The following is a 72089-nucleotide window of genomic DNA, read 5'->3' as shown; positions in this document are numbered from 1 at the left end:
GAGGCAGCAGAGCCTGCATGCATTTGACAGACAAAACCCTAATAGACCAAGCACACAGCGTGGGTTGACACAGCTGCCACTCTCTTGCTGTCTCTCTGCTTTCCACAAAAGTGCACAGTTAGTGCTTTGCTGTGAGGGCAGAGGAGATGCACTGTTGGCTGGGCTATGCCCCTTCCCTCGCCTGGGCTGAGCAGACCCAGAACAAACGGGCGAGGTTTAACCTGCCCCTCTCCACCTCCCCTCACTGCCCTGGGGCAGGGGTTGCCCTCCCCAGTTAACACCAATCATCAGCACTGGTTTGACACCACTGGGGCACTGCCAGCCTCCACAGATGGCCATGGAGCAGGGTTTTCATACAAGAAACAGTTGAAACAACAAAAACCCTGCCGAGGCTGATTCAGCTCGTGAGCCTGCATCCCATTAAGCAAGTCATTTTTTCCAGTTGTTCAGCACAGGAACCGTGTGGTCGGGTAAGGCTTCCCAGGCAGTGGCTGGCCACGCTGAATCACCTCTCCCAGCCAGCCTGTCAGCAGCCAGCTTACTCTGAACTGGACCAAAGTTGCTCTTTCTACTCTAGGAAACAAGTCCTTGTGAAAACAAGTCCTTGTGACAAGGACTTCCAGCCAGTTGAATACTGAAGCCACACTGGCAATCCAGTGTGTTTCATCCCCTAGCAGTCCTCTCAAGAGCATTGCTGCTGCCTTTTGATGCCAATGGAGACCTGCCCAGTGCAAAAAGTTTCTTAACATCCCCAGCTGGCACCTCTCAACATCTTGCAGGCTCCACACGTGGTCTGGAACACAATAGAGGTGGCTGTGAGGCCCTGTGGGGTCCAAAGGGTAGCACAGCTCTTGAGGAGTGTAAAGGAAGCAGACCAGCTGCAGCTCCTGCATATGGACCATCACACTCCAGAGCCAGGGCAGACAGATTAACACCACTTTTCCCCCTTTGTATCATGTCCTGGACTTACATTTTCTCACAGACAACTTCACACAAATCTAGCGCCTAACTCAGGGCTAAAAAAATTCTCAAAACCTAGTAAAAACTACAGCTGGTGGAACAGCTCTGAAACTGTTTTTCCTCTTGCTCACTGCTGGGGTTTTTGCTGTCCATTGAGTGATGCAGTCTCCAGACAGGACGTGGTTTGTGCCATTCTGCATCTGTTATCCACAGAAAATGCTAGACTGAAACAGTCATCAGCTGGAAGATTTCAAGCAGGACTTCATAAGAAAGGAAAATATTTTTTAAGGTGGGTAGATATCCCTGGGAACTCAAAGATCCCAGAGTACATTAGGAACGAAATTGCCATCAAAAAGGAGAGGTGATAGGAACTAAATGTAACTGCATCTTTCAGGGTTTGGCTGCCTTTAAAAATGTGTCCTTTAGTCATTTAGCTAAAGACACAGTTGCTTTTAATTTAGCTTGGGAGGTTTTGACTCAAGGCACAGCTCGTAATTACTACTGACGTATATGCTGCTCTCTGCAGCGAGGCACACTGAATTGTGAATTTTAGTAACAATAGGATAAACATTAACTGGGTAACCATTTTGCAATTGTTAAGCAAAGTCTAGAGATATGGGAGTTTGTTTAACAAAACAGTTCAGAGCAGTTCGTTGCAGCCCTGGACATACTTTCAAGTGGAAGTCATAACCAGGTTGTGCTGGAATCACATGAAGATGATGACAGTAGAATTACCAAACTGTTTGAGGGTTTGACCTCTGAAGCAGACTGATGAATGGTTTTGGATTGAAAAAGAAAGCTCTTTTCCACTGTGCAAACTCCTACTTGCTGGAAATATGAGGAGTCATGTAACTGATAGTGCCAAATCTGATAGATCACGGAGCTGATCCAGAGACACACATACATGCTGGTTCCTTTCTGTGCTCTCACGCAGTTTCAGATGTTGACTGTGAAGCTTTGGGTGTCTCCTGGGTGTTTTGCCAACTACTAACCTTTATGGTCCTTCTACTAACCAAAATGGTCCTTCTCACTTTCACAAGACTCAGCCTCTACACCTAAAGATTTCTGCTGCCTTTTTTTTTCTATTTTCTTTCACATTTGACAGTTTTCAAAAGCACCCATGTAATGAATGTTAACAGGCATTTCTGTACTGCAGAGTTTCCCTGAAAGCACCACCAACAGCCTGATGCTGCACTTTTGCACGTGTGATCACTTGTTATTGCCTTCCCTGGCAACTGTGCAGTACCCATGCCATAGCAAAAAATTGGCCTGAGCTCCTCATGAAACACTGTTTGGGTGCATTTTGTTTTTGCCAGATTGTGATGTTTTGAAGGATGAGTATCACATTACAGAACAGATAATCTGAAGCCAAAGCAGCATTAATCTTCCAGTGAATCCATGTCAACACGCTTACTCATGTCTCCTGGGTTAGGGAATGCAGCACTTTCCCTTCAACCTGAGGTCGGACCAGAAATACCAAAGGGGCACTGGCAGAAACTGTAATTATAAATGAAGACATCACAAAACCAGCCCTGCGTAAAACTGGGATCATCCTCCAGCCTTGAGCTGGCTGCTGTGTTAGAATCACTGTATAAAAGAAGTACAAAATTTATCAGTATCACTGGGAGACATTACCCCTACCACAAGCCATTATAACAAAGCTATAAAGTGTTACAGTATGTGGAGAACCATGACACAGTAAAAAAAGCCAAACCAAAACAAAACTCAACACACGCAGAATTTTTTACTGAAAGAAATTAGAAACTTGGGTTTACTAATTTTCTGGAACAGGATAGGAAGTTTTTAGTGCACATGAAAACGCACATTTTTAATTTTAGCTATGAACTACATAATATTTAAACACTGGCATATAAAGTGAATCACCTCAGATATTTTTCTTCCTTCAGACTAAGTATATATTTTGGAGATGGGCCATTGGCTATCCAGTAAACAGTGTACTTCACCAAATGACCCATTTCCTCAGCCAGACCATTTAGAGGGGATATTCATTTGCTTCCTGTAAGTAACACTTGTGGAAGAATTTTCCACTGTGAAGCAGGTCAAGAGCCAGCAAACAGCCCTGGAGCTCTGTGCAGAACCCACATGGCAGAGCAAGTCAGGAATGCTCACATTGAAGCGGCAGAGATGGGAAAGCTGGAATAGCAGTGCCTGCCCAGCACTAGCTGGATACGTTTTGCTTGACAGGAGGCAGTAGGAAAGGTGTAATGGAAAGGTATTAAGAGAATCCTGGTTTTTTTCCTGAAGCTCAGAGGCAGTATACTACATAATTGAGAGGACCTCCTATAGCAGTAGGCTTTGAGACCTGAATCCCAAAACAGGCAGTGTCTGCTGCCCAGTGCTGTTATAGTGGAGGTAGTAAAATCCTCCATTTCCACCTTGCCTGTATCCAGTGCTCTTTTTGCCACAGACAGCAAGGCACCTGCAGCTCACTTTCCTTGTCTCTTTGAGACACAACTGACCTCAAAGCACCAGTGTGTTTGAAAGGTGCCCAGTGCCTGACATACCAAATGCATCAGGTTCAATAGCTATAGCCTGTCCCTCCCAATAGCTAAAGCCTGTCTCTGCAGGAGGTCCAAAGCACCCAGAAAACACTAAAGCCCAGGTGAGCCCTCACATAAACTGGATTTCCAGACATCCAGGATTCCCAACAAATGTGCAAGATGTCCAGTTTCCCCTTGGATAAGACCTGTAGGTGGAAGAAAGGACAGGTCTAGAGAAGGTCTCCTGCTTAGAGCAGGGTTGGAATCTTGTTATTAGACCTGACTGAAAAATGCCCAGAAGACATTGAAGAATATGACCTCAGAGCTCTCTGCCCATTTCTGGAAAAGTTTTGACAAAGTGATGATATGACACAAGACTTCAAGCCTGAGGTACTGGGAGGAGTGACAAGTGGGTGATACTGTGGGAAAGCTTAGGAGCACTGTAAAATCCAGCAGTACTCTTAAACTGCAGATGGAATTGGACAATTATAGCTTTGTACTTTCAACCAAGGACACCACACCTTGTCATAAGACTCTTTAGAGTGCTTTCTTCTGTCCCCAGAAATGCTCTTTGTCTGCCTTGGCAGCTGGTTTTCCTCAATAAGCTGATCTCATACAAGCTGTAGCCTCACTGGAGCTCGTGGTGTGGTCAAACATAATGAAAAACAGCCACAGCAATCTCTCACTGTGATCCTGCAGGCTTTTGGGTGAAGAAGATCTCTGTACCAGTTCAGCTAGTGACTGATGGGGTTCCTAAAAAGTAACAGCTTCTAGATCACTGGTGTGAGAAGGAGCTGGTAGCTACTTTTAAAACATTTTGAAGAGATGAATGCTGGCTATTAAAGTCAAACTTTTCTGAAGAAACATAACATAAAAAAAGGATAAGCAATCATAAAATAGCAGCCCTCATGGCAGGGCATTAGAACTAGTTGATCTTTAAGGTTCCTTCCAACCCAAACCATTCTAGGATTCTGTGAAAAGAGAAGAAAACATCAGTCTTAAAAACTACTTGTATTCAACTGCAGTTACTGTTGAACATCAGAGCTCTTTTGCAGCTTTGTTGTCTCAAACTCAGAGAGGTAAATAATATGCTGTGCTATGTTTGTTCTTTAGGACAAACAGAGGATATTATACATTCATTTAAAGATATAATCTTGAATGCTTATGAGGTGTTACTTGCTTAAAAGGAGAAAGCATGCATATTAAAGAAAGCCATATGTTAAAAATAATAAATAAAGGAAATAAAACTGGACCGTCAGCAAAACTTGCATTACTACAAGAGAAAGGGCTTAAATCTTGAAGTCATTTCTGGAAGACTCTTAGAAGTAGAATATGGACAAAAAATTCAGGAATCCTATTCTCAGACTGTTTCATAAGATTTGGCTCCTAACCTCCTCTTCACTGCCTTTTCAAATATAATTTTTTCTATGTTAAGTGTCTTTTTGAGTTGTATTCTTCTATATTTCTTTAAAAATAATCATCAGGTAACCATTCAAAGCCTCTGAAAGCTCTATGCTTTTGGAGATAATCCAGCTTTTTTGATCATGCAGGAGCAGTTATAGTAAAAAAAAATAAAATCAGAGCCTGTCAATGTCTGATCAAGGTAAGAATCAACCTCACATTCTCACATCACTGGACAGATGAGTTTTATCACTTTTTTATGTAGACCCTTGTTGCCTCGCTTATTCACTCATATTGCCTTCTGGAAGAAGACTAATCTGGAATATTTTTGCAAAAATGCAGTGTTTACACAGGGCTTCTTTGTACAGTCTTTGAACCCACAGAATCCAGCTGGGTGTTTGCTGTCTGTGACATTTGCCATACGTAGTTTTGGAGACTCACATCAGTAACAGGAACCTGCAGCTCTCAGCATCTTGCATGGCCCTTGCTGAGCTGAAGGGCTCTGTCAGCTGGCAGAGCTTCAAAGTGCTGTTAAAACAACTTTATAGCAAAACTAGCTAATTACCACAGTCTGCAGCCAAGATGGGCTCTCATATATTATTATATTGTCAAGGAAGAAACTGTGGCATCCCTAAAGATCTGAAGAAATTCCCAAACTAATCACTGTTGTATATACCCAGTTACATAGCAGAACATTAAAACACTATGATATTTCAAAGCTGGGAAAAAAAAGAATTTTTAAAAAAGAAAACCACTAAATATCTAACATCACAAAAATTCAATATAAGGGATCAAAAGCAGCTTTAAATTTGACACCAATGTCCTCCCACACACCCACCAAGCAGGAGCAGCCCCTTCACCACCAGCCATTGTCCCAGATCCCATCCATCAACATCTATATATGCCCATCTTGAAATAGCTTCTTCTTGAATCAAATGCAAAAGCCACATCACCAGCCACACAGTAGTCCCAGTGCTCTCTATTTTGGCTTACATACCTCCAGAAGGCAGCAAGAGCTGGAGAGCCTTGTCTGCCTGAACCATTTTGCCATTGTCTCCCAGCCCCCTTACTCTTCACCAGGTATGGCTCACGAAGCACACTGCAAGAGACACATTTCCCCCAAACACATCAGCTTCACAGTAAAGGTACCTCCAAATATATCACATGTAGCACACCTCCAGATGAGGAAAGTGTTACAAGTCTAACTAGTGAAGATTGTGAAAAATTATGAAGTTCCAGATAAAAGCTTTTTTATTTGTTCTTAAACTTCAACCCAGAACTGCCCCTCTCTCTGGACCACATTTCTATTTGTTTTTGTTGTTGGTAACTGACACCTATTTATAGGCTGATTTTAGTATTCAGTAAGAACAACACATTAATGTTTCTCAACAGAAAAAAAACAAATCCACTCACAAAGACTCAATTTAACCAATCTGATTGACAGCTGCAGAGCGTTTCCATAATTTTAAGACTGCCACATAGCCCTGGCTGTATCTTGAAGCCAAAATCAACGTTGCTTCCACAGACGATGGGGATGTAAGAGCCCTCTGTGGTCATACACCTTGATTTCCCCAGGCCACAGGACTTGCTTCACAGTTTCAGTTTGAAGGTTCAAACTTGCATGCCCATTTATCTTCAGCACTTAAATTGTAACCAGGCCTTACAGCAGATGCCCACTCTCTGAGACTGGGTGGTATCAGAAAGTCTAGGTTGGCTGGGTAAGCTGTCCTAAAGGCTCTTCATGGAAAGCTTAACATTTAAAACTGGATCTCTTTCACTTGCTTACTGAGCAAAAAGGATAATGTCAAATGCTGACATTTGGATATTTTTATAATGGGCAAAGAGATCTTATGGTAGAGGATCCACCTGCATGGTCAGGCATCTTACATCAAAGGGCACCACTGGGGGACAGCTAACAGGATCCCTGGCCAAGTTCATAAGGCATTTTGTATTCTTTGCATGCAGATCAAGGATCTTATGCTGTGAAACTCCCTTTGTCCTGTGGTCAAGGCTTTCCTGAAGAAACACAATGCCAGCTATAGCTATTGAGTACAGTATTTTCCCCGAGATAACTCCTTTAGGGGAGTTATTTGCTGCAACATGTGGGAACCTGCACTGGGGGAAGACAGAAGGTCTTCCATTTATTCTGACTTCAGCCCTGACCATCCACAATCAAGAATCAAAGTTGAGCTGGCAGTTTGGTTGATGGCACACAGCTCTATGAAAAGCACAGTCTTTCTGCTGCTCTGTCACGTTCAAGCACACACATTACCCACATAAACAGGACCCAACAAATCCTTTCCACCAACATACCCCAATTTCTGTGTCGTGACGTGTGTTAGGTTACTACTGCATATGGGACTTAACTGTTTCTGACAACCTTCTCAGCAGGTAATGCCATCCAGCCCAGCAGGGCTTTTCTGGAGTCACAGCAATAACAGTGTCCCAGAATCAACACAGAAGGAAACAGAGATATCAGAAACTTCAATTTAAATGAAGTGACACAACAAATTGACATCAAACAGGACTATACCTTTGTATCTTGGTTCCTTGGTAAATACTCCTAAATCAACATGTTACTTGTCTTAATTTCCATCCCGCTGAAGATATTAATCCATTTTTGCTTTCAAACCAACTTCCATGTGAGATATTGAAGCACTTGGGAATCATTCCCAATGAAATTAATTTAATACAGTGTAAATCCTGAATAGAAGTGCATATATGTACCAGGATACAGAATGAGGACCCTAAAAATAATCTGCTGGTATCTGAAAGCACCAGGAACACCAAAACCTAGCACAGCATATCTTAAAATCAGACACATCCAGCTGGGCAGACAACACACAGCTAAGCAAGACCTTCCATACAACCAGCCCTAGAAGAGTGTAGAGCTGAAGCTGTGGAGCCAGGTTGTCTTGTAGAGGCTAGAGAAGAAAATGCTGCCCAGACCTGATGACCCAGAATGGCCTGGGAGAAGGCTGGTAGTACTGCAGACACACAGGTTCCTTCTTGGTTTTTTAATTTCATTCACAAGGTTAAGGATGCTTGGTACTCATATTTACTGAAGGTATCGTCCAGTCACTCCCTACCCAAGTGGTGAAACATTATTCTGTGCATCCAAATTAATCCTTATTAGGAAGAGCTTTCTTGTGTAAGGAACACCCATTGCTACTCTCATTTCACATAAAATGGGGCAAATTTATTTCTGTTTTTTTCTGCCCCACGACCCCAGTCTAAAAGGAAAGCAATACCGAATTGAAAAATTTGCTGTGAGTCACCTAAAGCACACCAGGGAATTCCCAGAACATCTTCAACTGGAGAGTAGAGTCGTGGATTTGCACAGAGACCCAGGAAAGGCACAGAGCTAGGGAGAAACAGGAACTCCAGTTGTTGTTGTATGCCATGTGAGCTGTGAGATGCAAATGGATCCTGAAGGACTGTGGGCCCATCTGCAAGTTACTTACCCTGTAGAGAGAGTGACTTGCTGCAGCATTTGCTTTTCTGGCGAGAACAAACACGTACACAGTACAACCATGTAGTAACCCTGTGTTATATTCCTTAAAAACAGAACCAAAAGCCCACCAAACCAGGACCTACAATGAAAACACTCTAATCTCACCTGTGCATGCCAGAGCAGGCTGGAACACAGACAGGACACCACTGGTTCACAACACAGTGCCATGGTGGGGCAAGGTTTGCTGCTGGGAGGAACTCTGAACACTCCAGCTGTTTTCACATTGCAAATACAGCACCAGAGCCCAAGGAAAGTGCTGGACAACTGGATATTAATTTACATCGTGACATGCTGCAGCCAAGCAAGAGACTAGGAGGGCAGTGAAAGCAGGTAGAGGGAAGAGTTGCTAAAGGATGACTTGGATATGTTAAGACTTGAAAGTCCAGAGGGAGCCTCACCATTGAGTGTCCATCTCCACAGGGAACTGGAGGGGAGAGAGACAAAGCCTGGGAGTTAACAGGCTACAGAGGTAAGGCAGAGAACCAAAACAAGCTGCCTGCAACCAGAAACCAGTCAGCCCAGTTAAAGCTCAGATGAAGCTAAGTCTTAGCTTTAGGCTAAGATTTACACTGCTTTTTCTCATGTGTTTCTGAGCCTACAGAAAACCTACCCAATTGCACTGTGTTATTTCTTTATAAAGTGAATAGTACAGCTTAGCTTGCCTGAAACTAGGGAGGAAGACCAGCCTGGTTGATTCAGAGAATAGTCAAGGCTCGTGTGAGGCCACATCACATCAGCATTTCTCTATTTAGTGCTCTCACACAAAACACTGGAAATTTGTGTTGACTTTAACAGCGTTTATCTTGGTCATAGCTGTATCAGGTTGCTACAGGCCACAGGAGAATGAGGCAGGAGGAAACGTGATGCCTGGTGTCACATTGTGCTGTAGTTCAAAGGAAGTCGACTTCTGTAAGGGAGAAAGCAATTAGCTGGGACTATGTGGATGTCCCTAATGGCAGTCTGGGGTGGGAGCCTTGGGCTGGATCCCATTGTGGCTGGGAGGGCTGACTGAGCAGGCTAACGGTTGGCTAGCTAGGACAGGAAAAATAAACTTTCTTGTTTTGTACTTTTACCTCTCACTGTGAGAGGTTTTCTACTCAAACACAGTTAAAATAAGAAAAAAAAATTAAAACAGCTACCAGAAAAAAACCATAGTGAATGAATCAGAGTTGCTAGAGAATATTCTTGGGCACCAGTATAACTGGATGCAAAGGCAACTAATTGCAAGAGCAGCAGTCTCAAAATACATTTTACAGGCCATGATGCAGTAGAGCTCACTGACACTGCTGACACCTCTAAACGAAGCACAGCTGCTGGGCTTACAGCACAAATTCACCTGAAGCAACATAAGGTCTGGCCATGGACTGTGTGTGTATTCATTTGGCCAGTTCCCATAGCCTGTGGTGTCCTGATGAACTGGGGTGCTGCCTTACCTGCACTGACCAGCGCAGAGCCAGCTGAGGTAAGCCTGACATACTTACCTGACAGACTTCACAGCTGCTGGCTTACCACAGTACCAGTCCTTTTATTTCTTTTGCCTGCTCAGACATGTTTTAAGTGACTTGCTGCATTTCATACCACTTCAGATGGGGCTATAACAGCAAAAGAAGAAACTTAGTAATACCTGGGACCAAAGACTACTCTGTAATCTCAGTGCAAAGCTCCTTACTTAATATATTATCTAAAAAGATTGCTCACAATGGAGAAGTCAGAGATTAAGTGATTTCCCTTTTCTTTCAATTTTCCTGAAGAGCTCCATGTGACTCCATCCCACGATGACAGACTGTACTTACTGTTGCCTCAAAGCACGTCATAATCTACCAGAGGGATTCAGTGTGACAGCAAGGGAGGCACCACGAACCCTATTTGAGAGAAAGGGAAACCAGAACACGGAGTCCCAACGCCTCTTCCCCAAGGCCATCTACTGAAAACAGTGACCCTTCTCCTGGCAAGAGTGGAGCTCCCCAGCACATGCTGAGTCCCAAAGACAACAAAGGAAAAGCCATGCTGACAACTCTCCTCCCAAACTGGACAACTCCCTTAAGCAGTGTTTTGCCAGCTGCATAGCCCTTGAAGATGCCCCCACTGCAGATGTCTGCAGCAGGCACACCCGCAGCTCTCGGGTGGAGGTGGGTGCCAGAGCAGGACTCCTGAGCTGCTCTGTGGCACCAGCAGGGCTGGAGGCGCAAGGCTGGCTTTGAACTGCGGATCAAGCACAAGCTGTGATTGTTCCTGCAGGCACCGAGCGGGAAATCTCGCTCCAGCGACCGGAAACGAGGCGTTAAAGCACAAATTACAAAACCTGCTGCCACAGGAGAGGCCTCCAACATATGGCCCTCCAAGCTGTGATATGATTAGGGGGCTGTGAAACACTTGTCGAGGGCTGGTCTTTGTAAGAGAAGCTTGCAAGCAGCATTTATAGGAAAACAGCTGCTGTAAACTTTGCAAGTCCAGCTGTACACAGAAGTTATAGCTATAAAAATATAAACAGTAGCTCCAAAACTAATTCATTTTGACTGAAGGAGGTTGTGCAGCTCCAGTGGCAGATCTGAGGGAACCTCTGTAAAAGCAGATGGTTCTGCTATGAAGGCAGGAGCTGGAAGAAGATGTTTATCCAAGCCCCTCCCAGGGCAAACGAAACAGAAGTATACCAGTTCTCCATAGATGGAGTGACCAGAGAGGATTGGTGCTGCCTTGGTTTAAAACCACCTCTTCAGCTACACCAGTGCAAAGCTGTTTGCAGGTCAAGTCTCAGAAAAAATATTCCTAAAGTGCAGTTTCAGCAGAAGGGCCAGAAACTGGCATTTATTACACTGTGCTCCTCTCACTTGGAAGGTGGTACACTTAATCCCTGGAGCTCTGCTGCCTTATTTCTGTTATCAGGGCTGCCAAGCAGCCCTTGGGGTACAGCCTGCAACTAACTCCTCCACAACAGCTTCCCCAACAGCAACCAGGGCTTTTTGAGCTCCTTTAGACCCCCAAAACTGCCATTCCCAGCCTTGACAGGAGTACACCTCCTCACATGTCCATGAGGAGCACACTGCCTAGCTGTTCCTCATCTAATCTTCATGGGGATCATATTGCTTCAAAGAGGGGCTGATCTTCACCACTGGTCTGAAGGGAGGACTGTCAGCTGACAGCCAGTTTTCCCGAGGGTGGTTCTCCCAGCCCTGGCACAGAGGTCATGTTGGGAGTGGAAGGACGCATGGAAAACATGAAGTCTGTTCATAGCAGCTGAGGTAGGTTTGAACTGTGGAAGTGTACTCAGGTGGCAGAACATAATCAGCCCCAGGTACCTGTGTGAGGCTGTGCAGCCAGGAGCTGGCACAGCACCATCGCTCCTGCCCTGCGCTCGTCAGTTCAGGTGCACCATGGAAGGTGAAGAGGTCTCTGCAGGTGTGCTTTGCTCCCCCAGGCAGCTCCCTGGAGGGAGTGAATTCATCCAGACTGTGTCTGCAACAGCTCCACTGCCAGGATTTCTTCTAACCTCAAACATCTGAACAACTAACTGTGTCAAGCGCTTATGTGCGAGACAATCAGCAACACCAGCACTTGCTTCTGATGTCAAGGTCATCTGAAGCCACACAGGTTACGTGTGCTTGCTTTGAGAGAGCTTGCAGGTCACGTTTACGTGGGGGGAAAAAAAGAAGCAAGGACGAGGATGCATTTTGGGAAGGATTACTGAACTGGCAGAGAAGAAAGTGCAATTCAGCACTAAAAATAATGGTAAGGCAAAGAGATCCTTGGAAAGGTTCTCCTGTTATGCCTATGGGCACTGAAGAGGAGTCAAGAGACAGATTCCTACAGGAGCAAAGCACGCCAACACTTTACATAAATTGATCCCATGGGCACAAACACAGCTACTAAATGCAAAACATTTGCAAAAACACAAGGTAGGACCCACAGGCTGACCACAACCTGTCCAAGACCTACTCAGCATGTCACACAGTCACCAGCACTCTGGGTTCACAGACTGGTGGGCTCAGCAGAGAGGTGATGGGCTAAGGACACCGCCATCTATCACTAGCAGCTCTTTGCACTGTTCTGTTTTCCAGGTCCCAATTCATTAGCTGAATTCACACCCTTACTGGGTCATTTTTTGTCCTTCACACAACACAGCTCCAACTCTGGTGGCTCCTTGCACTAAGGAAGAAGATCTTTCCTTTTGTAAGTTTCTGCACAACAACACTGCTTAAATAGGCCAGTGTTTTTCCTAAGCTCTAAACAAAAACATAGACAAACTGCTATTTGACCAGCTATGCAAAAAAAAAAAAATACCTCCTTCAGCAGGATATGATTTGTGGATTAAAGTTTTTTCCCTTGAGCTCCCAAAAATCTCTTCCGGCAGCTTATCACAATTTAGCTAACCCCAATCCTTAAAAGACTTCTGTATCTCAGCATACCAAGGAAGGTCTTTGTCAGGGACTTTCCAAGAGCCCTTGGCAAACCTGCTGCACACATGGCACAGAACAAGCTTCTGAGCTTCACAGAATGCCTGAGATGCCAGAGTGAGAACTGGGGGGGTTGATGTCAGGAACAGAACAAGTCTGGGCATTATTTCACTTCGAAATCTTTTGCCCATCATCTGGAACCTCAACACATTGTTCCAGAGGCATTGAAAACAGGGGGCTTCAGTCAGAGTGAGGTGCTCCTCACATCCAGACTTTATGTGGTCCTGGAGAGGTGACAGCAACTCCCTTGAATGGACTGGAACTGGTCAGTAAAACAAAAATGACAGAAAACTCATAACATCCCTCCTGCTTTCGAGCTGCTTCTTCCTTTACTCTCTGAGACATGCATGAACACAAGACTAACACATGTGCAGTTCAAGAGATTTATCAAAGGAAGCCATGAATTAGTTGGCAGAAAGCAAACTATATGCCTGCAGTAATGCCTGCACACAAAGACATTGCTTTTAAACACTGTCATGGGCTTCCTTGGTAATTTTGGTCTATTCACAATAACACTATGTCATAGTTCTTTTAAAAAACAGAAAATATTATTATGTAATCTTAGCAGTTTCACAAACAGGACCACACTTATGAAAATACCTGGAGGTCTGGATAGGCTTTTCATTAGTATTTTCATTATATTAATCTAAAGAGCAAGATAAACTCCACAACCAGCAAAAAATGCATCACATTTGCAATGGAGCTACATATTGTTAAACTACCCAGAATTAGGTGCTGTCAGCAATTTGAACTCTAGGAAAATATACCTATAGCTCCTTGAAAAAGTAGAGCATCACATGCAAGGACTCGCTAGCACACACAGAGTTAACCTCTGTGCGCTGCCCTCTCAAACAGAACTGGTTTTGAGACGTATTTGTTTAAACAAGTTAAGAGAAATGTCAGGGGCCATTTCACCAACAGCACATGACGACAGCCTCCTTCCTCCTCCATCAGCAGAGAACAATCACACACTGGGCACCAGGGGCTTACTGATGTTGAGTCAGAGCAGGAAAATCCATCCAGAAAATACATGCAAATGAAGGAAAGAAAAGACAGATTTTGCATTTTCTCTTCCTCCTATCTTCCCTCAAAAAAGGTGAGCTAATCAGAGACTGCCTCTCCTGCCCTGGCTGGAAGAGCCCGATGGAAGAATCTGGCACATCAACAACCCCATCAGTTTCCACAGCTCCCGTGTGGGTACTGCTAGTAAATGGGATACCTGGATAAATCCTAGCTAAGGTTAACAACTTCTGGTTATCTCAAGGCAGGAAACTCTTTTCCAGGAGTATAAGGAAACAGCACATTGGTCCAAGAATGGGCTTCAGCATAAAGCACAAGAGTTCTTACATCCACTCCAAGATGAGAAGCTCTGGACTTTCTCAAACCACAGGGACAAAGCATGCTGGTGTTTCCTTCCAGCCACAGAGGACATGGAAGGCCCTCTTACTTCACCTTGTAAAGGACTCAGGGCCACGAGGCTTGTTAAGTGTTGGGCATGATAAGGGCCTGCAGACAATTCATTTTTTTTTCCACTGCTGGAACTTACTTGATTTTCACTTGTGAGGAAGGCACAGCACAAGGCTTCAATGGCAGTGCCTCTGCTTTGCCTGCCTTTCACAGAGGGATCCACTGCCTGCCAGAGAGGCTCCACAGCACCTCTCCAGACTGCAAATGGTCAAACCATTCTGAAAACACCACCAGTCTCCTAATCCTCTCTAGTTTTTAAGAGCAACACTTACTCAAAACAAACTAAGAAAAGAAACAACACTTCTGAAATTTCTGATTACACGTTTAACTTCCTATTTTCAGGACAGGATAAATACCAGGTGAGATGCAGTGAGTTATTCTGGTACAGCACAATTTTATTTCTTTCAAAAGACTTAGCCATAAATAACTGAGTACTCCCACCTCTTCCAGGAACACCAGCCTGGCTCCAGCCTCAAGCAAAGGTGTCATACAGAGGTCACTCCTGAAGTTAGGAGAGTTCAGCTATTCTCATTAAGGAGAGTAGAAGGTTCTACTAAGTCAGTAGTGGTAATCAGGGAAGCCCATTAAAACATCTTTCTTCTCACTGCCAGTGCAAGACTGTCTCTTGTTAGTGTTTTATGTGGTCAATCCCTCTTTCCCATGTATTTTCTTTAAACTTATTCTCCTAAAATTATTACAGTTGCTATTCTTTATGTAAAGCATATACTCCAGAAGGAAACCAGCTGCTGATCAAGCTAGTAAAGAGGTACATTTGTGAGCCCATGTACACCAAAATGAGCCAGGAAGCTTTTCTCAAAACGTGACCCTGCCAAGATCCCTTGAGCCCCGAGTTGCCTTTCCCCAGCATGAGCACCAGCCACCTTGCAGCTGAAGTGCACTGAATTAGTGACAGGACAAGAAAGGGGAAATTTATTAACAAATGAATTCCTGCTATTACAAACCACTTTCACTGCACTACCAGGGCTTTTAAAGGTTTGTGGCAGGATAGGCCATCTCCTTTCCCAAGAGTGCTATTGAAGGCTTGATTTTCATGATTGCTGAGCTTTTACTGCGGCTCCCATTATCTGTGGCAGGAGCTGTGAGTGTTTAGCTCTTCTGAATCAACAGTTTGATGAGGGGAGGAGGGTACACACCCTGGCTCTCACTGAAGGCTCAAGATGCAGTCAGTGAGCTTCCACTCACGTCAGTGAGCTTCCCATGTGAGGGGCAAGTGCAGGTACGTGCTTGGGGAAGCCTGTGACAGTGTTCATGGGGCTGCCCCGAGCAGGGACGAGAACAGGCTGCACCTGCCGAGAAAGGTTTGATTCCAGATCTTGTCCTGGTACCTGCAGTTAAAGGCAGCCAGGAGTGGGGAGAGAGTGCCAGGTCTGGGGTGCTTTGGGACATGTCTGATCACAGCCTTCATCTGCACTGATCCAGAACACAAATGGAGCAACAAGCCGATGTGCTTGTGAGGGCTGGGCCTCCTGAAGCTCTACAAAAGCAGCAATTTCAGCCCTAAATTTAATCGGCAAGAGGAAGATTTGATAGACATCTGCTTTCTGTTAGAAAATGCTTTAGAGAGAGAACAGATTCTTCAGAGTAATTCTCCTGCATCACCTACAGATCCTTCTTCTTATCTAAATGCAATATCAGCAACTCAGCTATTGATGCTCCACAGGGGTTTAATTATTTGCAAGAAATGACTGTTGGCTGCAGACAGCAGACAGTGCTGGGTAAGGTCCTCTGGGATCAGACTCCAGGCTGCTTTATGGCTTGACATTACAAGGAAATCACCTGAAAATCAGTCTTCTTGTACACGATCAGATAAATGCAGTTGTCAAGCACAAAGCTGAAAGATCTTCAGTGAGAAGAGGCAGAGTTACTTTTTTTTTTCAAATGCTCATATGAACTATTAAGTCAAAATGAACTCATGAACCCTATTCAAGCTCTAGTGTCTACCAGACTCATACAGGCTTCTGTAGGAGGTCTGTCTGAACGAGGATGTTTTCAGCTATCCACCTGGGGGAGGGGGAAAAAAAGAAAAGAGGATTTTGTTTCAGTATAATCTAGTCCCACCACGTGATGCTGACTGACGTGTGATAAAATTTCCAGAGCTCAGCAGGTGTTTGGGGAGTGACTGCAGCCACCCATTCAACACAACAGTACACAGCCACAAGAGAGGAGTCTGAAACAGCGGTCAAGGGAAAAAGAGTGTGGGAAGTTAGGTGTGAAGATGAATGATGACACTAGGTGAAACTTGTGCCAAACATGATTTACAGTAGAGATATTAAATTCTCTGCCTGGGTAAGAGCAAATTGATTGGTCCCTGTTACAGGTTACTTCTCCATCACATTGACAGTCACAGGTCTACACACACCCAGATACACTGGGACAGCTGGCTGAAGACCCCAGGAACTCCAGGCCAGGACACAGCTCACACCACACTTTGTCCACTTCCTTCTTGCACATCATTGCTACTACATTCAGCAAAGGAAAGGGATTTTACTCCTTCTCTTTCAGAGATCCTACTGTCACAGAATAGCTGAAAATCAGCCACAGAGTGACGACACGAATTCGAGCAAACCAATTCTGTACTGGTTGCGTAGCCCAAACACCGATGACACAGGAGAAAGTTCCAGCTCATTGTTGACACTCAAACGCCAAGGCACCCACAACCCAGACCCTCTGGCTGTCAGACGTTTCAGAACGACGTACTAAATATAGTCCTGACCCTAAAACACTTGGCGTGCACCAGCTAGACAGATTTATGGTAGCAAGGGTGTCATGTGCAGGATTAACCAGTATATGCTTATCCAAAACTGCTACACTCCTACACAGGCTGCTGTGCTGCACAAACTCAGAGCCAACCACAGAGCAATAGGAATTAAAGCAGCGAGGTTCCTAAGGTCTAATGAGTACAAACACAACGACATTAAGGAGAATAACCTGGAATCAAGTTACCAGACAGGAAAAAAGGATGGATAAAGAGTTTCTGCACGTATGCTGGCTTTCCCCTTGGAAAATAAGGCAAGCATTGCTTTGCACAGCTCCCTCCTGACTCTCCTGGAGCTGCTTCCCAACACGCAAGCAGAAAGGCTCGTGCAGCCGCAGGCAGGAGGCACACCCCCACATTCCCAGCCTCCCCTCCTCCGTGGGGGGATCTAGAACAAATTACAAACTAAACATTTCCCAGCAAGACTTTCATATACCAGGAACTTCATGGTCAAAGGAGCACCACACTAACCTCAGAGTCTTTCCCACAGGAGCTGGGGATCGTGGGTTTATGAAAGCTGGGTCCTTTCACTTTCTGAGCAAGCCAGTTTTAATTCTTGCAAACTCTACCCACAGTATTACTGAAATTGGAGCAGCCTGGCCCAGGGGAAGCACATGCTCAGCAGCACTGAGTCTTGCTCCTATAAAGGGAAAGAACAAAACCAAATCAAAGAAACTCCTTTACTATAGAAAGTTGCACTTTGTCTGTGTACAAATATTAAATACTTCGGAAGATATCTCTGTAAATTGTTGTAAGAAACTTGCAGTTGAAAAATACCATAATAATTTTATTATTTTTGCCTGAATCCTCAAATCTTGTGCACTGTTCTATTTTCTAATACAAGGCAAAAAAAACCTAGAAAAAACCCACCACAAACAAACCAAAAGATCTGATGGGTGAGGCTTCTCCAAAGAAATCTGCAACAAAATGGTCTGACCAGCCTGTACAAGGGCTGCCCCAGTTTTGCCATGACTTGCACATACAAGGACTTTAAACCTGATTGCTACTGTAATGATGAATCATTGCATAACTGAGGCCTTGCAACCAAAGTATCCTTGGCAAAGGGATCACCCTCCACTGGCTTTTCAGTTCCCTGCTAATTTTTTCACTGCTGCAATTCCAATCCCCAGAGAAGGACCAGAAACACTCCATTGTAATGACCTAGCTAAACATGACTGTATTTATAGCATTATTATTTTCCCTTTCGTACATTTTGGAGTAAAGAAAGAGCAATCAGACCCCTTGAGGATTATATCCTAACATATCTACTATAAATATTTATCTGACTGACTTAATTTTAGCTTTACCTAGGTCTTTCAGGGACACACAGTGGGCCTTAGCTTGGGAAACCAGAGAAGCAACACAACATGACCTTCTCGTGTTCAAGCCACTTTCCCTCACTGTGTCTGGGTCACGTTACCTGTGTGTAAGTGATCCAGTCCAGCCCCACAGCATCACTGCTCTTCTCAGAACTAATGCCAGGACTCACAGTCCCTGGTGGAAGCTGCATTTATTGCTGAACTTGCTGATGGAGAAGGTAGCATTTTCCATTTTACTTTAATGCTACATAAGACACTTTGCCATGACAATGAAAAGCCTGGCACTGCCCAAAATAGTATCACTCCAGAGAGGTAACTCCTTTCTGCCTAGTACAGTGTGTTCTCATGAGAGAAGAATGTTCATTCAGCTACTAAAATAAAAGAGAATTTAAATCCTGGTCACAGGAACATCTTGGAAGTAAATTGCAAATCAGAATAACAGCATACCTTCTGGAGCATGACTTGGATGTCTGCAGTGGTGCCTCCCAACACAGTTAGTGCCACTGCCCTGAGGATGCTGAGGTAGTCCAGCATGGTCTCCTCTCCTATTAACAACAAATTGACCTTAACAATGAACTCGAGTGCTCACCACATGACAGCCAGGAGGAAAGATCAAGAAGGACTGTGATAAACTAAAAAACTAAGCAATATTTGAACGGCCTCAGATCTGCATCCCTGTGCAGCACTGCAGAGCTACCACAAGGCTGAAGGGGAAACCCCCCCAAACTAAGTGAATCACTCAGATTTGGACATTAGAGGCAACTCATCTGAGCAGAAAATGTAAATACACAAAGTAACCTTCGCCAAAAATAGAGTGCCTCCTCTCCTTCCCCTGGTTTCAGGGTGGAGACAGATTCCTCAGACACACACTTACAAGGCCAGTCACACGCTCTACTGCTTTACAGTGTTATCAGATGCTGAAAGACCAAACAGCTCATAAATGAAAGAGCTTAATTCAGGAACAAATTTTCTTCTTTTTAAACGGATATATTTTTTTGACTAATCTCTGGTTATTTCAGTACTCCCTTACACTCTGACCCCACAGGTAGGTCAGCGGCATGAGGAAAAGCCCAGGCTGTTGAAGCAGGAATAGTTTGGTTAAGTGGATTTGGTTTGTTTTGTTGCTAAAGAAAACATGGCACTGAGTTGCACCTTGAGTCACGTTTCAGTACATGAAATACTCCCACAGGCTGCAGATCCCCCTTGCTCTCCCTGCACAGGCCAATGTAGGACAAGCTGGCTGACTCCCAGTCCACCAAGAGCCAGGAGGCACACGAGGGGTGGTGATTACAGGCACTGAGGTAGCCTAGGAGACATTTGGCTCCTGATTTGTGACTTTTAAATCCTTCCCTCTCCAAATAATCAGGGGAATTCTTGGTGTTCAAGGTGGTATGAGCAGCAGAAATTGCCACAGAAACTCTCACTGTGAATTCTACCTACCATGAGGCCCACATAACCTAGGGATGATCTTTCTACAAGCAGATAAAAGTCCTGCCTAGTTCTGCAGCAGAAGTGTCTGGCACCTCCTTCTCACCCCACACCTGGCTGCCCCCTGGGCTGTCAGCAACTTTTGATGGGGCTTCACTAACTGAGGAACAGATTCAGGTCTTAAAAGTAATAATATTAAAAGCAGGAAAGATAAAATCAGTTTTGCGTTTCCTTTAAATGCAGACGTGCTTGGCTCAAAGTCTCACCTTGCAGTTGTGTCACCATGAGGGGAGGTTCACTCAGTTCCAGAACCCAGGACAAGAAGCCAAGGGTGGAGTGGGGAACATTGTCACCAAGGTGCCTGTGCCATGAAACTACACCCACACCAGCCCACTGCCAGAACAGCCCTGTCCTACCCCCACAACCCCCAGTGAACCACCGTGCCAGCAGCCTGAGGAGCAGCTGAATGAGAGCCCTCCCAAGCAGGGTAGTGAAGCAGAGCCTTCAGACCTTAGTGCATCCTAGACCCCCTTCGAGGGAAGCCTCCCCTGCCCTGTTCTTCCCTGTGAAATAGGTGGCCATGGAAAAGAACAGTATTACAGGAGGTGATGCTGTTGATGGTGCCTCCTAAGCTCCACACACAGACAGCATCCTGGAGCACAGCCAGGATCACAGCTTCACATTCTCTGCTCACAGCAACTTTCATGGATCTAAGGGGACCCACATCTCCTCATGAACTGTTTCAAGCAGGATGCAAAAGTGGGTTCATCTAAAATACCGCAGAAAACAACATTTCCACCAGACACCATGCAGGAGGCATCTCAGCACCAAGAGGAGGGTGCTGGGCTGATGGAGCAGGGGTTAACTGGCTGCTTCGGCCACTCACCATCCCAACAAGCCCCAGGTTAAGTTAAAATATTGCAGAGGTTGCTGGAGAAGCTGTAGTGCTTGAGGGACAAGACAGTGCCCAACAGGCAAGGATGGGCATGGGGACTGTGGGATGTCTGTGGAGAACAGCCTGCCTTCCAGCCCCTGGCTTGTGAAGAAACCACATCTGCAATGCAAATTGACTGTGCACAGGCAAGTTATAGTCCCAGACAGACTTGCAGGCCTGATCTTCTTTCACTTCTGAAAGGGAAACTGGGATTCTCACCATCGATGTTGATATGGTAAAAGCACTGCCCAGCAAACAACTACTAGAGGAGGGGTCAGACAACTATTTCAAATGCAATTCAACAAAGGCATCTCTGGGAAAAAATCCAAAGTCTTGGGGGTCCCCCTGCCACTCCCAACCTACCTGTCAAGACTCAAGCCACCATAAGAAGGTGTTTTGATATTGCATGTCCAAAATTGACTCCAGTACTGTGGATGGGAAACGGCTGCTACACGATGAGACTCAGTCAAGTCAGGCAGGTGACAGGGACAACTGCAGGTGGAAGATAACAAAGGATGTTCCTTAGGTGCAGTTTTACACAGTACCCTCAGTATTTGGTATCTAAACCACTTATGTGTATCCTAGAAGGTTTATACTCATGTGATTACCTAAGCATTAAGTGACTAACTTACCTGTTCCAGAAAACAAAAAAATAACCAAACCTTACAAGCTCTGATACAAGTATAGATGTGTCAGATCAGATGGCAGTCAAACTTTCTGTAGAGAAACATGAGACATACAAGCTCTTCAACCAAACAAAAAGAGTTTAAACTGGTTTGTTGCTGGCAGAGCCGTGTGCAGTCCTGTGCTGCAATACAGCCAGACACCCACTCTCCAAACAACTAGCAGGCCTGCTGGCTTCTGCTGGAGGTTGCCTGCCACTCCCACAGCTCCATCAGCCCCAAAGGTTGTGCTAGCTCAGCTTTGGGCACAGACAGATGGGTTACCTGAGGTCAGCACCCAGGGACCATTCAGTTATCCCTTTTACTGGCACAACTGTGGCAGTGTGGAATGAAGGATAACATCTTTAACACACACAGTTAGTGGCTCTTTGGGGCTCTCTATGGCCTTTCTCCAACTGTGAATTTTTTTAAGAGGACTTTAAGCCTTTAACAGACCTCAAAGGCTCTCACCTCCCCTCCTGTACTGCCAGCAAGGAGCACAGGAAACCTTTGTACCTGCACCAAAGGTGAGTGAAGCAGAAAAGCCCCCTCAGCAATCTTGTGCACCGGAGCACACCAACCTCCAAGTGGTCAAACACATTATGTGATAAGAAACACCAACAGCCGCTGAATAATTTATGTGATAAACTATTTCTGGAGCATTTGATCAGCTCTACCGGCTACCATTACTTTTGCTGAATCAACAGCCCCCACCAGAGCATATGCTCCAGCAAAAACAAGCAGTGCTGTGACAGGTTAGGAGAGACATTTACTAAATTAAATGCACACCCTGCTCGCTCTGCTGAGCCATAACGCAGCACACACACAGAAATCCAGGCAGCCAAATGCACGCGCCTCCCAAAGCGGTGCCTGAGCATACACAATCTGTCCCTCCAAGGTTTTCCATTAACATACCCACATGTAGAGCCATAAATCAAAATGAAGGAGAACAGAGTGGGCTGGCAGAAGAGCAACAGAAAGAAAATACATTGCAGGCCATTTTGCAAAAGGTGGTGATTAACTATTGTCAGTTAAAAGGAGCGATTCTGCACCTTGGCAGCCTGGGGAAGTGGAAGGAGGCTGGAGAGAAAAAAGGTATTTAGTTGCTCTTGAAAACAGAAACAAACATGACAGCAATTTTTAAAGAGATTAAAACCATTGCTAAATATGCACTTCATTTCAGAATTTACCACAAACAGAATGAGGACACCAGTACTGATTTCTGTAGAGGAATCAGAGGACCCAAAGCAAAGGAGGGGACTGCAGTAAGCACAGAAAAGACCCTGGTAAGAGGTTGCTCTGCACAACTGCCCTGGTACCTTCCTAAGGCTGCTCAAAGAGCTGCAGCGGCACAAGGGCTGCCCACATCCACACAGGATGGAATTTCAGTGAGCTAACCCTTCACTTCAGAAAATAGTGCCTGGGATTTGCTGGGGTAAAATGATCAGGTTTTTACTACAAACATTCCCCAGGGATACCCCTCGCTTCTACAAAATCTGAAATCCTTCCCTGCCACCACCTTTCTCTAAATGGCAGCTGGGGACCACTCTTCTTCTCATATAGAGTTGGTAGATTTTCAGAAAAAGAAAGAAAAACTGCCATGAATCGCTGCTGTGGGACAGATGACAATGCCACCAGCACTGGGATTACGAGACTCCTTTTGCCAGTGGAAGAGCATGCCTAGTAGACAAGCCCCCATACTTGCACCCAACTCTGTGGAAGCACATCTGTGGGATCACCTTGCAGATCTGGTAAAAAGAAGTCACTGCTTGTTTTCCCAAAGGTGCGTGGATTTGGACAAGAGGAATCCCAGCACACGCTGGGATCTTCAGCTCAAAACACAAATCCCACACCTATTTGGTGTTAATAACGCACAAACTCCCAACTCCCAGAAGACAATCTCATTGTCTATCCTTGATCACACCGAGGTGCACGAGGGTTCACAAGAAGAGCCCGGCCCAGCAGGTTATTTTGGTGTGGTGAATCAGTTCACCGGGCTGCCCGGAGCCTGCCAGCGCGCATGACGAGGCAGGAGAGCTGCCAGCTGCCCTTCAGCTGCCAGAGCAGCTCCTATCTGCACAAACACTCTGGCACAACACCCACTCTCTATCTGGCAACAGCAGATTTTACACCGCTCAACGCTGCTGTTAAATACAGGAATCATTTTAGAGCACAACAACAAAGTCACACATAACAGGTTTAACCAAAGCTGCGTATTTTCCTGCTATGGAAACCGGTCACAAGAACCAAAAAGCTGCCCAATGACAAGCATCTTGTGTGCTGCTCTCTCCTAATCTGCACTGTTCCCTTCTGAAACCCTAAAACTGATGAATGGCAACATGGACTAGTTACAGCTGGCCCAAAGCAGCACTCTCAGCTTTTCACATCAAAGCTCTGCCAATGCATCATCAAGGTCACACCAAAGCACAAGGATATTTCACCTCCCACCTCCAAATGACCTCAAGCAATGTGCAGCCTCTTCACAAAACAGACTCCCCACATACAGACAGCCAACAAAACTTTAAGGCCTTAGGGCACCTTTTCTTTTTTTTTCCAGAAGAAGGAATAATCCATGAGTCCAAGCAGAATGGGAGCTGACAAGACTTACTTGGTGGTCCACAACTGAATGAGAGAGACACCACCACATTTAGAAAAACGCTCAAAAAGCAGCTATGAAAATTGGACTTGTCCTCGTCTACAAAGAGTAGAAAATGTACTGACTGAGACTAGCAAAAGGTGAGTTGAGACTCAGAAAACCTTTGGAAAACTGGGCACAGCTAAGCAGCACAATCATCACTGTGAACTTACAGGTTAAAAATCTGTCAGAAGGGCTTACACGAACTTTACCCTGTCTTTGAGCATGGAGGTCCATGTGCAAATGTATTTTCCTATGAACTTAAACCCACTGGTGTTTCATGGCAAGAACCCAAGGACTAAAGCCCTCAGTATTATGTACCGCAGAATTTTGGCTTTAGAGATTTGCTACTCTACATCTCAGCAAACATTTTCCTGCTCTCTAAACCTTTGTGTAAACTCTTTATAGGGTTTGTAAGCTATGCTCCCATCTAACACCATCCACAATCTGGGTTTCAGAGAGGCTTCACACACAGGCTAAACCCCAGCACTTTCACACTCTCACAGGACCCTTCCCACAAACCATCTTGGAGCGGAATAAAACCGCGCCTTGTCTGAAAAACACTTAACAGACCATAACTTATGCAACAGCCAAGCATTTCATACGTGGAGAAGTGCAGCCCTGCCTTGCAAGAGCAGAAACACAAGGCGAGAGCTGAGCTGTCAGATGGAGCGATAAACAAGTGACTGGCAGGGGAGGACTCGCACGTGTGGGACCTGCACGGGCCAGCAGGGCACGAGGAGCCTCCTGCCCCAGCACAGGTTATCCTGCTGTGCCCGGGGAGCTGCACAGCTCGGGCAGTGCAAAGGCACAGCAGACCTGTGTGTGTGTGTGGAGACATGTGAAGTATCTCCTGCTGCTGTTGTTGAATATGAATATTTTTTCGGCCTAAATTGCATTAGTGTGTATTCTAACTTTTTTTTTTTTTCTTTTTAATGCAAGTTTTCAGTTTATTTTACAGCCTTCTTTGTTACCGGTTTTAAAACACATATATTTATATGGTTTAGAAGGGGCCATCTGGAACCACCATTTGAAAAACACATCCTTCTGGCAGACAACTTGTGTACTTCTGAGTAATTAGTGTGTGTTTATAGAAAGCCAGGGCATGCCTGGTTTTTTTATTTGTGAGCCCACTCTTCATTAATTGTTGTATTTCCCAAAGATCAAGAAATAACATTCTGCCTCTCTGGAACTCAGCTGCAACAACCCCCTGAGTGTGAGGCCAAGATACAGCACACACTACAAAAGGCTGTGACTCATGTCTTCGTTCCCTCCCACACCTTCTGTGCACCTCCTTTGCACGGTCCTGTTCAGCTCTGCCCCAGGGCAGGTGGCTTCCTGCAGACAGGCAGCTGCAGATTCAGACAGCCCCAGCTTCATCCAAAAAGCCCCTCTGCTGGATTAAACACCTGCTAGGAGTTCTGCATTTCCCTGCTTCCAAAAAAACCCCCAACATATTTTCCCCCTCTATTTAATTTCAGACTTCCTTTAATTTTAAAGCTGCTCAGGTTTTTGAAACACCCATATGACCTGATGTGAGAAACACCTAAAAGCTGGACCCCTTCAAGATCAAAGGCCTTCAAAAAGCCAGTTTACCTAAAATCTCTAATAACCTTGGAAAGCTGTATTCTTTTTAAATTTTACGGTCACAGTGTGCTGAAAAAAAAATGTGTTTGCTCAGAGTTCAGCCCCACAGCATGCAATGCATCAGTCTTCAACCACTCCCAGAGATCCCCAGCTCTAATGTGACACCTTCTTAACTGTGTCAAGAAGCTTGAGCCCTCATTTCTAGATCCCTGGCAATAGAGTTGATCTGCCAGCACACCTTGGATGATATTGTGTAACAACAAAAACCTGTTAGGCCTAGGAAGGTCTGAAAAGATTTAATAAGATATTGTGAAAGGAAGGAAAAAAAAAAATAAAAGGAGGGGGATAAAGAGAGGCTGAAAAGGAGTTCACAAAACATGCCTCAAAATAATTTCCTTCCCTGAAAAAAGCTTCCTTCCAGCTTATGTGGGAATTGTTTTTCTATGCAGTCACCTGTATGTCAGATGCAAACAACTGTGATATCCAGTGCTACATCCAAAACTATGAACTGTCCCAAGCACCCAGGTCAGCTCTCAGCCTTTTTCAATATGCAGCATGAACTCTTCTGCACATCCAACAGAAGTCTGTTCCCAGCCTTCCAGCTTTTCTTAGATGGTGTGGATCCCTTACAAGTAAGTTCAGAGACAGAAATAATTTTAAAACACTGCTCTACACGACCGTGTGACTTATGCAGAGGTGTAAGTATTTCTAGGGAACATACTGCAATCACAATGCAGTGCACATTTATATAATTCCCATGATGTAAATCCAGAACTGCCTTTAATAAATGTCATTGCACATGTATTAAGGACATTTAAATGACATGAAAAAGCTCAGATAATCCTGCTTACTCAGAAACTTTGCTGGCTAACCAAAGGGAAAGATGTTCTAAGAAAAACCAGGAGCAGAGGTAGTACACAGCCACGGAAAACAGCAGCCCTGAAGTTCAGTAAAGTGCCAAATTACAGAGTGACTCAAGTCTTCAAACTGGCAGTGCAGCATTCATAGATTTATTTTCCCCTATATCTAGTAATGTCATGCTATGGCAGGACTAAACCTTAAGACAGACAACCAGATACATGGAGCTGCCTGCTACATGGCAGCAGCTACTCCAGGTTTAGTGTTTGAAAAAGTCTGAGAGCCAGAATAATCCTATTTAGTTCCGAGAGATCAAACAGGATTTGTAAAAGGGTAACATATCCACAGATTAGTGAAATGTTCTCAGTTTAAACATGGTCACTTTGCAATCATGTTCAGAAAGTATTTTCATCTGTAGATATAAGGAAAGTTTTTGCTCATGTCTAGAGACACGAGAATTGCATGGAAAATACACATTCATATATATGGATATATATGAAAAAAACAGGAGTGGTATCCATAAAACACCAATCCCTCCTTATCTACCCCTCATGAATTTTGACTCACTCACTCATACAGCAAGGTTCTCCCACAGCCATATGTACTATCAACTAAGGGAACACACCAACAGAGCACAGCATCTCTTTCTCAGCACAGAACAGCCCATCAATATGCTCTAGTAATCAACTTTTCTAAACAAGGTTTTCTTCAGGAGAAAAAATGTAAGGATACTATCAAATTATCAGTTGTTTAGACAGACAAAGTCTGTGCTGATATTATCTACAATTAATTCATAATGAACTTAATGCCCTGATGCACTGCCTCACAGCCAGCTCAGCCATAGAGGGGTGCCCTCACTGCAGCCCACAACTGCTTGGAGGAGGACAGTGGGTGAGAGGGGCTGATCCCTCTGGTGACCAGTGACAGGACACGAGGAAATGGAGCAAAGCTGCATCAGGGGGAGCTCAGGCTGGACAGTAGGAAAAGGTTCTTCACGCAGAGTGGTTGATCACTGGAACAGGTTCCCCAGGGAACTGGTCACTGCACCAACCCTGACAGAGTTCAAGAAGCACTTGGACAATGCTCTTAGTCCTAGGGTTTAGTTTTAAGTAGTCCTGAGAGGAGCAGCAAGTTGGACTCGACAATCTTTATGGCTCCTTTCCAGCTTGAGATATCCTATGATTCCATATGCCAAACCATACCTGCAGCAACAGCAATTACCTGTTTTGTAGAACTTCCCAGAGCTCATTGTTGACAAGGTCCTTAACAAGGTTCCTTAGCTATGAAACTTCCAAGTCTTTGCTCTTAATTCTTTGTGCTCTGCCACTACTATGAAAATACCAGTATCACTCATTCTGCTCACAACAGAAAAGCCTTCACCCAAGGCAACTGTGAACCAACTGCTTCCAAAAGAAAATGTAGCCCCCTTAGATCATGGGAAAACACAGCTCAGTGGACTGAGCTGACTGTTTGCAGCATCAAACCACCTGAAGGGCACAAAGGAACCCTTCTGAAGGAGTTTTCTACCACACTCAAAAGCAAAAATGAGTCACTTGCCAGTGCAGACCCCGGGAAAACATTACCTAACTGGTTACAGTATCACAAACGTAATTATCAACCAGACAAGCACCATAAATAACCTAAATAGATGCACAGATGTTACTTCTGTGATAAGAATGGGGGCAGTTAGAGCTGCAGAAAATTCTGGAGCTCACTCAGCCACTACAGGACAGCTTCTGCTCTTTGAATATTCATTCCCCCATAATTTTTTCCTTCCACTGGAATTAAGGATATTTAAAATCAAACATAGATATTTCAATATCCACCAAACACTTTTATTTACAGGAACATCCTATCCAGCATGCCTATAGAGTAAGGGCAGCCAGATAAGTCAGCTGGCTGGCAAGATAAAAGTCAATATATTCCTTATGTATTCCCACTATCCAAGACTAAACACAACTGCAAGAGAAGAAGGTGTCTTGCATTTAGCTGGAGATATAATCCCATAATGGAATACTTCGAGTCAGTGGGTAGCCATGCCTTAAGGGTGCCGTGCTCAGCTGGGCCTCTTCCCTGACCTGAAGGTTCCAGAAGCTCATGGAACATCCCAGTGCCAGAGCTGGCTCCCTCTGACAGGGTTGAATTCCTCACCCTGGGCTCGGAGGGCCCTATTCAAACCTGCCCACATGGCAGCTGCATTGCTGATTCCTGGCTTGTTTGGCTAATTTTTGCAAAAAGTTTCAGTACAGACCTGAAGTGAACAGTGACTGTGACCAGGCACAGCCTGTGAACTGGACACTTCACTGGGTGCTGACATGAAGACCAGTTTGTGCTGGTAACTTCAGAGAACACATAGTAATAAATTCCTGTATTTTCCACTGAAGATACTTATTTATCATTTTCTTCCCTAGCATGCTTCATTTGCACATCCCACTTAAAAAAGAGAAAACTTATTTTCTCAGGGAATCTGATCCTCCTCTTACCTGAAGCAAGTGTTTTGGTTTTCTAGCAATGCCCAGTCAGGCAGTGAGAGGTCAGGGCTGAGGTGGTGCTGTCACTGTACAAAACACCTCCTGAATCTTTTACCAACCTACCATAAGGACTCACCAGTTACCAGGACAGGCTTTATATACCCTCATTAGATGAACACACAGATTTTTATATACTTGGAAAACAGATAGCAAAAACTGTCCTTGAGTGAAATAAAACTATACATTAGACCCACGACTAAAAAAATACTGTGGATAAGGCTAAGTTCATTTAAGTGACTTTAATTACAAGATGATCGTTAAACTAATTTAAGCTGAGAAAACACTTTCTAAAAGTCCACATTTAAATAAGACTTTAAAAGAGCAATTTACAAAAGACAAGAGTGTAAAAAATTACTTCTTTTCATCTTCGTAATCCACAAAAAGCCTCATTTTTGGAAGCTAAAGTGGACCACTTACTTAGTAAAGGCTTAGCATCGAACTTATGAAAGTGATTAAAACATTTTCACTCTTAGGAGTGTAGTAAAAATAAAAATAGCCAACATCTTCATTAAACTGACATAGAAGCAAACACATTACCAGTGAAATGGTGCTGTTTCCATATGCCAAATTTGTTGTTTAAGAGGTATCTGGGAAGCTTTTAAGTTAAAGTACAGCATGTTACACCCATAATGAGTCCCTTCCCAAACAGCTGGCTTCTTCCTGAGAAGGTTACAAATGGAGAGCAGGTAACCTCAAGTAAGGAACCAGTCTCCCAGCAGAGGTCTAAACTAAGAGGATTACAGGGTCAATATTCTAGCAGATGGAGAAAGGTTTTATCTGCACATTAAAGAGGCACAGAAACTCTTAGATAACAATTTAATTAGAGAAAAAAAGAATAGTTTCTCAGGCAATCAGACATGCAAGTTGAAATTTTTCACTTTGTTTTCTTACTTGCAAATGTCTAAACTGCAGTCAGCTGCTCAGCAGAACACATTAACACACACAGAGCTCTGTCCTACTGCAGCCAGAATGCTTCCCATACCTTCCAGGCAGGAGAAGTGGAGGTAGAGTATTGTGACAAACAACTGTCCTAATTAAAGAGGACAAAAGCAAGATGTCCAGGTTGAAAGCTCTAATTCAAAGAGCCAGGGAATATCACGAGCAAAGTGCTCACTATGAGGCACTTCCACCCTTCTACTGTTTTATAAAAAAGCAGAATTCAGCTGGGCAGGAGAGAGATGGGGAACAGTCCTTCAATAACTACCAGCTACTTTATTTCAGCTTACATAACACAAATCCACATAATCAACTTTGCACAGCATCAGTCAATGATTTTGTTTAAAGAGGTGTTCAGCTACTTCCATTTTCTCAACTTCTTCAAGTCATATCCAGGCTCTGCAGGACTGTGTGAAAAGTCAGTCAAAAAGGCAACACAGAGAATGTACGAATGCTCCTTCACCAACCACAGAAAACACATATGGGATATGTCATCCTGGAAACAAAGTGTGGAAAAGTTCAGGTATTTCTTCCAGCATTTCCCCACTTCACAACTGGTATTTGATCATCAAATAAGGTGTTTAGAAACAGCGTAAAAGCAGCAATGGACATTCTCCTCCTGTGACTTCCCAGCTTAAAAAAACCATTTATAAAACCAACCAGCAACAATAGGAAATAGCACCATAAGAATTATATGAGATTCTGAGACACTATTATTAGGTTGTATTTTTGCATTGTGGTTCATCTCCCCTTTTAAAGGATACTTTCATCTCTGCTGGCAGAAATTACTGAGTCTTGATGAAAGGAGTGCTTTTACTCTGACATTTACATCACTAGCATGTGCCAATTATTATTATTTTTGTTGTTTATTATTATTAATGCTCAGGGAAGATGAAGATTTTCATTCTGGGCTTCAATACATGAAAAATAAATGTCTTCTGTGATCAGTTAACTATTCTAACTGCATGGACTTCACAGTTTACTCAAACGTGGCAAGAAATATTTTTAGTTAGCAAAATATACCAGCATAGTAATGTGCTGTCCACTGTAAACAGGAAGTAAGGAATATCAAGGGAAAAAACAGACTTGTACTGTACCACTGTATGTTCTTCCAATCCTTCCACACAGACAGCAAGCTAAATCACCCTTGTCAGACAAATTTATCATTTAAGCATTTTACAGAGATTAGCATGGCTTCTCCTAATGAACTCAGTAAAGTTATTGACTTGAATAACCAGTTACTACAATTTTCAAAACTTAAATGTGCTGTGCAAGATAAAAACCAGCACTGTGATGATCCCTGGTGCAACATGTGCCGCAATAAGAGAAAAATCTTATAAAGTAAAAGGAAATCAAAAAACTTCATTTACACCAAAAACGCAGACTTTGGAATTTTCCTTTATCAAAATAACCCCATTATGGTTACTTACAACTTTGCCCTAAGAGAACTGTACAATATATATATAAATATATGTATAAAAAACAACAACAAAAAAAATCAACTGCTGTTCTTCCTTATTAATCATCATCTTCTTCCTCTTCATCGCTGATCACGTATTTCTTATGCTTCTTACTTGCTTTGTCATCATCATCTGCTTTTCTCTTTCCAGAAGGTTCACCCTCCTAAAGGCAAAAAAGGACAAAAATAAACCACCATATTGAAGCTAAAATAAAAAAAACAAACTCAGAAGAACAACAAAAAGACCTCAAAGCCCATTCTTGTAAGAAAAGCAAAATTACTAGTTCTGGGTTTTCCATTCTGGTAACTGAAATACTCAAGTTCAGCCACCACTGTACCAGTGTCAGAGCCCCCAGCCCTGCAGCTCCGCTCACCTCAATGGACCTGCAACCACATCTGCCTCAGTCTGAGCTATGGCATGGGCAGTCTCTATCATAATCTGGATTTATAATGTGCAATATCATTCTCAGCAAGTCTTACAAGCATGGGTAACTTGGGTAACTCCTCAAATTTGCAGTGAGTTTTCCAAGAAACACACACATTCCCCTTAGGCAGCCGTTGTAGCTTTGCTAAGGTTTCAGACTATTTATACTTACATGCCCTAAATCAGAACTACTGAAGCAAAGGAGAAATCCTGCAAGTGGGTAGGCATTTTGTTCATTACAAAACCAAAACCACTCTCTGGCATAAAGAAAAAAAATTATGTGGAACCACTTGTACTCAGAATCAACACCAGTTTATAGTCCAAGAAATATAACAGTTTATGAGGTGTCAAAGGGCTGGTCAAAGGAACTCAAATCACTGAGTTAATTACCTGTTTGCAAGTAATAATATAATGACTTTTATAGACTGGATGTTCCATTTTCAGTCCCTGAATATAAAGTTAACAGGTTGATTTTTTACTACACACACATTTACACCAGTTCAGTTTGAATCATCCTTTCAAATCACTAGTTAGTCAAGAAATAAAACACCTGAAGAAAAGTACAAAGATCAGTGTTTACAGAGCCGTTGTGCTGTGGGCTCTCTTATATGGGTCTGAATCATGGGTCAGTCACCACCTGCATCTCCTAGAACGCTCCATCAACGCTGCCTCTGCACAATCCTGAACATCCACTGGGCAGATTATGTAACTAACACGTCTGAACAGCAGCAGTCACAAGTATTGAGGCCATGTTGCTGAGAACACAGCTGTGTTGGGCAGGGCACGTCTCAAGGATGCAAGACCACTGCCTCCCTAAGATCTTGCTTTATGGTGAACTTGCCACTGGCTGCCGCAAGAGAGGAGCCCCGAAGAGGAGATACAAGGACTCCCTGAAACAACATCTCAGCCTTGGCCACATTGATCTTCATCGCTGATCTACTCTGGCCTCCAGTCAGGAGGTCTGGAGACACACAATCCATAAGGCTGCTGCTTCCTTTGAGAACACACATGGGATCACCATCGAAGAGACAACACAGAAAGAATATCCTGCCAATACCACCTAAGGAGTCTTTCTGCTGTGCCTTTTGCAACCAGTCTTGTCTATCTCGCATTGGCCTCTTTAGCCACCAGTAAATGTGGGTAGAGCCCTTCTCAAATCCTCATTCATGAAGCCCAGCCATGCTAGTCATGAAAAACTCATCAGTTGTGACGTGAAGAACAAGTGGTAACTCAATTATTGCTTAAAAAGATGAGTATCTTTAAAAATACTCTCATGTCTAAGTAATCTCATCCCTTTTTCCATTTGTCGGTTTTGGAAGTGGAGGGATCTTTTTGGTTTGGTTTGTTTTTTTAAAGCAACTTGCTTGGATTTTAAGAAGGATCAAAGACTGAGTTTCAGAACTTTAATTAAAGCTTCAGAACTCTAACGAGTAACTATTTATCCAAAAGCATTTTGTTTTGTATTAATGCATGAAGTTAGTACCATAAGAATGTCAGTTAGGAAGGAATTTTAAGCATGGAAACCAGAAATTAGTAGGGGTGGGAATCTCAGTGATAGCCTCTTCCTCAAAACAAGCATTCTCTTGTAATCTAGCTGGGCTATTGTTCAATGAGTCATCTTCCTGTTCAGCAGAATACCCCCATTAACAGTGAAACTACTTGCTGTGTGGTGATAAAGTGTATTAATCACAGATTGACATTTACAGTAATAACAACAAATTGTTATCAGGACAAAGATTTGTGCTGTGTTGTGGACTGACAGCACATAAAAGCATGTGTGTGTACAAGGAACTCAGTCATTCACATATGTGGATATGTATTACAAATATCACAGTTTCTCTGTGGCCCTGAAATAAGTACTTACACATGGCTGGGCTTTCTGTAACACTGTAGCACCCCTCCATGGCCTGACAGGAGTATTACCTTCAAGTCATGGCATTTTAAAATGGAGGCTATTGTTCCTCGAGCAGCAGAGTAATGCTGTTGACTAGACTTTTTCTTCTGAGAGAAGGGAATTGCAAAGTTCTGACATCGCTGTATCATGAACTAACACCTGGCAGTGTCTTACAAATAAACAATTCAATTTCTACAAACACTCACAGAGCTCACAAAATTAGTTTTGTCTACACGACTCACTACTGTGGTCTTCAGGACTGTAGTTGTATTTTCTGAAACATTAAAATTTCCTAATGTATAATAAAAAGACAGAATCTATGTCTTTCAAAGAAAAATCTAATTTTTACTCCTGCTTCACATTAGAATGCCTATTAGTGCAAATACTCAGGTGACAGTGTAAGAGGAGTGCCCCAGCAGCAAGAACATTCATTCAGAATGCAGCAAACACCCAGAGGCTGGGAAGTGAGGGATTCCTCCTGGGGAGTTTACAGGAAGCACAGTATGGAAGTGAAAATGAGAGCAAGCTTCCTCCTTGTGTAACACTGCAGCGCTGCACCAGCAGTGACACCACCTGAACTAAAAAAGACTCATCTGATAATGCCCAGCAGTGATCAATTACAAACTAATCAAACACAAATTTAGATGAGGAAACAGCACTGCTGCTGTAGCTGCAGTTACCTTGATCATGATTTAGTGTTTCGGATGATACTTGGGTGATGGATAACGTCCTTTTAGCAACAGACATTAAGTCTTTTTAACTCAGTTTTTAACTCCTCTATTTAAAAAGAGTAGAAATACTATGTAAAATGCTTCCACTATTTCCATAATAAACAGGAGAGGACCATGTAGCTTGGACAACACTGTACTAGGATTCTAATATTAAATCCTCTTACTCGTTGCATAATTTTGGTAAAGTCATTTTACATAACTCTGCATAAATTTCTCCATCTTGAAATCAGCAATAACAATAGGGACCTCCTTTGGGAACCACTCATGTCTATGAAACAATGCAGTGTATAAGAAACTGGTGATTAATTACCATGGAAAGCATGCCAAGTCAAATAATACATTTATCATGGCATTAATGAAAACTACCAAAGTCTCAGCTTTAAAAATCAGATTTAGCACTGAAATTTTCCTCATCAAGAACGAGCAGCTTAAGAACAAAGTCCCTTTCTTACCTCATCACTATTAAGTTTCTTTGCCTTGAGTAGTCTTTGGGTTTTATCTTCATCTGAGCCCTCATCACTGTCTGAAGAGTAGATTCTAGCACGTTCCTCTGCAGAGAAAAATAGAAAGACAAATATTTATCTTTATCTGAAACTGGTGAGGACGAGACAATATTAAAAATAATTGTCCTACATTTAGTCCTACGAAATGCTGAAGTCCCACAGAATCTAAGTCCAGAGTAAACAAATAAACTTACACAAACTGAATTAATGTCTCCTCATGTATCAACTGGCAAAATACTGTCTTATCAGGACTGCCCTGTGAAATTAATCTATCTGAACCACCCAGGCTCTAATAACGTGCTGTTAAGGTTTATGATTACCTCTGATGCCACCTTTGTATCTGTTTTTGATAGCTGCCAGACTGATTGCATCATCTCCCTCATCCTCCTCATCGTAGCGATCGGGTTCCAGGTAACTGGCACTCAGGCCACGCTGGTGCTGCTTCTCTCGCATCCGCCGCTGCTGGGATTCTCTGCGAATGGAAGCTCTTAATCTCTCCTCTTCTTTCTGGCCAAAGAAAGAAGCAATATATTAAGACTGATGGATAAAAAACCCCAAACAAACCGTCTCAAGTGCCCTTTGTGTTCTACTGCAGCTTTTGTAATAATTTCACAGCAGTGTTAAGACTGTAAATATTGCCAGTTTTGTCACCTGCAAGCTTAAGCAAACCACACCCACGGCTTACAACTCTTGCCTAAAACTCCAAAACATACTGTTTTTCATAAATCATAGAATGTTTAAAAATGTTCAGTTATATTACAGTTGTGATTTTTTAGATTAAATCAGAAGATTTTATGTGTGTGAGTTCCATGCCACGATACCTTAATCATTTCTGTGCGCTGAGACTCTGGATCACGACCTGCCATAGGCAAAATACGGATTTTCTGGGTCTTTGAACATCTATCTGCCAGAGACAGAGTCATCTTCCTGTGAGTGGCACTGTCTGTAGAGTGTGGCCTGGTAAAAGATTGTTATGGGTTAAATACCTCTTAAGAAATGTATCCATTTTCAAAGGACAACGGTAGGACCAGCACAGTTAAATTTCAAAGATTCATCTGCACAAAAGTAAAAGCATCATCCATTTTTAAAACACATGTATAAAAAAATTACATGTAGCCTACATATTATAGTTGAATGGCACATTAACCTTTCCAGTTTGGACACCTAATTTAGGACAAACCTTTGGAAAATAGCACATTCTTACTAAACAGTAAAGGTCTGAAGGTTTACCAGCTGGTATCTCTAATCTTTATATACTAGTTACAACACTTAATTGCAAAAATAGTATCAACATTTGATATAGAATAGCGTGTTTACCTGAAGGTTAACTTTGTCTTGAAAACAGCCTGTCCTTGTAGACCTGTCCCTTGTCTGATGAACAAATGGTTGTGATCTCCCTGCAGCGGTGCCTTGTACACGTCAAAGACCTCATTGCCCAAGTGGAGAGACATGCTTAAAGGAGATTCACAGATGAATTATTTGATAAAGCCACTGTAGTCTATTTTTTTGTCTCATTTCTAAATGAAGAAAGCCTTCATGTTTCCTTTTTATATATGGCCAATAATTATATTTCAATCCAAACTAAGCAGAGCATAAACTTTTCAAAGCACCGAGACTAAAATAATTTGTGCTGCGCAGAACTGACGTCAAAGTTTGCTGACCTTCCAATTTTGCATGTCATGGCACGTCACTGTAAGAACACCTGCATTCCTTCAATGGCAAAAAGTCCAAACTAACCTTCCATCTGACCATTTGACTATCCGTGCATTACTTTCTCTGATCTCATTCCCTTCCTCATCTCGTCGCATCCGCCATCGTATTGTGTTTTCTACCTGTGGGGAAAAAACCCAAAACATGTTTTCTAACTCATAGTAAGGAATACTGTGGTAAAATATACTCTGTATAGGTCAAGAATTGCAGTTAGAAAGGCTTGATAATTTGCTGCATGATGCAAAGAAATGAAGGTGAAAAGTATTGCTTTTATATGTGGAAAGCAGCCGTTGAGTTTTTTAGAAATTTATTACTAAAATGAATCAACTATCCTCAGTGCTGAACTGGCCCAGACTTTCTTAATCTGAATCACAAATTCAAAACCATTCCAAGATATCTGAAACAGACTTTGAAGAAATGTGGCTAGATAAGTGTAAAAGAGAAAAAGAAACTTAAAATCATACCTTGAGTTTTAACCTAGTTCTACCCTCTTCATCAAGCATCTCCTCATCCTCAAATTCATCTTCGTAATACTGGGGATCAAAGGGTCTGCAATAAATTTTAAAATACATTCTTTATTCTTCTAAAAGATTAATCCAGATTATTCTAGAGTTGTGCAAAATAACAGGTTCTTGAAAATTTAAATTTTAAATTATAACCTGCCCACAACAGCAGGCAGTGCAGTGAGACAGCCATTCCTGCAGCAAGGAATCACTGCATTGATTCCCCACCTCAGGGGCCCAACCCAAGTGTCCTCACTACCAAGGACTACAGCCACGGTAACATTCACACCCTCCACATGGTTCTAGCTGAAAAAAGCAAGTCTGCCTCAGAAAATACTGTTTCTTTAGTATCAGGATGATGGGGCGAGGGTTAAGTCTGGAACAAAATACATATATTGTACAGAGAATAAAATGAAAAAAAAAATCATCTTATAAATGAGGTGAATTGGAAATTTTCTAAGAGCACAATCTTCGTATTTTTTTTAATTTCAACCTCAAAACCAGCCAAAGAGAAAGGAAGATGAGATTGTTTTTCCTCTCTGATGACTGGGATGGGAGTGGGTGGGGGAACACTTTCCCTAACCTCCTTCCTAATAATTTCCAGGCTGCTGCAAGGGAAAAAAAAGTGATAAATAGACTCTGCTACAGTGCAATTCTATTTCCAGTCCTGTCTGACCCCCAGTGATCACCAGGACTTATCTCAGTGATTACAGCCACAAACGGGATTCTTAACATTTCTCTCTGGAAGCAGCCTAGAGCCAGAGGCCAGAAAGGATGGTTTCACTGAGCTATGACAGAAACAAGGCTGTGCTGCCACCTAACAGGGCACCTACTGAACTTCCAATAAAGCTGCTTAACAAAACACTCAAAGAGACATTTAACAGCAATTTGCTACAAGTGCTGAACCAGGCCTGTAGGGCCTAACATCACAAACTCCAATTACTTTGTTTCACATATGAATTCCAGCAATGTCTTCAGTTTGGGTTAGGTAAACATGAAAAGGAGTAACCAGCCTCTTCACAGTAAAGCAGTATATTTAGCATATACAGATAAAAAAGGCCTTCTTCTAAAATTCAAAATGTGGTTTTTAATCATTCATAAGTGCATAAAGATCCTGTGCATTTGCCTTTCACATCCCCGAGAGCCTGAACCTGTGTTTAAAATTGAACCAATAGCATGGGATTTCAATTAAATCACATTTTTGCTTTTTACAGACAAGTTATTCAGTCAAGCTGAAACACAAGCTCAAAATTACTCAGCACCTGATTACATAACAACAGATATTACAATTGATTAATCACAGCCACAAGTTTTCATCTTAATGTCAACCACTTTAAACAGGGCAAATGCATTTAGTTGTATTACTAAATAAGAGCAATACAGGGAAACACCAAAAAAACCTTATCAGTTATGTATTTAACGTGCAATTACCTGGGCTCCACACTGAGGAAGTTGGGGAGCTTCACAAAATATAAATCATTACCCAAGTCTGTGTTCACTTTTGGTATTTCTACCTCTATTCTGGTCTCTGGAATAGGCTCTTCTTCCTGCTGTTCTTGACTCAGTCCATTCTCATCCTAACGAAAAAATGGAGAATAGGAGCATAAGTGAAAAGAAATCTATCTGGTTACTGCTGCTCTAATAAATACATTTTCCTTAAAGAAATGTCATCCACATGCACAGAGAGAGATGGGGTAAAAAAGAACTCACACATTTTCATTGAAAGCAATTCAATTCAGCATTTTCATGTGCCACTTAAAGTGACTTCAAATACCAGTGCAAACTCCAGAGACAGACAGTAAAGAACAGCACAGAAGCTGATCTACAGTTTTCAGTTAAGCACTGGCAACAACTCCCAGATTAAAAAAGGATATTTTTCTGTATTATCAACAAGAGATGAAAATTTATCATCAAAATAAAAATATTTTTCAAATAGCTGTAATAAAGTGCCAAAGACAGCTATGGCTTTGTATGTTATGTCAATCAAACTATTCAAAAAGCAGAGCAGGGATGGGGGAAGGCAAACAAATGAATTCATATGATAGTTATGTATAAAACTTTAATAATTCTTTCAGCTGGGACAAAATTATCTGTTATGCTTACTTAATGTCATTACTCTTTTTCACTCAAATATTATCAAACTCTATTTCAGAGTGGAATGGTGTGTCCATTATCTCAAAAGTCAAGTCTACTCACAATGGGCTGTCCTGGGGTCGGTGGTTTGTCTTCTCCATCACTCCCTGAGGAAATGTCATCTGCACCTCCAAACAGATCCATGACATCTGCATGCTCTTGAGCAGAAAAATTGCTATTTTAAAACACACATATATGTGCACACACAGCCCTAAGGGCAAGAACACTCACAGAAAAAAAAGGTTAACAAATCCCTCACTGTTATTAACACTTAAAATCACCTACAGAGGTTAAAAATTTCAAATGTTTATGAAGCCTACATTATTCCCTTATCCTAAAAAACAGTTTTTCTGTGTATTTTTAAGCTAAGGATTCAAGGTATGTTTTCCTGGAAAGGCTCCATCAAATAAGGGAATCTAGTTGAAAAACAGCAACAGAAAAATATAAGATAATCCTTATTCAAGTAACTTGAATATAAGTAACAGCAATTTCATTACACATTTTGGAGGTTTTACTTCTCAGAAAATCAACACTTCTTTCTCAAGCCAGCTAACCCATCACAAAAACCAGTACAGGTTCCCTGGGCTGCTCTGATTAAAGGAACCATTTCTTAACATCTTTCAATAAAAACATATGAAAGAACATTCACAGAAGAAAAGTTCATGGAGGAAGCTGAAAAGCTGACAGAACTAACCAGAGAGAATCAGAAGCACAGCATGTATCTCCCCACAGAATTCCCGCTGTTTCATTATTTCCATGGCACTACAGTCACATGTACAGCAAGTGCTACTAATTCTATCCTGGAGCAGATGAATGGCACCTCAAGATGATGATTAAAGGAATCAACCCCACACAGAACAACAACACAATTTACCTTTCTGCCCTTCTGTATCACTCTCCACTTCTGAATCCGATGCAATTGGTTTCTTTCGCTTCATTCGCAGAACTTCATCTTCGCTGTCGCTGCCCCTTGCAGACTCTACCAAGGAGCATAATTATTCTCAGCAAATTAAAAACTTTGCTCCACAAATTTTAAAATGCCTTTGTATTAATAAGCTGATTCAGATGAAAAGGCATTTTAAAAGTGCTGCATAAGAAAAGCATTACAAAGATGACTACAGTCGAAAGCTACACAAATAACGCCTTTACACTGAAGTTTGAATCTTTTCAGGCCAACGTAAACAAAACAATAGAGACCAAACCAGCAGCAAATCATTACTTCTGTACTCAGTCCTACCGGATTTGTGCTCTTGCTCCTCCTCATCAGAGTGCTGGGCCCTTTCCTCATCATCAGAGTTCTGCATCTTCTCCTCGTCAGAACGCTGGGCCCTTTCATCGTCATCTGAGTTCTGCATCTTCTCCTCGTCCGAGGCCTGTGGCCTCTCCTCATCATCTGAGTTCTGCATTTTCTCCTCATCCGAGTTCTGGAGTCTTTCCTCGTCATCAGACACCTGTGGTCTTTCATCCTCATCCGAGTTCTGCGCTTTCTCCTCATCGTCAGAGTTCTGCTGTCTCTCCTCATCATCAGAGTTCTGCTGCCTCTCCTCATCATCCGACTGATCACTTTTGTCCTCCTTGCCCCACTTCTCGTCCTCAGAATGTGCTTTTTCGGAACCATCTCCCTCTGAGTGGTGACTGCCTTCATCTGAGCCGTGATCACGATCGTCCTCGTCGTCCTCATGAGCAGCTTCTGAGGCGCTGTGCTGGTCCCCGTCCGACTGCTCATTGTCCTCGTGCTCAGAGTGCCCCGAGGCCTCAGAGCGATTGTAGGACCTTTCGGAGTGGTTGTCGCTGCCTGAGTGATGGGATGCTCCTTCATCCTCGCTGTCATCTCCAAATAGCTCCTTATTACTGGGTTTTACTGCCTCCCTGTCATCGTCCTGGTCGCTGTCGCTTCCAGAGGCGTTGCTACCAGAACCAGCGTTTTCCTGGTCGGAATCTGAATCAGATCCAGAATCAGAATCTGCAAAACAAACATCACCCTTTCAAAAGTCAAGATGTCCCTACAAGGATGCACATAAGATGATGGGCATTGCTTAACACTAAACCCCCCCCTCAAAACCAACCCAAACCCCAGAGAGAGAACCCACAGAGAACTGTAAGAAGGACTGACAAAAGTTACCAAGTAGAGTAAAATAAAATGTCTGCTAACAAAGGCACAGCCGAAGAAAGACACAATAAAAAATGATGCCACATGAAGTTCAAGCCATGAGCTATGATCTAAGATTCCAAAATTGTAGAAGGAATAAGGAAGTACACAAAAGTAAATAAGATTAATAAAATACCGAAGGTTTAAACAAGTAACTACATGTACGTGGCTTACAATATCCTACAAATTCAAAAGTCACCATGTGTTTAACCTAAATCATATAGCCGGGCACGTTTGTGCCATTGGAGCTACTCGTCAATGCTGAGGCTGGTGAACGCCGTTTCGAGCAGGAAAATAAAAGAATATCCGCCTCCAAAAGCCATTTACAAGAATGGAGAAAAGTTCTTTGAAAACACGCTAAGGACTGAAGCCAGGAAATGCTCCCTCATTCCCTCCCCTGCAGGCACCGACCCCTCGGCCCGCGGCTCCGCTCCTCCCGCGGGCCGCTGCCTCCCTCCCGCCCGAGCCCGGGTGATGCGAGAGGGACGATACGGGGCGGGCGGGCGGCGCGGCCCACCCGTGCGGGATGGAGGGATGACAGGGAGGCGACAAACCCGCACCTTTGTGCTCGGGCTCCGAGTCGGCGTCGCTGCCGAACAGATCCGCCATGTCGGCCATGGCGGCAGCGCGGCCCCGCGGCGCGCGCGGCACGTCACGTCGACGGCGAGCGCCGCGAGCGCGGCCCCGCCCCCGGGCTGAGGGCGCCGCCTCTTAAAGGGGCCGTGTCCGTGTGGGCTCCGGCGCCTGAGGGAGGCGAGAACTCGCCCAGGCTCAAAGAAAGGGATCCTGTTTGCCCGTCTCCACCTCCTCCCTGCACCGCCCGGTGCGGCTGAACCACAGCTGCACAAAGCAGCCTCACGCCCCGCCGCACCCCTCAGGGCCCGCTTGTGCGGAGTGAAACCCCGCTCCACAGCACCAGCCCTTCATTCCACCGCCGTCACTCCACTCACTTTCCTTCTGGAGAAGGACAGGTGTTGCTTTGACACAACATAAACACATGGGTCAGTTTCGAGCAAGTCAGTGTACTATTGAAAAAAGCAAACAAACAAACCCCCCAAACCACAACAAGAATACAGTACTTTAATCATCCACAGCGTTTACTGGTTTACAATCTGACAGCATATAGTGCTGATAGGCTAAAAAACTCAATGCATGTTTCCTCAATGGAAATTTAAATTGAACACTTGCTTGTTTGTAGCTTACAAACACAAGATTACTCAAGCTGTAGAGAGAATGAGGCTATTTCTTTAAAATACAACAGTAATAGATAATTGCTTTGAATTATAGGCTATGTTTCCATGCTTAGCTGGGAACCAACAGAATCAATATATGCAGTCATTTGACTTCTTCATTTAGGCTGAAAAACAATCCATATGAAAAAAAAATCATCTCTTAGAAAAAAGACCTTGTGTCTCTGGTAAGTGGTTATCAAAGCAATACCACTCTCTCACTCAGAATCAATGAAGTCATACACAGGATCTCACCACACCTACAGCACGACATCAGAGCGTCCACTTGACTTGTTGAGACCGTTTATGATTCCTGGCTACAGACTGAATTCCCTCATTTATTCCAAACAGGATACACATTGCAGGCACAAAAGTGATTGTTGTTATTTGTTCCATGCACCATACCAAAACAACAAAGTTTTCTATGCCCAGTCTGTCAGATACCTGTCCTTAAAGTGCTGACAAAGTCAAATTCTTACCTGCTGTCTACAGAGCTAAACCAATTATTAAGGTCCACTACTATCGCCGGTGACAGGACACCTGCATCTTAAAAGCCCCTGCCTTTGATTAGGATGTAAATAATTAAACAGCTGAACTTGATTTAACAAAAGTAAGGAAGGGATTTGGGCTATCATTTCCATAATCCAGCCTTTCAATTTTGTCCTTAATTTTCAAGTAGGAGATAACTGTCTAATCTTGTTAGATAATGATAAAATAAGTCATCATAGAATCACAATACGTGAACAGATTCTCTGAATATGGCAGCCCTTCAACAAATGAAGGAAGACATCACAGCCTGTTTTTTGACACAAAATGATTATGGTGCATAGCAAATAAAAAGTAAAGTACAGCTTTAGGCAACTCAGCACATGACATGCTTTGGCCATCTTTATACAGCACTACCTGTAAAAAAAGACACTTAAATGTGACTTTATGCACACTGTATAGGAACTTAAATTACAAAATCTATAAAGTTCTCAGAAATTTACGAAAGCTAAACCCAAAAGAAGCCCTTTTTGTTACTCATCAGATCACTCCTAGTTTTTTCAAGGTTATAGTAAGTATAGTCTTTGGTTTTAAGAGAATTAATTCCAAGTTGTTTTGAAGAGCACATATTTATTTGTAATTCTAATAAAAGGCTGATTTTGAAATAGGAAAAAAAAAGTTCTTCCACACGTATAAACCAATTATATACATCCTCATTGAAGGCACTATAGTTTAATATTCACTGTTGCAGTAAAATTCGAAGTCACCTCTGGAATAAAGTCTGTCTTTAAAGTTCCAAAACAAGATTTGCAGCAAATTACAATGTGGGCACAGTGTCAGAGACTTGCTCTGTTAGGTTCTTATGGTATATACAAACTGATGCAAACATCTCAGTCCCCTCCACGTAAATACATTTTCTATACATAAAAGCTCACCACATTAAGATCTCTGAATGAAAAGAATTGTCAGTTGAATTCTCTGTTGCTATAAATATAGCCAAGCAGTCCTTTAGAACATTTTTGTGACCTCAAAGCAAACTAGTACAGGACAGTCCAAGCAGACCTAACCAAAAAGCCTCTAGGTTTTTATATTATTTCAAAGAAGTGTATTGTGATTATGTGCAGAAGTTGAAGTGATTCTTGTTGCCTTATTAGTTCGCTTAAACAACTTTAAATACTTTAATAATTACTACATCATACAGATCTGACACTACAGATTGATTAATTTTTGCATGTCTTAGGTAGTGTTCCAACATCGAGACATAAGTAAAATAGAAAAATCCTTTCTCAAAAGTGTTACTTCAGTATTAAAAAATGATAGATTTATATGAAGTACAAATAGCTTAATACAACAGCTTCAAATAAAGGATTTTTCATTTGCCAGCAATTTAGGTCAGTGGTTTTACACTTAAGGTTGCTCCTCCTGTACAGTTATGCAGAATTTAAAATATGCATGTCCACTACTTCTAGAGAAATTGATACTTGTGAATGTAGATAAAGATTTTTAAACAAAGAATATAAACTAAATAATGTTGATGAACACATGAAATCAGTCTAAAAATATATCCAGTTTAGATACAGAGCAAGACACACTTCTGAAAAATACTTAAAGGATTTAGGTGTAATAAAAAAACCTGTCATTTTGCAAGGCTCCTAATTTTTTTTTTTTGCAAGTCTTTTGTATGAGTCCCTCTAATCTCTTGGGAGAAGTCCTTAGCCCATTTATTTTGGTTTGCCTTAAAGGGATGTCTTTAAACTTACTCACAGTATCAAGAACGAATAAAAAATAAAACAGTAGAATTACAAATAACATTGCTGTGAAAGATTTCTCTTCAGTGCATATGAACAAAGCTGAACAGCTCTACACAGTGAGTCCAGCTGTTGGGTGAAGAATCCCTTATCACTAACCCATTGTTTTCAGGAATAGACACACCCCTCCACGTAAATAAGCACCCCCGGATTTTCTAACAAACATTTTAATTGGGTCATTATCTTCTCAATGACCTTAAATGTCCCATTCTTTGACTACAGACAATTATACTATTGATTTGCAATTATATTTTAAGTAGAAAGCTCAGCCGAAGTCTTGAAATACAAAAAAAGTTCTTAAAAAAAAAAACCCAGTCAAAAACCATGGTACAGAGACTGGTGCAGTTACTGTGTCTCCATGAAAAACGTGATGCATACCAGCAGATTATATAGCTTTGCTTTTAAAGGAATGGGGTTTCCAGTCTTTTCCCTTCTAAGCCAGGTCAATGTAGTCCCAGATTGCCAAAGCCCACGGTGCTGACCGTGATGACTCCACCGGGTTTTGACAGCAGGATTGCTAATTGTCTCCTTCGACCCTTCTCTTGCGAACTGCAACAAGAGAGAGACAAAAAAAAAAGTGTTGCTATTTTATCATGGTAACTGTTTTTTGTATTTCTACAACATGAACATTTATTTGCCACCCGAGGTTTCACACAGTACAACTTAAGGTACTGAACACTTAGTGCAATGCATCATTTCAAGCTTATGCTTCAGCAGGGCTTATTACCTTATTCACAAACAGTTGCAAACACTTGCAAGGAAAGACTTGTGGGAAACATTAATCATCTTATGTCTGGTAAGCAGATTTAGCCAGTACTCTTTTTTTTCATTGCAGTTTTCTAGTGCTAAATTAAGTTTATATGGCTTCAAAGGAAACAGTGCAAGAGTTTCACAGTATATCTAACACAATTTATACACACAGAGAAGATATTACATTCAATAGCCTAAAACATTCCATTTATTAATAAAACATTTAATTGTTAGAAAATGCAAGAGCAATAAAAATTTGTGAATAAAATCACTAAAAGCTCACATGCTATATTAGACTGAATGACTGGAGTTTTCCTAAATATTTGTATTATTTTTGCTATTTTTTTTCACCTTATCAAATTACGTTTTCCTTTTCTGTGCAGACATAAACAAGGCTACGGGTCTTACAAATTATATAGGCCATCTCCATTTTATTTTTAAAAGTCTAGCAAGCACATCTATATACAAAGAAAGTGATTCTGTTCTCAAAGCCACTCATTGGAAAGTAGGTGACAGAAGTTATTCACACCTGCTTTCATCAAATTGCAAGAACAGAGGAAAGAATTTCGAACCTTAGACTTCTCCAATCATGCAGTTAAAAGCAACAGGTGCAGTTTCAGACAAAGAACAGGGAAGTGGTACAACACAGTGTAAGCAAGAGAGAAAGAAGATGTAGATGCAGACTATTTTTTTGGAAGAAACGTACAAAGACAGAGATGAGAGACTTGGAACATCTGAGTTTCAGTGCTGAATACCCAGCTGGGTATTCAGAGTGACCTGTCTCTGTAGCTTCACGGCTGGAGAGATGAAAAGGTATTTGCAGAAACTTTTACTCACATACTCCTGACTAAGAAAGCAAAGAAAAAAAGGCAAGATATCAATAGAAAAATAGATTTACAACAGTCAAGCACTAACAAGAGAACTAGTGAGAAGAGAAACCTTAGAAAGTAAAAAGACACCTGAAGCATTATGACAAATAACTGGTTTAGAATCTATTTTGAGAAACAGTTATAGAGTGTCTGAATGCCTTTCTTCTCTCTCTGTGCTCTTTTCTAGTTACTCCTCCTCCATATCTTTCAGAGCTGTTCTCCTCAACTTTAACCTTTACTCAGAGGGGAAGCAGATCTTTAAACCAAATTCCAATTTCCTATGTCATTCCCTCTAATATATTCCTGAACTACTGCTACTGCTACTAAACTGCCTGGCCCATTTTCATGCTGATGAGACGTATAATCTTTACCACAAAGCACCTAAAGACAGAAGATTTAATTAAATAGAGTTTTAAAATGCAATTCTATTTAAACAGATGGACCACATTATCTTGCAGTGGAGTACTACAAGTATTTGACATTATACAAACGATTTCCATTCATGTGCTACATTATTAACCGATTTTCTGCTGATCCATTTAGTTAGGATTCTAACAGATGAGCTCCAACAAAACTGACTGCAGCAAATAAAGATGCCACTGCTACCAGCTCGAGAGGCAGGGATGGTACTTGTGCATGACCAGAAGAGATGACCCAGTGCCAGCCTCTGCACGTGACAGGATGTACTGGCATTCAACAGGGCATCCTACACTGTTCATTTCCAGTATTGCTTTTAAAGAAGCAGTGGATCTCATCTGAATAAAACTGAACAATCAAAACTATTATTTTCACTCCTTTTGCCACAACTCACATGGAATTTGAATGTTCTTGTTCTAGACTATGTTAAAGACCCTCAACTCATATACCTGAACACCCTGCAGCAAAACAGAGAACATCAAGCAGCAATAAAAGAGTAGGAGTACAGCACAGGAGAAACCTTAAACTGATCTAACATTGTGCTATCCTGGTTTTGTCAAGGGAGAAGCAGAATAACCAGACACCTTTAAAGCCTGTGCCACACACACATTCAGTTAATAGTCAGTCTCTACTGACAGGTCTTACCCAAATCATTATTTTTTGTGATAGCTGCAGCTGCCCTGGCTCGAGGTCCCTGTTGTGTGAAATGGTATCCGAATTTGAGGATCTTGGTGTTTTCTTCAAGCATTTTGGCAATTTCTACTTCTGCAAGTGTGCCCAGCTGCTGCCTCTGTTAAAATAAAAGGTACACAAAGACAACAGAGCTTATATGTGTTCATTCTAAAAGAGATCAGAATACTTTAACCAAATCAGTCAATAAACACTCAGCTTCATTATGATTAATTGAATAGGCAGAAGGTCACAAAATATGTTTGTGCACTTCAAAGCACCAGGAAGCACAGAAGTGACCTGGAATCAACTTCAGCTGTGTGCTTCCGAGAATCTTAAGGGCAATTATGGAGGGTGTTAAGATATTAAACATAAAATATTTTGAAAAGTTTATCACAAGCTGTCTTCCAAAAATATTCAGTCAACTAGGACTGGCTGGTTTTAGCTTTGATATCACCACCACCACCTCACTTACCTGATTATCAATTTTGATCTCTGTCAACGTTTCATTGTCTTTCAGTGCATCAACTAGTGCCAGAATTCCAACTCCAGTGATGAAGTTTGATTCTATGTTTAAACTTTTCAATTTTGTGTTTACTCTCAACATTTCTGCAAGAGCCTTTGAATGTAAGAAAGTATCATTAAACTTTTGAATTTTGCTACAGTACATCACAGACATAGAAATAATCATTTCCATAGGAGCAACAAGTTCATCAGTACATGGTGTAACTTTCCAAGCTTTCACTTGAGACTGAACTGAATCTTCAACCATCTAATCTTCAACCATTCAATTATCTACATTTCCTTTTTAAATAGTATTGAGTCAAGAAAAGGCCTGTCTTTCTCTTGTTACAAACTAAAAAGCTACACAGAATATAAATTGTCTGAAATTAGCATATTGGACCAATTCCATTTTGTAAGCCTTCACAGCCTACAATGAGTAATGCAAGCTGTTAAGTGAAGGCCAAAGAGAGGGCGTTAGTTAGCTGAAAGAACTGGATATGGTTAATTTGTAAACAGGAGATCTGACTTTCAGAATGCTTGTGCCTACAGATTTGGTAGGAAGAGGTAAAATTCAAAGCTCTAAGCACAGTACCAGCATGTAGCTAAAAGCACTTTTATGGAAATATACCTGACCCTACTTCTGAGAAAGGAAGAAAACAAGAATAGCTGACTGCTGAGGCTTACTGTCATAAAAATCATACCCTGTACATTTTTTTCTATCCAGTCACAATGCAAAGAAACCCAACAAAAACCACACCCAAAAAAAGAAGCATTTATAGATTTTTATTACATTCTGTTTCACTCCTGTTGAAAAGAACTTTTTAATTGACCCAAAACCAAAGCTTTCAAATGTTCATTTGCTTATTTAATGCTGTCTTTCAAACTAGATTCCTTTTTAATTTGAAATTAAAACAAATGCAAAGGATTGTTCTGTCAAAACAATTAGTTTTGTTTTCTTACCTCTTTCTTTGCAAATAAATAAGGCACTGCTTTTGATTCAACATAGAAAAAACCAAGACCTGATGATAAATTAGTTTAAACTGTATCAAACTAGATACTTTGACTAATATTATGCTGCATATACCAATGCTTTAAGCAAATCTTTGGTAGCAGGGAGATCACAGAAACAAGTATTTTACAATTTTCTTCAACTAAAACTCTAGTTACCTAAAAAATATTATGAGCTTTTTCAGTTCTCTAATGTGCTTCTTGCAAATTAATTTTGAATACACTATTGGCTACTGGAATGAACTAAACAATTATGAAAGAAAGAAAAACAAGAAAGATTAGCAAAATGAAAAGTCAGGGGGAAGGGACTGGAAACAAGAATTCTCACTCATCTCACAGGTGATGCATTGCTGCATATTAGTCTGCTTGTAACCATTTACCAACTTTGACACAACAAAGGTTTGTTAAAGAAAACATACTTTACAGTGTAACAGAATGTAATCATTTTCATCCCTCATCATTTAAAATGGATTAAATTCAATCCCTTACCACTGCCTTTCCATCCTAACTTCCCTTGCACCCCACTTCAGCACATTATCAAGATACTTACAACAGCAACAGGATCATTGCTTCGGGTGGCTGCCAGGCTAAAATTCTTCACATGTGTGTTGGTTTCTAAGGCTTTTGCAAATTCTTTCAGCGTTGGAATTGGTATGTTCTTGAATTAAAAATAGCATTTTACTCTCTTGAGATATGTAAGTTTCCCCCCCCCAGCTTCTTTCATTATCTTATTCTTTTTACAGCAAAATGTCCTATAATATTAACTATCACTGGTCTTGAGCAGTCTCACAGTAAAGATGCAATGCCTACAAGGGTCACCAATTCTATAAAGCAATAATTTTTACAGGGTAGTATCAACCAAGCTTAAAAGGAATAATTTTAGATAATTAATTAGGGTAGCAAATTTCTCAGTTTATTATATCAGGAATTTTGATCTGTTGCCTTTTTAGGCAGCTATTTTGGCTAGCATTTATGTATAATACAGTATTCTTAAACCAAGTATTTTATTTTCTTCCTTTAGTAAGTGAAACAAGTAGCCTTGGCTGCTGACAAGGCTGTCACTGCTGTCTGCACTGTAAGTCAGCAGTGCTACAGTTCTGTTTTCTTTCAAGCAAATATACAAAAGTTTGTCACATTTAAAACCACAACTGTTACACTCAGAAGCTGCCCTAACGGCCAACAGCTCTTTTGTACAAGAATCAGAAGCATGTCAGGTACAAATATAACTTTGTTTGCAACTGCAATAACTGAGAGCATGTTGCTCCATCAAGGACAAAGGATTCAAAAAAGTAGTTCACAACAGTGAACTGCTGCCAACTTGGCAGCAACAGAAATCTGGGCTGGCAGTAAGAAAGTCTAAGACTTTTTAAATCCACATTTGGCAAAAGCAACCAAGATGGCTTATCGGTTTAGCTCCAGGTTTCTGAGCTTATACATATTGCAACGTTTAGCAAAAAGGCTGCTGTACTTAAAATAAGCCTCTCATGCTCTCTTAGAGAGTTTTGCAGCTTAAAGTGTCTTCTACTGAGAAAAAGCAGCATATTTACTGCAGGCTTCAGGTAATTACCTTAATGTTATTTAAATTAACTTCAACAAGACGAGAATCATTATCTTTAATCCTTTGCAGCGTCTCCTCCACATTTGTGGGATTTGGTGGTTCATCAAAAACAGGCAACATTTTTTCACCTTTTACTATATCTGAAAAGTAAGGCATTTAAGTGTAATCAAACAAGTTGCATACATTCACTGTGAATAAATGATACATATACTAAATATTTACTGTATTTAAAGATCATTTCATCAGTCTTTACATCTCTCCCCCACACAAAAAGCACACCATCCTCTCCTGAAATACTTTCATAAAGTTCAATCCTTTTCCAAAGGTCTTTACAGCCTTTCAGCTTTTATTGCACACCAGCTTTTTTCAGAAAGCACACAGAAGTTGAACTGCAAACACAAATATAAAACCTAAAAAGCAACACACACAATGCATGTTTATGCCTACTTTTGTCACCAAAAAGTGACTTAACTGCAGTTTAGTGTACGTATATTGTAATTCCAGAACTCAATTAGAAAATGTTATAGACATACACATTTCCAGACTAAGACTAAAGAGTCTAAAAGAATGTTGGTGCAACAGAAAATAGTTAATGCAATAGTAACTGCGTGCAGTACAAAGAATTAATTTTTCCAGCACTTGCATACAAACACTTACTTGAGAAGCTGTCTTTGTCAATCCCATTACTGCTTCCTACTACATCACAGAACTGATTGTTTGTTATCAAGTTGGACATTCCCAGTATAGCTGTAAAAGGAAAAAGAGAAACAGCAAAAAAGCATTTTTATTGTTCCTGACTAATTCAGCTCAGATGAAGGTTCCTTTAAATAACAAAAACTGATGTCCGTACAACATCCAGTTAACAGTGCAAGAAGCCATTCAATACCTTAATAATTTTAAAAAGTAGAAAAAAAATTAATTATAGACTTTTTAGTTGGCTTCCATATCTTAGAAAAATTTGACCTCATCAGGTTCCAGCTTCAAAGTTAAAAGTGCTATTCAGTCACAAAATGAAGCTTTAGGAACACAGGTACAAAACAACACATTCTTATACACAAGAAAAAGCAGTCACCTACACAACAAAACCCAGGAAGTCTCAGGAATGGATTTAAAGGTTTTGAGTTTGAAAATCAGGTATCTTTTGCAGGCCAAAATAATTTACCTTCCTATAAATTATCACAAATCACCAAAGTTGAAACGCTACAAGGAAGTTGGCATATAACATGATATAGTTTCTATCACAACTACAACTTCCTGAGGTCAGATAAATACACTACCACATTGATTATAGATCTTTCTTGTCTAAAGATGCACTGGCCCATTCATACTTCAAAAAAAACTAACCTGCAAGGTCACCTAATTCTGTGTCTGTGGCACTGGTCAAGGCTTCCTCCAGTTCTGGATCAAGAGAGAATTTTTCTTCTGCAAAAGACTGTACAGGTTTTTGCTTGGGGATAAATATTTTCCCTGCAGTAAACAAAATGAAAAGTCTGATGTTACTTTGTGTTATGTACTTATTTTTAAATTGTTCTGTATCTAAAGAATACATATTATATTTAGTAAATCCTGAGAAGAGCATCACAGACAGCAAAAAGGAATGAGGTTTCTTCTGTTTTTGCAAGTCAGAGATGAGGAAAGAGCATAAAGAGAATAAATTTTCATGAGTCTGTATCATGACTCCAATCTTATTTAATTCTCCTAAGGATTCAAAAGTAACCTATAAGCCTCCATTATACCTTTTAAACAGTCTAGAAAAAGTGTCTAAAAAGATTTAGTATCGCTAGAGAACAATGACCTGTATCCTCTCAAAGGAGGAAGGGACCCAGGCAGAACTTTAACCTGAATGAGAGAGTATATCAAAGAATTACCTGAAATCACAGACCTGCCTATTCAGTGCAGTTTTTACAGCATACATGATAATTTCTAATTTCAGATGTGAACTCAGTTCTGAAGTAAAAAAAGAGATGCCCAAGATGCTTGAGAAAACCATGGTTTGTGAACAGCACAAAACAAGATAACAGATTTCTCTGGCAATGACATTGTTTCCTGAAATGATACTTAGAAAGGCCGTGGAAGATTCAATGGCAAAAGAAGCAACAGTAATACCAGCAACTTTTTAGTTATTACAGGAAGTAATAAGAAAAGTTACTTTAGAAGACATGCATTTTAAGTAGAGGTCTGTGTAGTTACCATAATTCCTGCATATATCTTCAGCTGAAAAGTTAGGGTAGGAAATCAGAATACAAGCAAGATATTCTAACAGTTCAGCTGTGAATGGTTTAGAACTGGCCTTTCAGAACACAGAAATCTACCACTGGGTAAGAGCCCAGGAGAGGTAAGGTGTGCTTAGGTTCTGGGCAAATTAACTTGGTAAGTAAAAGCTCTGGTACTCATACATTTGGTAGAAGTAATTCAAAACTAGACAACCATGAATCAAATCTTAACAATTATTAAAGTTTTTCAGACTTTCCAAGTTGCCTGAGCTATCAGCAGAAAGAGCTATGGGAAAGAGGTTCCACTTCCTTTTGTTATTTCCTGGGGTAGGAAGTGGTGTTGATAGTCTTCCTATGAAGTCTCAGTTCTAATTCAGGAACCCACCCTCTTCCATATCCATAGTTATACAATATTTCCACACAGGAATCACCCTAGCTCATCCCAATTACATGATTACAGACCTCCTGGGCAGAAGCCAGAGACTTAAGATTTTTTTCCCCTGGTACTGCTCACAAGTTTATCTTGTTACATGCTTGGGCTAAGACTAAGTTTAGCATTTTTGAATACCTCCCAGTGACACAAAGCTTTATAGGGATGTTTCAGTTTTATTTAGGGGAAATGAAGTGGGATTTTGGTTTCACCACTGGTGGGAAGCAATGCTGAAGCCAGGTCCTGTGTCCCACAGTAGACACAGGCATCACAAACCCCATCCATCTCCCCTCTCTCTATTCAAGTTCCCATCCTAGAGTAAAGTAGTTGTGGTTCATTTTCTTCTTAAAGGAAGTTAATGCCTTACCTCTAGCATAGATTACAAAGAAGTACATCAGGTTTTTCTCTGACAACACAGTCTGATGATCAAGATCTGTTGCTAGCAACACAGTATTTTTGTTCCTGGGTTGCTATCTCTTTGGAAACTTGTATAAATGGTCATTATCCATATTTAGAAGCAGAAAATAAAACTCCTTATGTAACTGTAATGACTCCAAACAGTAGCTGAATGCAGCTGACATGTATTACCACCCATATCTCAGCTTTCATGGACAGTGCAAAAGAAACTGTTTGTGGTGATTCAGGATTAAAAGACAACTTTCATAAAGTAAAGGCTTAGGTAGTAGATGTTGCAGGTTATTTTAATATAATTGATACAGTATGTTTCTACCATTTTATTTTACCAGCATCACCTATTGAGGAGAAAATAACTTTCAACTTTAATTGTAATTTTCAGAAGAGATACAAGAATGTTTGACAAGGTTTTCATTAACCCATGAAACAGCCATCCTCTCTGCAGCATTAGTGGAGCAGGCAGAGAGCAGAAGGAAATCAATCTCATTTAAAAGCAATTTTGCAAAAATGTATTTCAACCTAGATCAGCTTTCTGTCTGCTTCATCACACAGTACTTACAAAAAAAGAGCTACTTTTCCTGATGTTGCTTTTAAGTAATTCTTAAATTCATAGGTTAGGAACGTCTGGTTCTAAACATTTGCTTTCTAAGAGTAAGACTAAATTTATACATATGTGCCTGACTCTTAAGAAAACCTGAAGAGAGAGAAAAGTATATTCAGTTTTTAATAAAGCAAAAATGTTAAAAGCCACTGCCCTCCAGAAATGTTCACTGCAGCCAACTCCAGTCATATGAACTGAGTCAGGAGCAGTTTTTGTTATAAAACAGGTCACACCCTTGTGTACATAATCTCTCATTCATTGGCTTCATGTCATCCTAGCCCAGAATTCAGAGGTTTACAATGCACACACAAAAGCAGGTCCTTCCCCACTCCCCACTTCTAGTAATGAACTTACTTCAAAAGGGATAAGACCCCTGTGTCTCTGGGGACAATGATCTAACTCAAGGCCTGCTGCCAAGATAGTTTGGCAATTCCCTTCCTCCCTCACTAATGCAAGCTTTAAATAAAAAAAAACCAGAAACCACTACACATCTGTGCAGCCCATGAGATGTACAGCTTTCCTGGCCCTCAAGTGGAACACTTCCAAATAGCAGGGATTTGATTACATGAAGGAACATGACATCCTCCTTCTCAGCTGACAAGGATATTGCAAAGATTAAGCAATACAACACAAAGAGGCAAATTTCAGAGATGTTCACATCATTTTTGTAATAATTATATATTCAGGTCTTCTATGCCTTTAAGCTAAAATGTTAGATGACGCACATCCCAGGATTAAGTCACAGGCTTTATCTGCTACAGAATAAATTTGCAGTCCCACGTTCCACACAACTGTATTGCTCAAAAGGCAGGAACACTGGATGCTGTTTGTTGAAGTGCCCTGGACATTTCATACACAGACTCACAGTATCCAAGGTGGGGCTCAACATGTTGCAGAAATCAGGGCTGTTCAATGGGGCCACCACTGCATATTGCTGGTACTATTCTCACACATCCCACAGTCCTTCCCCCATTCCAGCAAGCAGCCACACTTTACACAGCAGAAGAAAGTCTAAAATCCTCTTTTACAGTACTCCATTTGTGGAAATGAATCAAGTGTTACCTCAGGACAACTGAATACAAGTTTTTCTCATCAGTGGCTTCATGAAGAAAAGTAACATCTGATATATTCCTTACATCTTATGTTCCTTAAAGTCTCCTCAGTTCAGAAATCTGTATAATCCACACTTCATCCATCTCCAATTCTTACTATGTGAGAGACTTAAGTTCATTAAATTGTGAGCACAATTTAATACTAATTTTTTTAAATTCAACATACAAGTGACTTCCTCAGTATCTTACTGCAGAAACAGAACTGTTATTCATTATCTGATTACAGACCACAGAGCAGTGAGTTAGAAAACTGTTTTACATTAAGGTTGGAGTATCATATGTTACTTTGTTCTAGTGCTCTTGTATGGAGAATGTCAATCCCACAAGCTCTTTCTGCAAAGCTCCTACAGGATATTAGCTTTACTTCACAACATGTAACACACTTCTTTAAAGAGCAGGGATTCAGTGGCAAACAGAGAACACAGCATCCCAAATCCTGTTGCAGCAGAAGGCAGTGGTGATTCTGAGCAACAAACTGAGCAGGGTGGCAACAAAAGAGCTCTAGTCAGCCACAGTTTGAGCCTAACAACACTTTCTGGGTGATACAGACAAATCAAAACAAAACAAAAAACAAACAAACAAACCCCTCAAACTTCAACAAGCCCCAAGCATTAAAGCAGAATCAGAGAATCACAGAATCAGCTAGGTTGGAAAAAACCTCTGAGATCATTGAATCCTGCCAATTTACCCAGAACAAACATACCTGGCAGGAATAAAAAGGGAAAGTTGGAAGAATAGGCTACAATTAGGAAAGTGCAAAGGCTAGAAATGCAAAGTTTAGTTTACATAATACTTTGCTAATGCCTTCCATTATACAGCACAAAGTACATGACTGATCTTAGATATGTTTTTATCTCAGGTGCAATAATTCAGTTGTTTTGCTGTTCCTAGAGAAGTGGGGAGCACTGGTCAGACAAGTGGAACACTTTCAGGGGCAACAGTCTCCAGCACTAAAGCCTTTACTGTTTGCATGAGAGATCCTTCTGCTTGCAGTATGCCTTGTAAAATCTTTATGACATACTTCCATGCACAGATTAAGACAAAGCTAGTTTTGTTGCAATTATTACCACATTGCTCTCATGAATCTGTTGAACAATGCTTTACTGTATGGTTCAACACTTAATTGGAACAGAATGTGACTTAAATCATTAAATCATGTTTAAAAACAAAGTAAATTTTTACTGACACTTTTAGAAACAAAATCAGGCACTGGAAAAATGGAATAGGATATCATTTAGGGATTGTTAAACTTCACATTACTTTAGCACTGTTCATCTCACTACAGGAGGACGCTTTACATTATTTCAGATCTTCTACATTTCATAGCACAAAATAAAAGAGAGGTTCCAAAGACTTGGGAGAAATCACATCCTCTATCACTGAAAGAGATGCAACAGTGCTTTAATAACATGCTTACCCCAAAATGAGGTACTTGGGACACCTGGAAGAGAGGATTTCCCTTTACACTGTAGTAGGAAAACAAGGTTACCAGGATCGGCAGCAAGCCAGGATGGCTAAAATTAACCCAGGATAAGCTTCTTGGATAAATCTGCTGGTCAAATCACCATGCAGGACATCAGTTCTACTAAAATAGAATAGGGAGAGAGAAGGATAGATTTGCCCCTTCTTACTCCATGAAATGAATAATTAGGCCAAGTTAGAGCAACAAGACCAGCCAGGTACACAGAAATGTTTTAGCAAATCCTGACCCAAAAAATGGCACCAAGAAAATACCTGCAGTTCAAATCCATCTCTCTCCTCCCAAAATCTCTGGAACTGAAGGATGCATTTGTCAGTTTTCTTCTCAATTGACAGGAGAATCAGGCAAGATTTTCACCTACCCCTATTCTACAATGTTTTTAGCATTTCTCCATAATACATTGTTCTAGTCAAAGAGAAAAATTATTATCCAGCCTAGTTGTTTGTTATTTTTTTCTTTTAGTATTAAAGAAAAGCACATTAGGATACAAGCTCCCTCTACATAAAAAAACCTTACACATGTATTAAGTTTTACTTCATATTCTTTCCAAGTTCTAAATCTACATAAATATAATGATTTCTTGATTTAAAAGATTAAGTTACATAGATTTGCCATTTTTGTGCAAAATGATACAAACATGGCAGCAAGTCACAGCTGAACCATAATATTTCCATGAGGGGAAAAGAAAAGATTATCCCTCACCTACTACAAAATGAGCTTGGCCTTCTTGCCTCCTGCCCATTTACCAGAGCATGAATTTCCACACAAAACATTTGTTTCCACATTTTTAGTTTTAATGAAAGTAAGCTCCATTCCATGTTTCGTATTATTTTCTCTTCTTCTATGGCATTAAAATAAATGGTGGAAAAAAGTTATTAAACAGCAACTTTTTTTTTTTTTCCAAGAGATACAGGAAATTTTACTAACTAAACTGGTATGACTCATTGCAACATGCAGACACACTGCTGTTTAGTAATACTTTATTACATAGAGGAAATGACATTTGATCTTTCTTAACCAAGATCTACGTTACAGCTGGTCCCTTCTGTTTTTCTACACGATTCTCACAGATTTTATCCACCCAAACAAATACTTGTGCATGTATATGTAAGCTGACTGTAGAGAACCACCTATCTGAACCATAAGGCACCCTACCTGCTGCTATGAGTACCTTCTGCATTCAGTACGTTGCAATATCCTTATCTCAGTTACTCTTACAGATCCTGTCAGCAAAGAAGTGTCACAGTTATCTCAACACAAGTGGTGTTAAACTTCAAACTAAGGTAAAACACAGCGTATGAAGGAAGTAGTACATCATACACAGAGTGCAGCACATTGTAAAGTCATAATCCCTCTATTACTTCAAGGAAAAAGTAGAAAGGCACCAGCATTGTCAAGTACCTGGCACAGGCAGAGAAAATGCAAATATGCCCAAGAAAATTTTCACCAAATATACACTGCTATCTTATAGAGAAACTCAGTAGATGAATGAAGACTCAAATCTGAAATAAGCTATGATTCATGTCAGAGAATCATAAGTAGAATTAAAGGGTTTCAAACCCTTAAGAAAAGAGGAGCCTGTTCATCTTGGGCAGCTGGAATACAGCTTAGCAACAATTTGCTGAAGTCTTAGTGCAGCAGATCTGCCCCTGCTGCTAGGGAAGGTTCAGACAAGCCCGGATTCATAAGCACTCAAACACTTGTGGTGACAGCTAAAGGCCTCCTCCTATGCACATGTACCCAGCACAGCTCTGGGAGTTTCTGTCCTTACCAATACTGTTTTGTAAGGCACAGCAGATTTGGGAACTCTTGTTTTATGGGAAAAATATGAAGTTATTCTTACAATATTTAAGAAGCACATTATTATTTAATTTTCTCTTGAAAGGCAAATGCTCCCATCAAGTCAATGAGAATATCAGATCCAAAGCAAAAATTTCTAATCCCTGGCTTTAATAACATGTCCATGGTTTTTAGACCACAAACCACTGCCAGATTTCAAAACTTGTTGTGATGTTAAATATGTAATTAGTTAGTACTAACTATGCAATCTTATTAAACCTTTCAGTAAGGACACTAGAAAAACAACATGACTGCATACACCACTTGTCTGGCCTTGTCAGCCTACAGCATCTTTGAACATTACTGTGTCTCCCACGACACTGCTCAACTGCTATTTTTCTAATTCAACACAGTATTACAAAGGCTGCTGTCTGTGTTTAGCACAAGGCACAAGCCACAGGCACAATGACAGCATTTGTTATTATTGACGCAAATCAGGGTTAGCTCTTACTTTGAGGATCCCATCCCCATCAGAACTTGGCAATTCATGATAAAATCTTTGAGCCTTATTTCCTTCCTGTGCTACATACAAACAGCACACCAGCTCCAGAGGCACAAAATGCCTGAACAGGAAGCCTCCTGCCTCTGCACAGCAGCACTCGCTTGGGAACACCGCGAGTTAAAAAGCACTAGAGCTGCCAGTGCTCCAATAAAATTTGGTTCACAGCAGTTCTGGCTGGTCCACTTCAGGGATTTCATAACCACTTGCACCGGAAAGGGTGGTGTTACCTTTCTTTTCTCTTGTAAAAGGCACATAGTCCTCCCTGTCTTTGTGCTCGAGCGCCTGCTTCTCCAAGTACGCCAGGAGCCGCTCCCGGTCGAAGGGACCTGAGGCCTTCTTTGCAGTCTGGTCCTTCTGCCGGAAGCCTGCGGGCAGGAGAGCATTCTGCAAAACAAATGGAGCAAACAAGAACAGCTTAGAAAGTCTGGGGGAACACCTGCTTAGTTTCATTTCCCTCTTCCTTCTCCCTCTCCGCAAGGTTCAAACCTGAGACATCCTTTTCAGGCAAACTCTGATCCCCTGCCAACTTCCTTTTTTTGGGGCATGGGAGGACACAACGTAACCTGTTCTTTAGACACAGAGAATGCAATGTAAAATACAGTACACTGCCCTCTGAATAGCACTGAAGCAATTCTTTACAATAACTTCCAGCACTCGATTTGCTAGTTAATTTGAATTTCGTTTCTAGAATGAGCACTGTTTAAATGAGCAGTAGGAAATAAAACTCAGCTATTTCCAGTTTAGACATTCAGTAAAAGCCTACTTCCTCTATCATTTACTTATATGTTTCTAAGTCTTTAAGACAACTGACTCTACTATTGTTTCGCATTTAACACAGAGTATTGCTACCTTTTGACCTGACTCAAAGTGGGGTGTTTCTTTGATATGATGAACATATTTTAACTAAAGAGAAAAAAAAAAGAGGATATTAGTAAGGAAAGAACAGAATGTATAGGAATTCACACTCTTTTAAAAAAGACAACCAATCTCTTTTGCCAGTTCTCCCCTGTTAAAATGCCCATAAAGCCAAAGGCAATTAAAAGATCAATAATATCTTGCAGTACAACAAAATAGGTGATCATAATATTCTTAACTGATCCCTAAACATCAAGATTGAACTTAATCTTAAAGGAAAAACAGAGAACCACTAGGTGAAAACACAAGTCTTGGAGTCTGACATTAGCTGCAGTATCAGTAGAGGACAACTCAGCTCATTATAGCAGAAAGCTCTAATATCCCAATATTTCAATACCCCATGCTGACAGAATCATTCAGGAGCTCAGTAATTATTTGCTTTCTCTTTACAAAGTCAGCATGAGGACAGTGACAGATACAGACTACCAGACACAGGACCAGGAATCTTCAGCAGAGGTCAGCACCCTGCCTCTCCCATCAAACTCTAACAGTAGAAGCAGTAAAATAAAAATGGATGCAAAAGGGCTGTTTATTGGAAACAGGAAAGTTAAACAAGCCTTTCTAAATAAACTTTCTTTTCAAGAACATGACAAAGAGCAATTTTTATTTATAAATAAAGCCCAGAAAGCTCCTCATGACTATCCTTTCTTCCATTCTCCTCTATTGCAGTCCCTTGCAAACAGGAAATAAACATTATACACATGTATATATATGTAAGATCACCAGCAGACTAGGAAAAAGCTCTGTCCAAAAGTATGTCATACAAAGACTCAACTTATTTTACCCAAGTTATGGAACAAATGAAAGAAATAAAACTTCTTTTGGCTAATGCCTACCTCAGGATCAAGATCATCCAAAACATTTTCCAGTTGTTTCAGTTCTTCTTCTGAAAGTTTGCCAAGAATTTCATCCTCATCGAGATCTTTGTACTTGTCCAAGTCCTTTCGAAATGGGAGCGTCATGACTTGGGCCGTAGCAAGTTGCTCAAATACTTCAAAGTCCAACTCTTAATTCTTAACCAGATCTATGAAAAAAATGTTTAAAAACAAATAACCATAGTTAAGGTAAATATCCCAGTTACAAAGCATCTTCAACCTCCAAATACATCTCTGAAAGGAAAGCTTTTCATCCAGTAGTCATATCTGTTACCCTACAGCAGCCAAGGAGCACATGGAAGCTGTGTACACCTTCCTTCTCCACTGAGGAGAATCCTGTCCTGCCTTGCCCTTTTCCATCAGTAACCAAGCCACATCTACTGCCAGATGAAAGTCAGTTCCCAGTCTTCTCAACGAGAACTCCAAGGCCATAATTCCCACAGAGCAGGGCAGGCTGTAGGATAGGAGGGAGGAGATACCAACTATACCTAGTATTTATGAATCCAGTTAACACCAGTGGCTTTTATGCAGATGGTTATTTTGATTGCAGATAATGCAGCCAAAAGAAGAGTTAAGATGCTCCTCATTTATTGTTGCTGCTGCAGTTGAGGGCAGTTAAGGAGAACTCTATAAACAAGCTAATTGGTTATTACTGACTCATATCCCTGCATATTACCTACAGAGGAAACAGAGGAAGTTTGCCTCCGAGTTAATTATAGAACTACCATTGAAGCAACATTCTGTTCTGTACAAGGAAAATCAAAATACCTTGATGAAAAGCGCAGGAAATACAGCTCCTAAGCAGCAGCACTCCAGTCAATCCTACAAAAAAAAAAAATTTTTTTTTTTTTAAAATTAAAAGTAAAGACAGACTGTGTAACTGCTCTCTAAATATTATACTTGGACAAAATCAGGGTCCTTCAAAAGATGTACAGTCTATACAGCACTTCTCCTGGACAAGCAGAGTGCAAGGAACCTTTTTTTTAACGTCAGAATTTTTTAGCATTTGTCTTGGAAAAAAACAGTTAATCCCAGCAGCGTTGAAGCAGACAAGTTGTTTCCTCTCGTTTTTCTGAAAGAAGTTACAGGATTCTCATTTTGTTCAGCCACACTCCTGCTTCAAGTTGACTGAGCACACAGACAAAAGAAGGTAACTTGAATGACTCTCTGTAGGTAAGCAAGAGAGTCCATAAGGTATTGGGGGAGCAAAAGCTAAATCCATACATTCAGGCTCATTAGTCTCCTTAAATGCTTTCTTGGCTCCACAGAAATACTCAACACAGACCAGACACAAAGCAAATGTTATTTCTTCTCCAGTAGCCCCATTCCAGGTCAGATGCTCACACCACATACACAACTGCATTACTTCAAACCTGCACTTACAATGTCCTTCAAAAACAGGTCAATGTAGCTTTTGTCTCTTAAGTAAAACGAAAAGAAGGACTGTATATACATACACACTGTACCATGGAATCTTGCTTAGAGGATTCCTTCACTTCAGTTGTTTACACCAAGGAAGGTCTCCCTGGCTGCCACAGTTACATAAAGTGACATTTTAATTCAGAGACACTAAACAGACATGAGCACATAAAGCTTCATCCACACCATTCAGCCAAGTGTACCTGTAAAGTAAATCTAGTTTGAACAATTGCCATTGCCAGAACGGTAAATTTTCAGTCCCTACCGACACCTACAGCTGAATGAGGAATATATTTACAGCTATTTTCAGTATGTCTTCTTTTTAAAAAATATTGCTGGTATAAATACTAGAGCTTACTTGTAAACTACAGCTGACATCGATGGAACACAATTCCAAAGCTGAACTACCAGCTTAGACAGAGTTCTCTTGAACATAACAAAAACCAGGAGGAATTCCCAATTTCACAGTAAATTCCATCAAAAAGAACACCGTCTGGCTTCCTCCAAACTAAACCCAATCATGTTGGAAGAGCCTGGACCTTTTGCAAGAGGCTACAGAGGTAGGAGCATCCGAGTTTGGTGGCTGCAGAAAATGCAGAGAGCAGCACACCAATGTTTTCCTAAGTTCCAAAAGTAACTCAGGAGTGTCTGTGTGGCCAAGAGAGCCACCTCCCACAATTCTCCATAGTCTAGTGGTAATAGTCTAATGCCTTTGTTTCTCCAGGTGCACAGCAGCTGATGGACAATTAGCTGATGACAGCAGATGCCACACAATCTGCATGAGAACTTTTCATTCCTAGAGCCTTAATGTTTTGCCCTTCCTGACAGTTCAAGCCATTACACACTATCATAAGAGAAAACATTTCCTGCAGCTGATTACACAGCATTGTTTGTGACCAGGCTGCACTGTCTGAGCCCTACATCAAGACTTTGCTATTTACCACATTTCTGCATGTCCATTTGCATTCAAATATTAAAAGGTGTAGTCTTAACAGGTAATTACAGAGAGCAGAATGGTTAGTAGGCTGCAGAATAATGCTGCCCTTACTCTGACAGAGAGCAGCACTGCATAACCATACATTACTTCACGTAGCCTGTATTTCCTCTCCATTAATTGCTGTAAAATGCTGCCATCCAGAATTAATTACCTTTTATTTATTGCACTGGTATGTTTCATATGGGAAAACTACTCATCTTTTGTAATACATTAATTAATGTTCAGGTCACAGCCCTTGGTCTCACTTGTTTCTGTAATAAGACCAAAGTAGCCATTTCAAATCCTTAGCTACAGTGTTCAGACACACACACACAAAATGAAAAATAAAGAAGCAGAACAAAAAGCCCTATCTCTCTGTAGCTGAGTCTTCACTTCACCAAGAGGAAGAGAACTACATGTGGCCTGCCAAATATAAATGCATGCTTTGAACATATTTTTTAATACCTATCAAAGGTAATGTTTTTTTTTAATATGAAAGCACACAATGTGACAAACCTTTAAAACTTTATGATGGCAGCATTGACTAGCACATCTGCACTACACAGAGGTTGCTGGGTAATGACTTTCAGAAACATTCCCTACAAAAGAAATCACAGCATATAAAACACTAGCATATAACATACTAAAAATCGGGTTTTAAAACATGGTGTTAGGAATTCTCATTGCATAAAAGGGTATAAAAGCCAGCTGAAGCCCTAATCTAATCAGACAAGCCCTTCACCACCCATTAAACACAGTTGGTACTCTGTTTGTTTTCCACCACTCACTGCAGCAGTTCTGCATAGAGACATGAGGAACAAACTACAAGTTTTTAGAAAGAGCAGTTACTTGGCCTGTGGCACATTATATATATGTGTGTGATCTTACTGCAGAGTCACAGGCAAAACTGTAACCCTCAATTTTGGCTTTGCAAATACTTTGCCCTTTTTTGATGAGCCAAGCTAGTTTTCTTCTAAGTATCCTTCTCAGCTTTACCATGAAAACATTACATATATTAAAAGTCCAAAGGGCTTTTTCAGATATATAAGTATAAGGGGAATTTCTTCAGCAACTTCATAGTCACATAAGAAACATTCAGGGAAATGGAAACAAAGCCATCACTTCCAGTCCATCAAATTTCAATTCTCTGTTTGTTATGCAGAAGACAACTTGAAAAACCAAAAATGAAGAAATTCTGTTGGACATCACAGAGACAAAAATCTTGTCATTATTCCTTCACCTGAGAAGTCAATGAAGAACTAAAGAAATAAGAAAACAGCAGTAACTTTAATTTAGGCCATTTTATAATTACCTGAATCATCCCCTGAAAGACTGTCAAGCAACTTCTATACACCTCTTATCTATAAGTTAAAATATTTTTGTTTTCTCCTCTCCGAAAGTATAGTTTTAAAAACCAAAAGATTCTAAAAATAGCAAGCTTCCAATTATCTTTTAAAAACTCCCACTCCCCCCAATTTCTATTATATTTAAGAACACGATTTCTTTGGACCTTAACAGGAGAAACTCTTTAGAAACAAATTGCCCACAGGAAACTCCAGGGTTGTTAAAGTCCACTGCAAATGGTTTCCGTGACTTGGATTTTAAAATAGAAGCGACATCACGAAAAACAAACCGAGCTGGTTTTGGCCAGCACATTCACAGAGTTCACTTTAATCTCATTTGTTCCTCCCCAGCCTCCTTCCCCCCAGCCTCTGCGTGAACCCTGCCCAGAGCAGGGGGGTCCACAGGGCTGTCAGCATTCCTGCACCACTCAGGGCCCCAGACCATCCCAGCTCCTTGGAGGAGCCTAATCTGAGCATTTCCCCAGGGAACCCCGAGGATGGCAACAATTTTATTTTCCAGTGTGTGAGATTATACAGAACTGTTTGTGAAGAATGTGCTGCACTTGAAAGAGCTATCTTTACTTACCAAAGCTAGGAGAAAAATTAGTAGATATAAATATTACCGTAATCCCAGAAAGTTCCTTAGGATGTTTTTCTAATGCCCTTATGATAACTCTGCTGAACAGCCCAATGCTGCTTTTCTTAGCAGAAAGCTCTCAAAAAACCACCTGAGCCTCCCAAAACTCCAGCCTGGGGTAGGGCACAGGATCCAGGTTCTCCTGCTCAGGGATCCAGCAAACAACCCCCAGCCCAAAGCCTTCTGGAGCCAGCAGGTGGCAGCTCATCTTTGCCTAAGCTTTTCGTCAGGGTAAATTGTATTTTCCAGGCAGAAAGGAATAGCTATTCTGGGCTATTTTCCTAGAAAAGCAAGCCCGAGGCTTCATTCTGTTCACAGAGACAATTCACTAAGATTTACACATGGCAAACTGGGCTTCCCCAACTTCACATTTGTCCTCGAGGTGACCCGAGGAGTGGATGGGGATAGACAGCTACTGCAGAGGAGCTACATGGACCACAAAGATGCTTTCATGCTGAAGGAAATCTTAACACATCTGTGTTTGCACTTCCTGCCAGCTCCTCCTCTGTATCAGAGGCCACCTGGAACCAGACAAGGCCCATTTTGCTCTTCTATATGTCCTGTATACAACGACACTGTACTAAGGCACAGTTAACTTGCAGGTAGGTTGCTCTGACTCATGGCTAAGCTGTCAAGCTGGCATTGTCCCATAAAAACTTACTCCTGTGTGCCTGTTTTTGAAAAGCAGTCACCCACACTGCAGGGCTAAATGAACATGCCCACCCAGCCCAGGCAGTGGCGAGGGTGACAGGGCCAGGAGCCCTGAAGCCTGTACTTGGCAAGCTGCACAGGGCATGGAAGTGGCAGCAGTTCAGCACACCCATCTCCATGGCACTTCCAGGCACGCTCATCAAACTTGCTGCAGGGCAGCTGTTATGATCCTAAATAAACACAAGGCCAGGATAAGGTAAAAACCCCAGGTACCACAGATACTGCCTGCCCTGAGAAGTTCCTCTGGCAGAAATCGCCACTCCAGCTGTCCATTCCCTCTCCCAACATGCAGGGCAGCGACACTGAGTCAGGAGTTATTGACCATCCAGGATGAGGGATGTTTTGGCATCGTTTTTTTTCAGACAATACCTGGATGTTCATTAGAGATCTACTGCCCATGGACATTAATACACAGTATCTCCTCCTGGAGGAACTGCCTGCAGGTGTTTTAGTCAAAAAGAAACATCAGGTGCAAGCTATCTGAAAGCTTATAGAAACATTCAGATATTCCTATCTACTGCAGAAAAGTGGAGAAACTTGCAAGCCTGGAACAGGACAGCAGAAGAAATTAACTTCATTCCCATTATGTTACTTCAGGAAAACTTCTGAGTACGAACCAGTTTCAGGTTCTCCCTTACATCACGGTCTGTACGCCTGACACAGTCCCCAAACTTTAACTGATTCAGTACATTATAGCAAACTCAAAGCACACAGCAACCTCTCTAGAACATCGATTACTTTCAACACAACCTGCGCCTACCCACAAAGAGACGGGCTGACAGGCGCTGGGAACAGCCCTCCGAGCGCTCCGTGCCCGCAGCCGGGACAGGCCGAGCGCCGCCGGGAGCGGCCACCCCCCGCCCGGGGCCGCAGCCGGTGCAGGGAGCGCACCCCGCCCCGGAAAGGCATCCCTCCGTCAGCGAGCGCCGGGCAACCGGGGCAAAACACATGGAGCGAACTGCGAGGGTTACGCCGACCAGACCCACAGGCGAAGCTTTCAAAGCCACATTTTCGGGTTCCGCGGCAAAGTCGGGAGCCGGCTAAACAAACACTCACCCCCTCACCGGCACGCCCCCCGCCCAGCTCCTCTCACGCCCCAGCCCACCGACCCCGTGGCAGCTGCCAAGCCCTGCCCCAGCCCCGACCTCCGAACACCAGCGGGGGTCCGTGTCCGCCGGGGGCCGCGGGGGCGGGCCGCCACAAAGCCCCGTCTTTCCTTCCTTCCCGGCGCGGGCGCGGCCCCTCCCGCCGCGCCTCCCACCGCGCCGCGGGTTAGCGGCGGACGGCAGCGCGTGTCGCCCGGGGCCCTCCCGGCACCCTGCGGCCGCAGCAACCACCGCCCCGTTCCCGTCCCGTCCCGTCCCGTCCGTCCCGCGGGCCGCTCCCCGCTCACCGGGCGCGCCGGACCAGCTCCCTCAGCCGACCGCGGCCTGCCGCCCGCGCGCACGCGGCGGGAGCCGCAGTCCAGCCGCGAAGCGCAGGCGCGGGCTCGGGGCGGAAGCCTCATGGAGCGGGCCCCGCCCCCGAGCTCCGGCCCCGCCCCCGAAAGGCTCCGTGCCCCGCCCCGAGCTCCGGGCCCCGCCCCCGAACCCCGGGCCCGGCGTGGTGGGGTCGGACCCGGCTTCGCTGGGGAAGGTGTAGGGAGGTTGGATCGAGATGGTCTGTAGGATCCCTTCCAACCCAAACCACCCCGTGCTCGTAGGTGTGTGTGGCAGCACCTCCCAGCCGGGCACAGCTGCCAGCGGGGGCAAACTCCTGTGTGCCTTCACACATCCTTGCAGATCTCTCTTGTTGCTTCTTCTTCCTTCATTTGGCCCCTTCAGGTCTTCACCTCTGCCCACATTTTGCTTTTTCTGTGTTTGAAACATGCAGCTTTTTCCCTCCAGGCTGTGGTTGCGTTCAATGTCCTGTCTCTCACTGACCGACAAAAGGAGCATTTACAGGGACACGGTGGCTTCTCCTGCTCCTGTTGGCACGAAGCAGGTGGAGTCCAAGCCCACTCAGGCTCTGCTGTGTGCTCATTGAATTTTTGGATGTTTCAGTTATCAAATACCATGCACTAGTAAACACCGTGTGCTAGTAAACACTGTCCGTGTACAATTGTTTAATGTTTATAATGTGAAAGAAATCTGGACAGGTTGTCTTGAGAAAAGTGAAAGATTTCACCCGATTTAGTCTGTTCTCTGCCAAATTTCAGTCTACATGAAAGCTGGAGCTGCTCACAGGCACCAGTTTTCAGAGGTCTGGTTATTTTACTATGAGTTCTTATCTCACTGTTGGAAACTTCAAAATAAATAAAAAACCACAATAGTTAAAATTAAGGCAGTTGTCTGGTATGTGCTACTTGAATGGCTAAGTTCTGGCAACACAACAGAAAATAGGATTTTACAGCAGAAACTGTTGAGTAACTATCCTTGTAGGTATTGCCATTCCTGCCTTCAGAATAAGGCATTTGCAGCATGAAAATGATAAGCAATAGTCATTAATTAGCTCAGATACAGCAGTTTGAACCTGCATTTTCCAGATATCAAGGGTGCTACAATACTGCTGTACCCTAGAGAAAAATGATTCCCAGGCTTACACAGTAAGTAATGCTGAGGTTCTGATTTTTTCAGAATCACTGAAAACTCTTGGCAGATTTGGGAAAAGAAATTGGTGGTGAAATGTTGGCCCCACAGGCATCAGTGTGAGTTCTGCTGTCTGCTTCAGTAGTGCCAAGATTTCCATAAGATATACAGAGTGTAAGGTATCATACATCAACAATCTTATTTAATACAGAGTTTATTTAAAATATTTTAAATTCTAATAACTAATGGCTAATACATTACTTAAAGATAGTTTGCAAAGTCCTGACTGTGCTGAAGTCATTGATGAAGTTCTTATTAACTTTAATAGAGACAGATAAATTATATTAAAATCAACTTTGTGCAAACTTAAAATGGAACAGTCCTTATTTGTTTGGCTGAACCACCTGAGAGTGCTTCTCTTCAAAGGAAGAAGCTCCCAGTGCACACAAAGGAGGAGGCTGGGCGCGGTCAGCAGGTGATGGGCTTTTGACCACTGTGAGATTCTCCCTTGTGAGGCAGGAGACTCACAAAGCCATGCTGAGCCCTTCTGGCACCATGGGTGAATGAAGAGGCACTTTTATAACCACAAGAGCACTTCTGCAAATGCTCAGCAGTAGATTCATAACCCTGCAGTCATTAGAAGGTTGGTGGTTTCCAGGCTGACAGACCAACGCCTGCATCAGAGGGCAAACATAATGTTCTCAACAGGATTAGTAGAGGGCTTTCTTTTTCAAAGGCTGGAATACAATTTAAAACAATCTTACATCATTGAAGAAAGTGTTGCAAATATGAAAACTGGAAAGACATAGAAGACCTGGACAGCAGTGGAACTTCCACTGGTGTTGAAACAATGCACATGCACAGCAAGAGTGGATGCAGCATGGAGCTTCCTCACTGCTGTTCACTGAGCTGAGCTGTGCACAGCAGGAAAGGAGCATCCAGAGCCTTAGACATAATCCTAAACTGATTAAATCATAATATATTTACTATCTACAATGATGATGTGGTACAGACGAAGCACGTTGGTTCAAAGCATATGTCTTGAGAGAGAAATATCTTCCTGTCTGGGGAATTCACACAGGATATAGACAGGAAGGATATTGTCAGTAAAGTAGATGATAATAAAAAGTGATGCCTGACCCTCTATCCTATATATCTTTTTTTTATGAGAGTGGCCAAACTCAGATTGAAACAAATTATGACTGAGGAAATCATACTTCTTCCAGTGGCAGCAAAGAAGGACACGGTTCAGTCCTGGTTCTCTTGAGACACAACCCTAACACTTGGAGAACTTTATGTTCTGACATGAAGGGTTAAGATGGGCACATTCCCATGAGCAGACTGGCTTGTACAGCCTTTGGCAGGAGGCCACAGGGGTAGCTACCTACCTGTGTTTGGGAATTTTTCCCTCCTCTTGCAGATGGCTGCCTTGTGGCCAGCCCCAGACCAACCTAGCTGAGGCGTGTCTGGAGACAAGCTCAAGCACTGACCATCAGACTCACAGCATTCTAAGCCCTGTTAAATGTGCTCTGCCCAGCATGTGGGAACACACCTCGCAGGGGTTTGTTTCTCAAGTGCACTGCTAAGACCATTTACACATACCCAAAATGACCCAATTCTCTGTGAACTGGCTGTATAAAAGAAACATGTGGTATGAGAAACTTCCCCAGTGCACACTGATCAGCTGCAGTTGGCCTTTGGCAGATCCCAGGCTCTTTAGATAAAGAAGGAAATCCAATGCTGAACAAGTTGTCCTGCAGGTCCGTTCATGGAGAAGGAGGTGGAGCAGAAAGGTCTTCAACATTCACAGACTCTGTAAAGAGAGGACTACAGTATCTGTTGGCTCCTGCTCCCTTCTGAGGAGCAAACTACTTTAAATGGGACACTGTAAAGGAGGTGGAGAGAGCTGGCCTGTGCCTCCAAAGTCTCCTTCTCACACGAGGACAGACAGCAGAACTGGGGTGGGTGGAGTAGCCACTGTATCTCAGCAGATGGAGTAGAAGTCATGTTGCCTTTACTCCAGGGAAGTGTGAGCCAACCCAAAGCACACTTTCGAGCATGCTGCCTGGAGCAGAGCAGGGGTGCATAGTTCTGTAAGGTGTGTACAGAGGGTGGTGAGGTGCTGAGCTCTGGGTCCAGGGTCAGCAGTGGTTTTCTTATGTCCTTGGGCAATTCCTTCCACCTTTCAGCCTTTAACCGTGTTCCTGTCCCCAATGCCATGAGCACCAAGTGGGCCCCAGGCTTAAAATAGCCATCTGTTCTGTGTCTCACTTTCCACATCTGCAAAATGGAAATTGTGGTTCAATTTGACATCTACTGCTGCAAATTAATTGGTACAGATGAAGTATTTATTATTATTGTTACTACCATGGCAAATGCAGTGTACAAATCCAAATGCATTTCTTCGGGATTTATAGTACTAAGGATATAGAACATTTTGCAGAAATCAAGTTTGGGTGAAACAACAAATGACTTGTAGTTAGTGTTATTTAATATATTACTGTGCTTTGCCTTATAAAACAGTCCAAGAAAATCCTATTAACTGTCAAAGCAATGCAATTAAAAAAATTCCAGCCTAAATATAGTTGGGGGCTGACCAGTTGAAATGCTGCTGGCCGACATTTTAAGGCCTGATCCATGAAGCTCTTATGAACTGGGACTGACTACTTACATTGGTTCTTTTTCACAGCCATTTCAGAAGTGTCACCTCAACTCAGTAATTTTACATGTGAGTAAGAGTCAAATTGTATCTCTACCCTGGGTCTGAATTTGCTGATCAGGCATTGAACCAAGAGGTTTTATATACAGGTTGCTGAATTTGATCAACAGCTGGTCTTTAAGGGAAGAGATCAAAACATGCACAACACAGTAATCGGGTCCAGATGTTTGTCTAAAACACAAGCCCCAGCTCTAGCAGGAATTAATTAAGCAAAGTCTTACAAGCTGTGTTATAAGGAAACCAGATGAAAAAATCACAACAGCCCCTCTGTTTTTTTTTTTATTAAAAAGAATTACAACAAACACTTTAAAAGAACTGACCACATTTTGGCTACACATAGTCCAGTGAGCTAAAACTTGCTTTTGGGTGCCCCAGTTAATGATTTACTGTTGTAACCTGCCCGCAGTAAGCTCAGTTTAGGCAGCATTGGGAAAATGCCAAACCTCTACATTGTATTCACCATACAGCGGCTCTGAACCAAATTGTCACTGGTTAAAGGGAAGGCTGAGCCAGGAAATACATTGTTTTGGGATCCACAGGACCCTGGTTCTTGAAGGCATCCCCCAGAGTGG

At 41.9% G+C, this 72089-nt stretch overlaps 2 protein-coding genes across 4 annotated transcripts; both read right to left on the bottom strand.

Moving 5' to 3' along the window:
- Positions 1-29826: 29826 nt before the first annotated feature.
- On the bottom strand, positions 29827-42117 carry LEO1 (LEO1 homolog, Paf1/RNA polymerase II complex component). The gene is made up of 12 exons (XM_029958748.1): positions 42027-42117; positions 40555-41280; positions 40192-40296; positions 39381-39475; positions 38616-38761; positions 37146-37230; positions 36709-36803; positions 36289-36423; positions 35793-35928; positions 35292-35478; positions 34921-35018; positions 29827-31583 (listed from the first exon to the last, which is right to left on the bottom strand). Exons 1-12 carry the CDS (start codon positions 42082-42084, stop codon positions 31479-31481), a joined length of 1971 nt encoding a protein of 656 aa, XP_029814608.1. The 5' UTR covers positions 42085-42117; the 3' UTR covers positions 29827-31478.
- A 405-nt stretch (positions 42118-42522) lies between these two features.
- LOC103760650 (tropomodulin-3) lies at positions 42523-64375 on the bottom strand. 3 transcript variants are annotated; one of them, XR_001920275.2, is made up of 11 exons: positions 61914-64375; positions 61107-61294; positions 59583-59739; positions 52109-52231; positions 51422-51511; positions 50774-50904; positions 49757-49864; positions 48170-48313; positions 47671-47815; positions 46446-46586; positions 42523-45538 (listed from the first exon to the last, which is right to left on the bottom strand). XR_001920275.2 is itself a non-coding variant. In XM_018069758.2 (11 exons), the coding sequence occupies exons 3-11, from the start codon at positions 61230-61232 to the stop codon at positions 45507-45509; spliced, it is 1056 nt and encodes a 351-aa protein (XP_017925247.1). In that variant the 5' UTR covers positions 61233-61294; positions 61914-61967; positions 64057-64372; the 3' UTR covers positions 42523-45506. The 3 variants fall into 3 exon arrangements, 2 of the variants coding, with proteins under 2 accessions (XP_017925247.1, XP_017925246.1); XM_018069758.2 differs by lacking the exon at positions 46446-46586 and having other exon boundaries at positions 61914-61967; positions 64057-64372; XM_018069757.2 differs by lacking the exon at positions 46446-46586 and having other exon boundaries at positions 61914-64372.
- Positions 64376-72089: the final 7714 nt, after the last annotated feature.

The sequence above is a fragment of the Manacus vitellinus genome, unplaced genomic scaffold (assembly GCF_001715985.3).
Source record: "Manacus vitellinus isolate BGI_N305 unplaced genomic scaffold, ASM171598v3 scaffold_16_pilon, whole genome shotgun sequence".
Taxonomy (NCBI): Eukaryota; Metazoa; Chordata; class Aves; order Passeriformes; family Pipridae; genus Manacus; species Manacus vitellinus.
This window is presented reverse-complemented; position numbering and strand designations above follow the sequence as displayed.

Bases quoted from the DNA above. Each gene is read 5' to 3' on its own strand.
- LOC103760650 (XM_018069757.2), bottom strand. From the start codon at position 61,232: ATGACGCTCCCATTTCGAAAGGACTTGGACAAGTACAAAGATCTCGAT. The intron at 48,314-49,756 runs GTAAGTATCTTG...TTACATTCAAAG, and splicing joins GCAATGATCCTGTTGCTGTT to GCTCTTGCAGAAATGTTGAG. The intron at 47,816-48,169 runs GTAAGTGAGGTG...TTATTTTAACAG, and splicing joins AGATCAAAATTGATAATCAG to AGGCAGCAGCTGGGCACACT.
- LEO1 (XM_029958748.1), bottom strand. From the start codon at position 42,084: ATGGCCGACATGGCGGATCTGTTCGGCAGCGACGCCGACTCGGAGCCC. The intron at 39,476-40,191 runs GTAAATTGTGTT...TTTCTGCTCAAG, and splicing joins TGATACAGAAGGGCAGAAAG to AGCATGCAGATGTCATGGAT. The intron at 35,929-36,288 runs GTAAACACGCTA...ATCTTTTACCAG, and splicing joins AAGACAAAGTTAACCTTCAG to GCCACACTCTACAGACAGTG.